The 72,089-nt window shown below is 40.7% G+C and overlaps 3 protein-coding genes and 3 long non-coding RNA genes across 7 annotated transcripts; 5 read left to right on the forward strand and 1 right to left on the reverse strand.

Moving 5' to 3' along the window:
- Positions 1-526: 526 nt before the first annotated feature.
- Positions 527-22,215, forward strand: LOC115183212 (meprin A subunit beta-like). 2 transcript variants are annotated; one of them, XM_029744551.1, is made up of 18 exons: positions 527-730; positions 1,668-1,724; positions 1,920-2,011; positions 2,170-2,197; positions 2,545-2,595; positions 2,679-2,716; positions 2,834-2,912; positions 3,033-3,150; positions 3,282-3,460; positions 3,616-3,834; positions 10,575-10,727; positions 11,120-11,164; positions 11,261-11,305; positions 11,896-12,111; positions 12,362-12,805; positions 12,946-13,131; positions 13,454-13,565; positions 20,902-22,215. In XM_029744551.1, exons 3-18 carry the CDS (start codon positions 1,955-1,957, stop codon positions 20,978-20,980), a joined length of 2,049 nt encoding a protein of 682 aa, XP_029600411.1. In that variant the 5' UTR covers positions 527-730; positions 1,668-1,724; positions 1,920-1,954; the 3' UTR covers positions 20,981-22,215. The 2 variants fall into 2 exon arrangements, with proteins under 2 accessions (XP_029600411.1, XP_029600418.1); XM_029744558.1 differs by having other exon boundaries at positions 638-730; positions 12,946-12,951.
- Positions 22,216-25,698: 3,483 nt separating this feature from the next.
- LOC115183251 (uncharacterized) lies at positions 25,699-26,503 on the forward strand. Its single transcript, XR_003874015.1, has 2 exons — positions 25,699-25,994; positions 26,340-26,503. It is a non-coding gene; the product is annotated as an uncharacterized LOC115183251 (long non-coding RNA).
- Positions 26,504-31,582: 5,079 nt separating this feature from the next.
- Positions 31,583-38,426, reverse strand: LOC115183237 (uncharacterized). Its single transcript, XR_003874006.1, has 3 exons — positions 38,046-38,426; positions 35,763-35,841; positions 31,583-31,698 (listed from the first exon to the last, which is right to left on the reverse strand). It is a non-coding gene; the product is annotated as an uncharacterized LOC115183237 (long non-coding RNA).
- Positions 38,427-38,520: 94 nt separating this feature from the next.
- LOC115183233 (uncharacterized) lies at positions 38,521-39,976 on the forward strand. Its single transcript, XR_003874005.1, has 3 exons — positions 38,521-38,628; positions 38,955-39,023; positions 39,555-39,976. It is a non-coding gene; the product is annotated as an uncharacterized LOC115183233 (long non-coding RNA).
- An 88-nt stretch (positions 39,977-40,064) lies between these two features.
- Positions 40,065-59,953, forward strand: LOC115183202 (meprin A subunit beta). The gene is made up of 16 exons (XM_029744544.1): positions 40,065-40,176; positions 40,562-40,649; positions 40,939-40,957; positions 41,139-41,177; positions 41,337-41,368; positions 41,458-41,536; positions 41,717-41,834; positions 41,929-42,107; positions 43,843-44,061; positions 44,438-44,602; positions 45,794-46,018; positions 46,634-47,077; positions 47,218-47,403; positions 50,686-50,797; positions 58,248-58,298; positions 58,448-59,953. Exons 1-16 carry the CDS (start codon positions 40,097-40,099, stop codon positions 58,524-58,526), a joined length of 2,115 nt encoding a protein of 704 aa, XP_029600404.1. The 5' UTR covers positions 40,065-40,096; the 3' UTR covers positions 58,527-59,953.
- Positions 59,954-67,841: 7,888 nt separating this feature from the next.
- Positions 67,842-69,244, forward strand: LOC115165761 (meprin A subunit beta-like). The gene is made up of 4 exons (XM_029719115.1): positions 67,842-68,126; positions 68,494-68,646; positions 69,039-69,083; positions 69,180-69,244. Exons 1-4 carry the CDS (start codon positions 67,985-67,987, stop codon positions 69,242-69,244), a joined length of 405 nt encoding a protein of 134 aa, XP_029574975.1. The 5' UTR covers positions 67,842-67,984.
- Positions 69,245-72,089: the final 2,845 nt, after the last annotated feature.

Raw genomic sequence — 72,089 nt, forward strand, 5'->3', positions numbered from 1 at the left:
GCTGCATCAAATGACCTGGTCTCCACAATCACCCGATCTCAACCCAATTGAGATGGTTTGGGATGAGTTGGACTGCAGAGTGAAGGAAAAGTAGCCAACAAGTGCTCAACATATGTGGAAACTCCTTCAAAACTGTTGGAAAAGCATTCCAGGTGAAGCTGGTTGAGAGAATGCCAAGTCTGCAAAGCTGTCAAGGCAAAGGGTGGCAACTTTGAAGAATCTCAAATATAAATTATATTTTGATTTATTTAACACTTTTTTGGTTACTACATGATTCCATATGTGTTATTTCCTAGTTTTGATGTCTTCACTATTATTCTACGATGTAGAAAACAGTAAAAATAAAGAAAGAAAAACCCCTGAATGAGTAGTTGTGTCAACTTTTGGCCTGTACTGTACATATTACCTCAATTACCTCGTACCCCTGCACATTAGCTCGGTACCGTTACGCTTTCTATATAGCCTCGTTATTGAGATTTTATTGTGTTATTATTTCCTTTTTTTCTTATTTGCACATTTTTCGTACTTTTTAACTCTGCATTGTTGGTAAAGGCTCGTAAGTAAGCCTTTCACGGTAAAGTGGCGTCTGCTGTGTCCCTTTTCCCTCCCATATTTGTGACCCTTCTCTAGATGCAGTTTCTTGTCAACGGATACATTCGTCTGTCCCATGCACTACATTAGACCCAAGCTCAGTCACAGAGGAAGTTGATCAACCCATCTACAAACGGAGGTAAATATTAATTCAGTCATTCTGTCTGTAGGGGTTTCATCTGCATGTATCATGATTGCATCTGTGTCAATATAGTCTTTAAGAATATGTAATTTGACATGTTGTCACGCCCTGACCTGAGAGAGACTTTTTTATGTCTCTATTTAGGTTGGTCAGGGTGTGATTTGGGTGGGCATTCTATGTCCTTTTTTCTATGGTTTGTATTTCTTTGTTTTGGCCTGGTATGGCTGTCAATCAGGGACAGCTGTACATCATTGTCGCTGATTGGGAGTCATACTTAGGCAGCCTGTTTTCCTTTGGGGTTTGTGGGTAGTTAATTTCTGTTTAGTGTTTTGTTATACCTGACAGAACTGTTTGGCTGTAATTTTCTTGTTTTGTTGAAAGTGTCTCGAGTAGAATTAAATATGAGCACTCAACACGCTGCGCCTTGGTCTACTTCTTCAGACAGCCGTTACACATGTCCATTTGTACCATTTATAGATGTGTCAATAAGTACACCGAGTGGGTTAATCATCATGAAAAGGTATTAGACTGGGCTGTAAATTATTATTTTTATTTTTTTCTCCCTGTCAATCTTTAGTCAGACATACAGATGTATCTTAATTTGACCTATATTGTCACAGCAAAATAATCCTGCAGCAACAGGATTTGAACGATTAGTCCATAATGTTGCTTGAACAGTGGTTAGACTATTAGCTGGCCAAAAGTTGGCAACATGGAAAGTGCAATACTCTTAATATAACCGTGTGTTAGTGTGGCTTTTCAGTGAATTTATGTAAATCACAAAGCTCATCTGCATTTCCTGCTTTGCAGGAAAATTCTCAACAACAAAAGACTGATCAAATTATGATCCTACATCTGTAATGTATTCAGGGCAGGTCTGAGGTCCACTCGATGGTATAAGTGTTACAGTATACCGTTGTTTTTGTGTTATCAGTGTTGCGGCTTTAATCTCTCCATTTCTCCTGACATCTCTTTGACATTGGCCTATCATGTAAGTGTGAATACTACCTATTTATTTTATCGCTCTAATTTCTTGATGTCCTTCTTTCTTCAAATCTTTTTTATTCACAAGGAATTGGATGTTTTCATTCAAGCACTATTCATATAATATCCATTCACATACAGTATTAGAATGACTTTGAATGGGAATTACATGTTTTTCTTTTGTCTATTTTTACTGTTCTAGTGTGAATTGTCAGTTGACAAGAACCAGCACAGAGAATGACTTTGTATGCATTTCTCCTGCTGAGTGTGGTTAGCCAGAAAACTTTGACTATGGTAAGATACATCACATCAGAGTGTATAGCTTGCCCAATAGTGTTTTCATTGAAATATCACAATTATAATGACCAAATATGATGTTGTATTTAAAATGTAACCATTGTAGTCAGATTAGAGATTAGTTCATGTGTTTCTGTTTCTGTGTGACTCCACAGCCAACTTCAACAGTAGGAGGTATAGCAGGTACTTTACCCAGAAATATAACCAACAGTCACTTGAATTATGGGTCAGGCACATAACAGGGTGCTAAACCTCAGAATATACTGTGTCGTTTAAAATGTAATCCTGGGTTAATTATCTTTAATGGTTTTGGTAATGAGGATCTAATGATTACTGATGAGAAACATTCCAACACATAACATGTCAACAATGATTTCATCATATCATCGGTGAGCAATCATGTCATTGTTGGACTAATGACTTGTTTTCAGAGCTAGATCCTGTAACACTACAATAACTGTGACCCTATTCACACAACAGTATCATCAGGGTCTATAATTATAGCAGACATTGTACCCTGACTTTAACAGGCGCTGGAGAAGAAGAGGAAAGATACCCAGACATCACAGAGATAAACAAAGGTAAAAAGCCAGACTTTACAGGTAACTGTATCTCCATCATACAGTAGATGGCCCTCTTCACGTACTCTCTGTCTCTATATTAGATCTGGATCTCCATGAGGGAGACATCATGCTGCCATCTGTAAGTACACAGTGTTGTATTAATGTGCATATATTGTGTTTGTATCTATTTTAAAATGATCACTTTCATAATTATAACAATTATTATGAAATGGATATATGGTGCCTATTTCCATAGGGAGGAGCGAGAAACACCATCCTTGGTGATCAGTATAGATGGGGTATCCCTGTCCCATATGTTCTGGATGAAAGTCTTGGTAAGACATTTGACCACAGTGAAACATGCTTGGCCATTCAGTAATTAGAAAAATATGTGTAATCATGTAAATTGACATAATATAGCCTACTGTTCAAGCCATCTGGTTAATCTATTACAGATATGAATGCCAAAGGGATCATTCTTAGGGCGATGGAGCAGATTCGCCTGAAAACCTGTGTGGACTTCAAACCTCGGGAGGCAGAGCTGAACTACCTCTTTATCATTGAGGATGAAGGGTAATATAATACCTTAATATTTGAAAAATCTAAATTCTTAATGGTAAGAAGGACCGCTAAAGTAAAATCTCTCATTTTTAATTTTCTTTCATTTGTCTTTCTGTTTTGCTTCCTTATTTCTTTCTCTTTAGATGTTATTCATACGTTGGGAATCAACGCTGGGGCAACCAAAGCCTCTCCATTGGACTTGGCTGTGGTCATATGGCCATTATAGAGCATGAGTTTTTACATGCTCTGGGCTTCTGGCATGAGCAGTCTAGATATGACAGGGATGACCATGTTACCATTGTCTGGGAAAATATTGAAGAAGGTTATTTGTTCTGCTTTGCTGACCTAAAATAATAATGAGTGCAAAGTTGCAAAAATGTAGTCAAAACTATATTAAGTGTTTGACTACAATCGACACAGCAATACAAGTACCATGTCAAGTAAAAGCATAATTCTACTTATTATTTTTGTACTCAGGAAAGGAGCACAATTTTGAAAAACGCAGCGCAAGTCAAACCAGCACCCTTGGTACCCCGTTTGATTACACCTCGGTGATGCACTACGGAAAGGAGGACTTCACCAATGGCAACGGATCCACCATCATCACTAAGCAACCAGAGTACCAGGATGTAATAGGCCAACGGCTGGACATGAGCTCCAATGACGTGTTAAAACTAAACACGCTGTATAACTGCAGTAAGTAAGCTATAGAACTTTGCTCAGTGAAAGAATGAGACAAAACCATGGACTTATGTGTTTCATTAGCAGCATGTCAATAGCTTTTATATTGTCTTCAAAAAGAAAGGAGGACCAAGGCACTCTTCATATAATTGATTAAAATGCCTTTATTAGTATGGCATGTTCAATAGAAACAATGTTTTAAAAAAACCGACGCGTTTCGGCTGCATGGCCTTCATCAGGGTGTACAAAGAAATAATACAATGTTCTCTGTTTAACAGCTTTTCCAATTAACCCTAATTAGAAGGGGGAGTGGTTAAAATTGATTGGACACACCTAGTAAGCAATAGTATACACACTTTAAAGTGAAATGCTGTAGCTATGTTATCATAAAAATGTAACTCCAAACTAGAAGTATCAGAACACTTAGAAAGGTAGTTCTAACCTTATATGTCTGGGCGAAGTGTCAAGAATAAGAAAGCAATACATTCCATAGTACACTAGAACACAGCAAAACATGAACAACAAGAGTCTAAACATAGCTGAGGGCAATTGAGCAAAGATATCCACTAGATGACAGCAAATGTACCCATCACAACCCTACAGGAAGGGTGAGAAATCCATATCTTCATTCAAACCCGGGTATTTAGTGGCCTGTAGTTTGTAAATCCAAAAACTTTCCATTTGGTTTAACTGTTTAAGGCGGTCCCCTTTTCTAATAGAGGCCGGGATATGATCAATACCCATAGCTTGTAGGGAGGCAGGGTTGCCATGGTGTAAGGACTTGTAGTGCCTTGCCATGGGGTAGTCTTCATTGCCTACCCGTATGGCGTACTTGTGTTCCGCTAGGCGATCTTGAAGGCGTCTCTTTGTCCGTCCAATATAGAACACCTTGCACTGTGGACATTCCAATCTATAGATGGCATGAGTGGTTTTGCAGTTAATGAAATGCTTGACGTAATACTCCATTTTGGAAGCTGTATCAACGAAATACTTTTTCTGTGCAATATTTCTGCAATGGTTGCACTGGTTACATTTAAAAGAGCCCTTGGGTTTGTGGCCAAGCCAAGTTTTTTGAGAGTCACCCGGAAGATAACTGTGGACTAATTTGTCCTTTAGGGTAGGACATCTCTTAAAGCTTATGACTGGTGGCTCAGGAAAGACTTGGCGTAGTAGCGTATCACTTTGGATGATTCCCCAATTATTTTTAATGATTCTTTTAATGTTCTCTGCTTCAGTGCTGTATTTTGTAACAAAATACACTCTCTCTGATGCATCACGAGGCACTCCCCTTCGCAACAAGTTCTCTCTGTCAAGTAATCCAGCCCTTATACCTGCATCTTTCAGGACCTGGACGTTGTAGCCCCGATTCAAGAAACGATTCTCCAATTCAGCAGATTTGACAACATAGTCTGTTTCCTGATCGCAAATTCTGCGGACTCTTTGGAATTGGCCATATGGAATATTCTCTTTTAGCCTTTTGGGGTGAAAGCTGTCTGCTCTCAGAATGGTATTCCCATCTGTAGGCTTCCTAAAGATTGATGTGTGCAAACAACCTTTGTCATTTTTACTGATGTCGAGGTCCAAAAAATGAATGTTATCCTTGCTATACTCCATAGTTAGTTTGATGTTAGGGTTAATGCTGTTAAGGTATTGGTGGAAGGAAATAAGTTCATCTTCTGAGCCGGACCAAAAAAGGCAAACATCATCAATATAGCGTCCCCACCATATAATCCGGTCAAAGAAATGGTTATTAGAAGGATCCAAAATGAAGTCATTTTCCCATTTACCTAAGTACAAACCAGCATAGGAAGGGCTATAGCAAGCTCCCATGGCACATCCTTTGACCTGTTTAAAAATACGGTCCTGAAAGATAAAGATGTTATGATTAAGAGTCCATTCAGTCAGTGAGACAATGAATTCTGTAGGAGGCATCTCAGTTTCAGGTCGGGTACTCAAGAAATGGTGCATAGCTGCCAAACCTTGTTCATGTTCAATGGTGGTGTAAAGAGACTCCACATCCATGGTGACTAAAAAGGAAGCTGTACCTATATTATTCAATTCCTTAATTTTGTTCAACACATCTGTGGTATCTTGAAGATAGGCTGGGAGTGACGTCAGAAAAGGCTTAATAAAGTAATCAATGTACTTAGAGATGGGTTCTGTCAGACTTTCATTACCACTAATGACTGGCCTGCCTGGGGGATTTTCAAGATTTTTGTGGACTTTTGGAAGAAGGTAAAAAGAAGCTATACGTGGACTGCCATTGAAAAGAAATTTGAACTCATTGTCTGAAATGTAGCCATTCTCCTTAGCTTCTGTGAGGATCCCTTTCAACTCAATTTTTAGGTTCTCTGTAGGGTTGAAGCTAAGAGATTGGTAGAATTCATCATTGTCTAATTGACGGTAGGCTTCTGTCACATATTTGTCTTTACTCCACACTACTGTAGCGCCACCTTTGTCTGCTTTTTTAACCACAACCCGTTCATTTTTGGACAATGATTCAACTGCATCCCTCTCTATCTTAGAAAGGTTACGTCGTGATTGGTTCAATCAATTATATGAAGAGTGCCTTGGTCCTCCTTTCTTTTTGAAGACCAACTCAACCCTTTTACCAAAGAGCACCTTCTGTCTACCAACATTTACTATTGTGTACCTTAGTAGCGCTTCCCTTCCTCCTCTTTCTACTAGTTTAGCTTAGCACTTGAGTGGTGCTTAGAGGAAGCAGCTCCACAGTAATTTTTTCTGTGTTATTGGGGACATTTTTCAACTCAAACTATGGATTTTACCCAAGAGGCTACAAGATTTTCCTATTCCCATGAAGAGGGCCAAAGGATTATTACCACTACCTCATTGCTAGATGAGATGACAGCCACAGAGAATACTGGAATGGATTTAAACAAGGCTTACAGAGACTTGCAACACCTTATGGAGAAAGAAACAAAACTTGACCTCAATTCTATTACCTTGTCTGACTATTGGAGGAAAGGCCTAATCCCCAGAGGACTCCGTATTATGAAGTTTCCAGCTACTGGAGCACAAGGTAAAATTGAATTTAGAGATAAATGGGAGGCTATTCTCAACAAGTGTCCTTTTGACCTAATGCTACTTCTAATAGAAGAATCTAAAAAGGACAGACAAGTAGTCCAAACAGAAATTGAAGAAGTTAAAAAGAAAATCAAAGAACACAGTGACAATTCCAACAAAGCACAATGTGATGAGATCTTGAAAGAGAAAGTAGACACATTCACTCTGTCATTGAAGCAAGATAAGTTAAGAAAATTTAGAAGAGATGAAGTAGACTATAGAGATGGCAAGGTCTTTGCCTGGAGAAAACCAACGCGCAAGAATTCAGAATTACATCTGCAGAGGAGGAAGCCTAGATCTGTCTCTTTCAACCTTACAAGCAGTGATGAGGATGATCACCCCAGACATTCAGAGGCCAGCTCCTCCCAAGATTTTTTAGATCAGGAAGAGGAGTCACGCAGGTACCTCAACAAGAGAGGGAGAGGACGCGGAAGAGGCCAACACGGAGGGGTAGGAAGAAATCAAGACTACCCAACCACACGGAGCAGGACCAGAACAAGGCTGTGATCAACATTTCTGGAGAACCCCTTTCTGATGATTGCCTAAGGGTATTGTCTAAAGGACTGTCCTTTGCCCCCACATACTCAACTAATGAATTTAATACAAAGATTGACCTATTTCGTTTCTACAGGAATCTACATCTGAAGGCCTGGTATAAGCAAAACATCTCTCCAACTACAGACGCCAGTATCTCAGGTCAGGCAGTTTCTGTTCCCTCAAAAACACCTTTTCAGCCCAAGTCCACCTTTTGTCCCATTGTCCAGAATGCCACACTAAATACATTTGCCAAGAAGGTGAATTTTGATGTGGAAAATCTGTTTAAGGGTAAAATTGACTCCAACCAATCACGACGTAACCTTTCTAAGATAGAGAGGGATGCAGTTGAATCATTGTCCAAAAATGAACGGGTTGTGGTTAAAAAAGCAGACAAAGGTGGCGCTACAGTAGTGTGGAGTAAAGACAAATATGTGACAGAAGCCTACCGTCAATTAGACAATGATGAATTCTACCAAATCTCTTAGCTTCAACCCTACAGAGAACCTAAAAATTGAGTTGAAAGGGATCCTCACAGAAGCTAAGGAGAATGGCTACATTTCAGACAATGAGTTCAAATTTCTTTTCAATGGCAGTCCACGTATAGCTTCTTTTTACCTTCTTCCAAAAGTCCACAAAAATCTTGAAAATCCCCCAGGCAGGCCAGTCATTAGTGGTAATGAAAGTCTGACAGAACCCATCTCTAAGTACATTGATTACTTTATTAAGCCTTTTCTGACGTCACTCCCAGCCTATCTTCAAGATACCACAGATGTGTTGAACAAAATTAAGGAATTGAATAATATAGGTACAGCTTCCTTTTTAGTCACCATGGATGTGGAGTCTCTTTACACCACCATTGAACATGAACAAGGTTTGGCAGCTATGCACCATTTCTTGAGTACCCGACCTGAAACTGAGATGCCTCCTACAGAATTCATTGTCTCACTGACTGAATGGACTCTTAATCATAACATCTTTATCTTTCAGGACCGTATTTTTAAACAGGTCAAAGGATGTGCCATGGGAGCTTGCTATAGCCCTTCCTATGCTGGTTTGTACTTAGGTAAATGGGAAAATGACTTCATTTTGGATCCTTCTAATAACCATTTCTTTGACCGGATTATATGGTGGGGACGCTATATTGATGATGTTTGCCTTTTTTGGTCCGGCTCAGAAGATGAACTTATTTCCTTCCACCAATACCTTAACAGCATTAACCCTAACATCAAACTAACTATGGAGTATAGCAAGGATAACATTCATTTTTTGGACCTCGACATCAGTAAAAATGACAAAGGTTGTTTGCACACATCAATCTTTAGGAAGCCTACAGATGGGAATACCATTCTGAGAGCAGACAGCTTTCACCCCAAAAGGCTAAAAGAGAATATTCCATATGGCCAATTCCAAAGAGTCCGCAGAATTTGCGATCAGGAAACAGACTATGTTGTCAAATCTGCTGAATTGGAGAATCGTTTCTTGAATCGGGGCTACAACGTCCAGGTCCTGAAAGATGCAGGTATAAGGGCTGGATTACTTGACAGAGAGAACTTGTTGCGAAGGGGAGTGCCTCGTGATGCATCAGAGAGAGTGTATTTTGTTACAAAATACAGCACTGAAGCAGAGAACATTAAAAGAATCATTAAAAATAATTGGGGAATCATCCAAAGTGATACGCTACTACGCCAAGTCTTTCCTGAGCCACCAGTCATAAGCTTTAAGAGATGTCCTACCCTAAAGGACAAATTAGTCCACAGTTATCTTCCGGGTGACTCTCAAAAAACTTGGCTTGGCCACAAACCCAAGGGCTCTTTTAAATGTAACCAGTGCAACCATTGCAGAAATATTGCACAGAAAAAGTATTTAGTTGATACAGCTTCCAAAATGGAGTATTACGTCAAGCATTTCATTAACTGCAAAACCACTCATGTCATCTATAGATTGGAATGTCCACAGTGCAAGGTGTTCTATATTGGACGGACAAAGAGACGCCTTCAAGATCGCCTAGCGGAACACAAGTACGCCATACGGGTAGGCAATGAAGACTACCCCATGGCAAGGCACTACAAGTCCTTACACCATGGCAACCCTGCCTCCCTACAAGCTATGGGTATTGATCATATCCCGGCCTCTATTAGAAAAGGGGACCGCCTTAAACAGTTAAACCAAATGGAACGTTTTTGGATTTACAAACTACAGGCCACTAAATACCCGGGTTTGAATGAAGATATGGATTTCTCACCCTTCCTGTAGGGTTGTGATGGGTACATTTGCTGTCATCTAGTGGATATCTTTGCTCAATTGCCCTCAGCTATGTTTAGACTCTTGTTGTTCATGTTTTGCTGTGTTCTAGTGTACTATGGAATGTATTGCTTTCTTATTCTTGACACTTCGCCCAGACATATAAGGTTAGAACTACCTTTCTAAGTGTTCTGATACTTCTAGTTTGGAGTTACATTTTTATGATAACATAGCTACAGCATTTCACTTTAAAGTGTGTATACTATTGCTTACTAGGTGTGTCCAATCAATTTTAACCACTCCCCCTTCTAATTAGGGTTAATTGGAAAAGCTGTTAAACAGAGAACATTGTATTATTTCTTTGTACACCCTGATGAAGGCCATGCAGCCGAAACGCGTCGGTTTTTTTAAAACATTGTTTCTATTGAACATGCCATACTAATAAAGGCATTTTAATCAATTATATGAAGAGTGCCTTGGTCCTCCTTTCTTTTTGAAGACCAACTCAACCCTTTTACCAAAGAGCACCTTCTGTCTACCAACATTTACTATTGTGTACCTTAGTAGCGCTTCCCTTCCTCCTCTTTCTACTAGTTTAGCTTTTATATTGTATTGGTCATTGATTGGGGCGGCAGGTAGCCTAGTGGTTAGAACGTTGGGCCATTAACCGAAAAGTTGCTAAATCGAATCCCCGAGCTGTCTTTCTGCCCCTGAACAAGGCAGTTAACCCACTGTTCCTAGGCCGTCATTGTAAATAAGAATTTGTTCTTAACTGACTTGCCTAGTTAAATAAAGGTTAAATAATAAAAATGTAATTGATGGGAATGTTGTAAAGCATCACTACTGGTCTACCATGCAAATGCTTCCCTTGTATCTATGTTTTAATTATGCAGCATCTGCGGTCACATTCCTAGAGACATGCAGCTTTGAGGACATCCAGGAGTGTGGTATGACCCTCTCTGCCAGTGGCAATGCCAGCTGGGAGAGAGTGGGCAGTGTCCAAGAGGGGCCAAACTCAGACCACACCAAGCTGGGTCCTTTATGGGGTAAGCCTCCATGTTACAATCGTTAGGGCTCATTTCAATCAAACATGAAAACGTAACATTTTAATTTGACACATTATATAAGGAGTTAAACATTGATTCATTAGGTGCTGGCAGACTGTCAGTTATGTGTTTTTATTGTTAGAAGTCTGGCCAACTCTCATCCCCGAAAACAATTATTCTCTCTCCAATGGCAAGTTCGGTACATCTTATGTTTTACAGGCTCAAAACTCACCAAACCATGTCGCTTGACTAATTCCTCATGGCCTGCTATGATCAAGTTGATGCTGCTGATCAGATTCAGAATCATATACAATAGGCCAGAACCTAATTTCCCCCTGATGTCATTGATAATTCATGGGTTCATCTCATATATAGATTTTTATTTCTGACAGATACTGATCCAGTGTCTGTGGATAACAGTACCACGTTTCAAAATGGTATGTATACTGACTGACTATATACAAATTGTCTGGTGTTTTATTTACGACATATATATTTTTGCTCAATACATGATTTATTTGTTATTTTTACAGAGACTGCCCCTTCTTCTGCTACTAACATGTCAACCACTGACAGCGGTGAGTTACTGTACTCAGTCACGGACAGATAAGCTTTAGCATTGCAGAGATTCCATAACAGAAATCAGAAGATGTACTTGGAGAAGTTTATTATCAACTTATATCACCTTTATAAACCATTTATTAAAGCGGCAATCAGCAGTTGAAACAATAAAGCGTTTTCCCCACTTCTGTTTTGGTAAAAAGCTGAGGGATGGGGCTGGAGAAAAGTGACCATTCTCAAATTCATAGACAGAGCTATGGCTGCAAGGACTGAGCCATCCATGATGTCAAAATAATAGTTTTAACCATGTTGAGGCTATTTAATATTTGCTTACATCTACTTTGTTTGCAAACATTGGAGTATAACAAGCTTATATTTTGGGTTCTGATGAGGTATGACAGTTGAACTAAGCTCATGAGGCATTTAAGTTATATTCTGCAGGAATCAATGGGTCCATATCATTCATTTATAAGTGCAAAAATGGATTTAGCAACTATGGATTGCCCCTTTAAATGATATGTATATATACATTTTCATCTAAGTATGTATGCACAGGGAGGAGGGTAGCGTAATTTTACAGTCATCCTCCATGTGTACTGTTTTACAGATGGTGGATTCTTCATGCACTACAGTACAGCTCCTGGTAAAGAGGGAGACGGGGCCAAAATGGAGAGTGTGAGGAAGACACCACGGAGGCAGTTTCAATGCCTGCAGTTATTTTACTACCACAGTGGGGGTGACCAGGACCTACTCAACATCTGGATCAGAGAGTATGATGACAACAACCCCAAAGGAACTCCCCGACTCATGGGCCAGATAACAGGTGATTATGTAATCTAGTCTCAAATCATATGATCTCATTGTAAAATCTGTTCTTTTAAATAGGGAGATGTAGTTGATATATAGCTGTGTCAAATTGTAAGGTACTGGATCAATGTTACAGAGAGGAATGCTTTTTTCTAGTGATCCTCCTAAGAAATTAGAGAATGGAAAAATATGGGCATCGATTTCATGTGTCCACGTCAATATTGGGTAAATATTCACCCTGTCTGGTGTGAAATCTATTTTCACAGGCCCACCAGCGTCTTACTGGCAGCTCCACCACGTGTCCCTGAACGCCACCAAAACCTTCCAGGTGGAGTTTGAGGTGCGTAAAGGAGCAGGACCATCTACAGGCGGGGTTTCCATCGATGACATCAACCTGTCAGAGACGGAATGCCCCCATCACACCTGGCAGATTAGAGACTTTGAGAATGTTGCAAAGAACACTGACACCTGGCTATTCAGTCCAAGACACTACTCCAGAGACGGCTACGCCTATCAGCTGATGGTTGTTCTGAGATCAAGTTATATTGGAGTCTATGCACGCCTCCTGTCTGGTAAATATGATGACCAGCTCCAGTGGCCCTGCCCATGGAGACAGATAACGTTTCTGCTGATGGACCAGAACCCAAACATCCAGCTACGTATGTCCAAGCAGAACAGCATCTCCACTGATCCTGAACAGATTGATTACAGTGAGTCAAACAGCTTTACATTATTAGAATGAAATTGTATACCCATGAGATTATTTCTGTGCATTTTCAAATCAACGTGTTATATTATCATAAGCAACCTTAAGTATTTACAGTTTACAAGTGTTTACATGATTTTACAGAAAATGGTGAGAAGTATTTATTTTGGGACAACCCTCGTAAAAATGGAACCTTTTACAAACAAGAGGGCAATGACTCAATCTACGCAACCAAAGGTTGGGGCTACGGCTATTTTATGTCCTTTAAGGACATCAAGGACAAAGGCTTCCTCAAGGGTGGCGACATCATCTTTCTCACTTCCATGCAAGGTCAGCTGTTAAAAGCAGATCATACTTCCATTTTATGTGGTGTTATTAAAAAACATTTTTTTTAAAGAAAAACATTTACATAACATTAATAATAATTGTTTTAACATAAATAATAACTTTTTCCTTCAAAGAGTGGTAATGGTGACGGGTTAAATAAACTAAATCTTCAGCAATTATTTTGGATTGATGTTTTGCACCAACTCTCAGAAAATAAATCCCAGAAACTGTGTTTCTTATGTAATTTATAATTTGTTTAATTTACAATTTAAAAATCATCAGAACAGATCAAATATACTATGATAATATGCTGCTTTGTCTCCAGATATCTCCAGTCTGCAATGTGCTGGTAACAACTTACTCCCCTGTCCTACTCCACCACCACAGGACTTCACCCCGTTGCCCAGCAAGCAGGAGGAGGGCCCATATTCAGCCAGGTACAATCTTTCTAATCACAGACTCAAATGAGCCTTGTGTATGGCGCCGGAGAAGAAGGCAGACGTTTTACATGTCCCCAACCGATTGTGATTTTTTTGTTTGTTTACTTGCGTTTTTTGTAACTTATTGTTTTTACTTATTTTGTACATAATGTTGCCGCTACCGTCTCTTATGACCAAAAATAAATTCTGGACATCAGGACTGCATTTTCTCACCACGAACTGGCAGAATCCTTTTTTTCCTTTAACGAGTCTGACGAGCCCGACGCGAACTATATACTGCTTTCTCAGGAACAGGCCCAGATCCCCGTGATTTGCGTGAAGAGGAGGCAGAGAAAAAGGGAACAGAGGGCGAGCTGCCTTCTGAGAATTTGTAGGCGTTCAAATAAACCCCCACTTCCTTTCATTCTGCTAGCAAACGTGCAATCTTTGGAGAATAAAATCTATGAGATATGAGCAAGATTAAACTACCAACGGGACATTCAAAACTGTAATATCTTATGTTTCACGGAGTCGTGGCTGAACGACGACACTATCAACATACAGCTGGCTGGTTATTCGCTGTACCGGCAGGATAGAACAGCGGCATCTGGTAAGCCAAGGGGCGGCAGATTATGTATTTTTGTAAATAACAGCTGGTGCACAATATCTAAGGAATTCTCAAGCTATTATTCGCCTGAGGTAGAGTATCTCATGATAAGTTGTAGACCACACGATCTACCTAGAGAGTTTTCATCTGTATTTTTCGTAGCTGTTTACATACCACCATAGTCAGAGGCTGGCACTAAGACAGCATTGAATGAGCTGTATTCCGTCATAAGCAAACAAGAAAACGTTCACCCAGAGGTGGCGCGCCTAGTAGCCCGGGGACTTAAATGCAGGGAAACTTAAATCCATTTCACAAAATTTCTATCAGCATTTTAAATGTGCAACTAGAGGAAAAAAAACTCTGGACGTTTACTCCACACACAGAGATGCATACAAAGCTCTCCCTCCCCCTCCATTTGGCAAATCTGACCATAATTCTATCCTCCGGATTCCTGCTTACAAGCAAAAATTAAAGCAGGAAGCACCAGTGACTAGATCAATCAAAAAGTGGTCAGATGAAGCTACAGGAATGTTTTGCTAGCTCAGACTGGAATATGTTCTGGGATTCCTCCGATGGCATTGAGGAGAACACCACATCAGTCATTGGCTTTATCAATATATCTCCCCACAGTGACCGTACGTACATACCCCAACCAGAAGCCATGGATTACAGGCAACATCTACACTGCGCTAAAGGCTAGAGCTGCCGCTTTCAAGGAGCGGGACTCTAACCCGGAAGCTTATAAGAAATCCCGCTATGCCCTCCGACGAACCATCAAACAGGCAAAGCGCCAATACAGGACTAAGATCGAATTGTACTACACCAGCTCTGATGCTCATCGGATGTGGCAGGGCTTGTAAACCATACAGACTACAAAGGGAAGCACAGCCGAGAGATGCCCAGTGACACGAGCCTACCAGACGAGCTAAACTACTTCTATGCTCGCTTCGAGGCAAATAACAATGAAACTTGCATGAGAGCACCAGCTGTTCCGGACGACTGTGTGATCATGCTCTCCGCAGCCGATGTGAATAAGACCTTTAAACAGGTCAACATTCACAAGGCCGTAGGGCCAGATGGATTACCAGGATGTGTACTGTGAGCATGCGCTGACCAACTGGCAAGTGTCTTCACTGACATTTTCAACCTCTCCCTGTATGAGTCTATAATACCAACATGTTTTTAGCAGACCACCATAGTACCTGTGCCCAAGAACACTAAGGTAACCTGCCTAAATGACTACTGACCCATAGCACTCACGTCTGTAGCCATGAAGTGCTTTGAAAGGCTGGTCATGGCTCACATCAACACCATCATCCCAGAAACCCTAGACCCACTCCAATTTGTATACCGCCCCAACAGATCCACAGATGATGCAGTCTCTATTGCACTCCACACTGCCCTTTCCTACCTGGACAAAAGGAACACACACCTATGTGAGAATGCTATTCATTGACTACAGCTCAGCATTCAACACCATAGTGCCCTCAAAGCTCATCAATAAGCTAAGGACCCTGGGACTAAACACCTCCCTCTGAAACTGGATACTGGACTTCCTGACGGTCCGCCCCCAGGTGGTAAGGGTAGGTAACAACACATCCGCCACACTGATCCTCAATACAGGGGCCCCTCAGGGGTGCGTGCTCAGTCCCCTCCTGTACTCCCTGTTCACTCATGACTGCACGGCCAGGCAGCACTCCAATACCATCATTAAGTTTTCCGATGACACAACAGTGGTAGGCCTGATCACACACAATGACGAGACAGCCTATAGGAAGGAGGTCAGAGACCTGGCCGTGTGGTGCCAGGACAACAACCTCTCCCTCAACGTGATCATGACAAAGGAGATGATTGTGGACTACAGGAAAAGGAGGACCGAGCACGCCCCCATTCTCATCGACGGGGCTGCAGTGGAGCAGGTTGAGCGATTCAAGTTCGTTGGTGTCCTCCACCAACAAACTAACATGGTCCAAGCACACCAAGACAGTTGTGAAGAGGGCACGACAAAACCTATTTCCCCTAAGGAGACTGAAAAGATTTGTCATGGGTCCTCAGATCCTCAAAAGGGTCTACACTTGCTCCATCGAGAGCATCCTGACTGGTTGCATCACCGTCTGGTATGGCAACTGCTTGACCTCCGACCGCAAGGCACTACAGAGGGTTGTGCGAACGGCCCAGTACATTACTGGGGCCAAGTTTCCTGCCATCCAGGACCTCTATACCAGGTGGTGTCAGAGGAAGGCCCTAACAATTGTAAAAGACTCCAGCCACCCTAGTCATAGACTGTTCTCTCTGCTACCGCACGGAAAGAGGTACCGGAGCGCCAAGTCTAGGTCCAAGAGGCTTCTAAACAGCTTCTACCCCCAAGCCATAAGACTCCTGTACACCTAATCAAATGGCTACCCAGACTATTTGCATTGCCCCCCCTCTTTTACACCGCTGCTACTCTCTGTTATTATCATCTATGCATAGTCACTTTAATAACTCTCCCTACATGTACATTGTAACTCAACTAACCGGTGCCCCCGCACATTGACTCTGTACCGGTACCCCCCTGTATATAGTCTCGCTATTGTTATTTTACTGCTGCTATTTAATTACTTGTCACTTTTTTATTTCTTATCTGTATTTTTTTAACTGCATTGTTGGTTAGGGGCTCGTAAGTACGCAATTCAATGTAAGGTCTACCTACACCTGTTGTATTCGACACATGTGACTAATAAAATTCGATTTGATTTGTAATAATTGCTATATTTTTAAGACAAAAGTAATATTCTGCAGATGTTGCATAAATCCGACAGTATGCCTTGAACTATTTGAGGTCTGGGTTTATCACCCCTTTACAACACAATCATATTGTGTGCTTTTTGCTTTTTCTGTGTTCTCTTTTTCATGATCATAGTAAATATTTTCTGTTCTGGTAGTTTTGAAATAGTAAATAAAACAAAGGATGAATTCCATAATAAACTAATCACAATACCGCATGCAGCCATCCACAGCAACATCTCTAGGATATCTGTTATTTAGTGCCATCTACTCTATTGATGAAATCAAATTGTATTGGTCACATACACATGGTTAGCAGATATTAATGCGAGTGTAGCGAAATGCGTGTGCTTCTAGTTTTGACAGTGCAGTAATATCTAACAAGTAGTCTAACAAATTCCCAACAACTACCTAATATACACAAATCTAAAGGGGTGAATGAGAATATGTACATATAAATATATGGAGGAGCGATGGCCGAGCGGCATAGGGAAGGTGCAATAGATGGTATAAAATACAGTATATACATATGATGTGGGTAATGTAAGTTAAGTAAACATTATTAAAGTGCCATTATTTAAAGTGGCATTGTTTAAAGTGACTAGTGATCCATTTATTAAAGTGTCCAGTGATTGGGTCTCAATGTAGGGAGCAGCCTCTCTGAGTTAGTGATTGCTGTTTAGCAGTCTGATGGCCTTGAGACAGAAGCTGTTTTCAGTCTCTCGGTCCCAGCTTTAATGCACCTGTACTGACCTCGCCTTCTGGATGGTAGCGGTGTGAACAGGCAGTGTCTCGGGTGGTTGTTGTCCTTGATGATCTTTCTGGCCTTCCTGTGACATTGGGTGTTGTAGGTGTCATGGAGGGCAGGTAGTTTGCCCCTGGTTGTCAATGGTGTGCGTACTGGGAGCGGAGTCAGGTGCAGAGAGTTGTGAACAGGCGCACACTTTATTTAGGCAGGAGAAACCAACAGACGGACGCCACTGCGTCGAAACCTCCATCCAATATGAAAAGTGCAAAAACGCGCAAACAGTCACAATAATAAAGTACAACAAATAAACATACCTCGTGAATATAAAACACGGAATAAACGCACACCTGAAATAGCGTGTCAAAAATGACACGTAACACGAAACAATCACACACAAAGACATGAGGGGGGAACAGAGGAATAAATACATGTAGTGTGATCAGGGAATGAAAACCAGGTGTGCAGGGAACAAGACAAAATGAATGGACAAATGAAAAATGGAGTGGCGATGGCTAGAAAGCCAGTGACGTCGACCGCCGAACGCCGCCCGAACAAAGAGAGGAGCCGACTTCGGCGGAAGTCGTGACACTGGTGATGCGTTGTGCAGACCGCACCACCTTCTAGAGAGCCTTGCAGTGCAGTTGCCGTACCAGGCTGTAATAAAGCCCGGAAGGATGCTCTCGATTGTGCATCTGTAAAAGTTTGTCAGGGTTTTGGGCGCTGTTGCGCTTTCTTCACCACACTGTCTGTGTGGGTGGACAATTTCAGTTTGTCTGTGATGTGTACGCCAAGGAACTTAAAACTTTCCACCTTCTCCACTGCTGTCCCTTCGATGTGGATAGGGGTGTGCTCCCTCTGCTGTTTCCACGATCATCTCCTTTGTTTTGTTGACGTTGAGTGAGAGGTTGTTTTCCTGACACCACACTCCGAGTGTCTCCGAGTGTCTCGTTGTTGTTGGTAATCAAGCCCATTACTGTTGTGTCGTCTGCGAACTTGATGATTGAGTTGGAGGCGTGCATGGCCATGCAGTTGTGGGTGAACAGGGAGTACCGGAGGGGGCTGAGAACGCACCCTTGTGGGGCCCCAGTGTTGAGGATCAGCGAAGTGGAGATGTTGTTTCCCACCTTCACCACCTAGGGGCGGCCTGTCAGGAAGTCCAGGACCCAATTGCACAGGGTGGGGTTGAGACAAGGGCCTCCAGCTTGATGATGAGCTTGGAGGGTACTATGGTGTTGAATGCTGAGCTGTAGTCATTGAACAGCATTCTTACATACGTATTCCTCTTGTCCAGATGGGATAGGGCAGTGTGCAGTGTAATGGCGAATGCATTGTCTGTGGACCTGTTGGGGCGGTATGCAAACTGAAGTGGGTCTAGGGTGGTCGGTAAGGTGGAGGTGATATGATCCTTGACTAGTCTCTCAAAGCACTTCATGATGACAGAAGTGAGTGCTACGGTGCGGTAGTGATTTATTTCAGTTATCTTTGCCTTCTTGGGTACGATGGTGGCCATCTTGAAGCATGTGGGGGACAGCAGACTGGGATAGGGTGCGATTGAATATGTCCGTAAACACACCAGCCACCTGGTCTGCGCATGCTCTGAGGATGTGGCTAGGGATGCCGTCTGGGCCAGCAGCCTTGCGAGGGTTAACACATTTAGATGTTTTACTCACGTCGGCCACGGACGTGTCCAAGGTTGTCCAAGGTACTAGACAAGGTTGTCCAACGGACTAGACAACAACAGATAGACAAAAATAATACAGAACTTATCACTCCTGGAGATATTAACCCCCAACAACTTTGGCAACTCGAACCTTCAGCTCCCTCCACAGATTTTCTATGGGATTAAGGTCTGGAGACTGACTAGGCCACTCCAGGACCTTAATGTGCTTCTTCTTGAGCCACTCCTTTTTTGCCTTGGCCATGTGTTTTGGGTCATTGTCATGCTGGAATACCCATCCACGACCCATTTTCAATGCCCTGGCTGAGGGAAGGATGTTCTCACCCAAGATTTGACGGTGCATGGCCCCGTCCATCGTCCCTTTGATGCGGTGAAGTTGTCCTGTCCCCTTAGCAGAAAAACACCCCCAAAGCATAATGTTTCCACCTCCATGTTTGACGGTGGAGAGGGTGTTCTTGGGGTCATAGGCAGCATTCCTCCTCCTCCAAACACGGCGAGTTGAGTTGATGCCAAAGAGCTCCATTTTGGTCTCATCTGACCACAACACTTTCACCAGTTGTCCTCTGAGTCATTCAGATGTTCATTGGCAAACTTCAGACGGGCCTGTATATGTATTCTTGAGCAGGGGGACCTTGCGGGCACTGCAGGATTTCAGTCCTTCACGGCATAGTGTTACCAATTGTTTTCTTGGTGACTATGGTCCCAGCTGCCTTGAGATCATTAACAAGATCCTCCCGTGTAGTTCTGGGCTGATTCCTCACCGTTCTCATGATCATTGCAACCCCACGAGGTGAGATCTTGCATGGAGCCCCAGGCCGAGGGATATTGACAGTTCTTTTGTGTTTCTTCCATTTGCGAATAATCACACCAAATGTTGTCACCTTCTCACCAAGCTGCTTGGCGATGGTCTTGTAGCCCATTCCAGCCTTGTGTAGGTCTACAATCTTGTCCCTGACATCCTTGGAGAGCTCTTTGGTCTTGGCCATGGTGGAGAGTTTGGAATCTGATTGATTGATTGCTTCTGTGGACAGGTGTCTTTTTTATAGGTAACAAGCTGCGATTAGGAGCACTCCCTTTAAGAGTGTGCTCCTAATCTCAGCTCGTTACCTGTATAAAAGACACCTGGGAGCCAGAAATCTTTCTGATTGAGAGGGGGTCATATACTTATTTCCCTCATTAAAATGCAAATCAATTTATAAGATTTTTGACATGTGTTTTTCTGGATATTTTTGGGGTTATTCTGTCTCTCACTGTTCAAATAAACCTACCATTAAAATTATAGACTGATCCTTTCTTTATCAGTGGGCAAACGTACAAAATCAGCAGGGGATCAAATACTTTTCCCCCCCACTGTATGGTCAGTCCTTGCATCCATAGCTCTATCTATGAATTTGAGAGTGGCTACCTTTCTCCAGCCCCATCCCTGAGCATTTTACCAAAACCAGTGTCGGGTATCTGCTTTGTTATTGTTTGAAATGCAGATTGCCCATTTAAAAGCATCTATATGACTCATTCATTTAGTGAAAGGTTGATATTTCTGTCCTTTTTCTTCCAGCCTCTTTGACTTCTCCTCTGGACTGGTGTCTACCCCAGCGATCATCGTCATGGCTCTTATGTTGTGGTTGATTCACTGAACGACATTAGAACCTAAACATATAGCTAACAACAGTCTATAAAGCCCGATGACCTACGATGATTTACCAGAGAGATTATATTAATGTATGGTAAATGTTTGTGCCTTGTATATTACCAACCCTAATGTCATCCTGATGGAAATTACAATAGTTTAGCTAAAGAAATGTACTTATGAGATAATCCAATTGTAGATTTACTTTAAAACGGTATGGTTATTTTGATGGTAAGCATTATAGTCAGGACCAAACTTTGTCATACTGATTTATTAAACAAATGATGTAATGGAATTATAACTGTAACGGCTGTCGTATAGAGGGGACCAAAACGCAGCGTGTTGAGTGCTCATTATGATATTTATTAACTCAAAAACACTAAAGACAAAATAACAAAAGGCAAACGATCAGAATACAGTTCTGGCAGGTACAGAGACTAAACTGAAAATACCTGCCCACATACACAGGTGGGAAAAAACCCTACTTAAATATGATCTCCAATTAGAGACAACGAGGACCAGCTGCCTCTAATTGGAGATCATCCCCCAAAAAAACGAAATAGAAACCTAGAACTTAAACATAGAAAAACACAAAACACCCCCTGTCACGCCCTGACCTACTCTACCATAGAAAACAATATCTTACTATGGTCAGGATGTGACAATAACTAATAATCAACAAGTGACAATCAATGATTCCAATATAGTAAGTAGCTAAAATAGTAAGTCTGTACTTAAAATTATTACAAATAATTAACACATGATAACTAATGATTCCAATATAGTAAGTAAGAAATACAGCTAGTAAGTCTGTACTTCCTATGGGATTGCAAAACCTAGGAATTGGTTGATTTGTATATTTTGCATGTGACATAAAATACTGAACATACAATACAATATATAAAATGCTTTAACTTGTGTATATTACAATATTTAATTAACTAAAGTGTACTTTTTGCATCAAACAAATGGGGTCATATTTGGATTGTCCTTGACAAGTTATAGGGCATTTACTCCACTGAGTTTTACCCTGCATCTTTTCCATGTCACAATGGTAAAGGATATTTACTCTGTTGCTATGCAATTCTGCCTCTTTCACTCAAGCAGACAGTTGGTGTATGCACATTTGTCTATGTCTCAGCAATGTTTCAAAAGTGAGTATTCTCTGTCACATTTACACTATATTCTTTAAGGCTTCAGTCATATTTTATTATCAAATAAAGATTTTAAAACACATGTAAATACTTTTACTACATTATTTGTTGTATTTTCTTGATGTTGAAACAATTAGCAGTAAAAAATGTAGCTTAAATTAGGGAATTTCTTTCAGTTTAGTTGTTTAGAGTAAGGTAAGAGTTCATAAGGGTGGGAAGGGGAAGTTATTTGGTTTGACTTCCTGCCCTGCTCTGATTTCACTGTAGTTCACATGCGGCTATCAGAAAAGTGTTTTCTCATCATGATGAGTGATCTCCTGTCTCCTACTGTGATAGGGTTGCTTTTCGGTAAATGAGTGTGGGTTTCCATGACGATTTCTGATTAAGATGATTGTAGTATCCAAACTTGTTTTATCATCTCAATGAGGAAGTAGATATTATAACAGGTTTATTATAGGCCTATCATGAAATGGTTATAAATCACTGTACCTTTATGATTGAATTAGAAGGTGTATTCTCACAGTCAGGGACTTCGGGAAATCTATGCCTTTTAGTTTTGATATAAGCACTTCTCATTAGCTGGTATTCAGGTGCATAATGAGCTCTGTAGGTGTGGCTCCCTTCCATTTTCTTCAGACCCCAGAAACATAACCACTGGGTGGCCAACCAATTTGATCAAGGAGTTTCATTTACATGTGTTTTTCTGTTCATTTATTTAAAGCAATCCCTTTAAGTACTCTGCTTTTTCGATTATCACATTAATAATAATAATTTTATTAATTTTATTTCTTCAGATAAAAATAAATGTGTAATATTTATATACATATATACAGTTGAAGTCGGAAGTTTACATACACCTTAGACAAATACATTTCAACTCACATTTTCACAATTCCTGACATATAATCCTAGTAAAAATACCCTTTCTTAAGTCAGTTAGGATCACCACTTTATTTTAAGAATTTGAAGTGTCAGAATAATAGTAGAGAGAATGATTTATTTAAGCTTTTATTTCTTTCATCACATTACCAGTTGGTCAGAAGTTTACATACACTCAATTAGTACTTGGTAGCATTGCCTTTAAATTGTTTAACTTGGGTAAACATTTCAGTTAGCCTTCGCACAAGCTTCCCATAATAAGTTGGATAAATGTTGGCCCATTCCTCCTGACAGAGCTGGTGTAACTGAGTCAGGTTCGTAGGCCTCCTTACTCTCACACCCTTTTTCAGTTCTGCCCCTCAAATTTTCTATGGGATTGAGGTCAGGGCTTTGTGATGGCCACTCCAATACCTTGACTATGTTGTCCTTAAGCCATTTTGCCACAACTTTGGCAGTATGCTTGGAGTCATTGTCCATTTGGAAGACCCATGTGCGACCAAGCTTTAAATTCCTGACTGATGTCTTGAGATGTTCCTTCAATATATCCACATCATTTTCCTCTTTCATGAAGCCATCTATTTTGTGAAGTGCAGCAGTCCCTCCTGCAGCAATGCACCCCCACAACATGATGCTGCTACCCCCATGCTTCACGGTTGGGATGGTGTTCTTCGGCTTGCAAGAGTCCCCCTTTTTCCTCCAAACATAACAATGGTCATTATGGCCAAACAGTTCTATTTTTGTTTCATCAGACCAGAGGACATTTCTCCAAAAAGTACGAACATTGTCCCCATGTGCAGTTGCAAACCGTAGTTTGCATTTTTATGGAGGTTTTGGAGCAATGGCTTCTTCCTTGCTAAGGGACTTTACAGGTTATATCGATATAGGACTCATTTTACAGTGGATATGGATACTTTTGTACCTGTTTCCTCCAGCATCTTCACAAGGTCCTTTGCTGTTGTTCTGGGATTGATTTGCATTTTTCACACTAAAGTACGTTCATCTCCAGGAGACAGAACGCGTCTTCTTCCTGAGTGGTATGACGGCTGGTGGTCCCATGGTGTTTATACTTGCATACTATTGTTTGTACAGATGAACGTGGTACCTTCAGGCATTTAGAAATTGCTCCCAAGGATGAACCAGAGGTCTACAATTTTTTTTCTGAGGTCTTGGCTGATTTCTTTTGATTTTCCCATGATGTCAAGCAAAGAAACACTGAGTTTGAAGGTAGACCTTGAAAAACATCCACAGGTTCACCTCCAATTGACTCAAATGATGTCAATTAGCCTATCAGAAGCTTCTAAAGCCATGACATCATTTTCTGGAATTTTCCAAGCTGTTTAAAGGCACAGTCAACTTAGTGTATGTAAACTTCTGACCGACTGGAATTGTGATACAATGAATTATAAGTGAAATAATCTGTCTGTCAACAACTGTTGGAAAAATGACTTGTGTCATGCACAAAGTAGATGTCCTAACCGACTTGCCAAAAGTATAGTTTGTTAACAAGAAATTTGTGGAGTGGTTGAAAAAGGAGTTTTAATGACTCCAACCTAAGTGCATGTAAACTTACGACTTCAACTGTATATATATATATATTTATATATTTATATATATATATGTCCTCTTTCTCTAATCACTATCAAAATCACAATTAGGTTGATATCATTAGTGCATAGTATATTTTCCTTTCTGTAAAATAATTTCTTATACGAACTGAAGGCAACAATGCACACAACCTGTGGCGACCCGTTATTCAGGGCCCCAAATTTTTGCTAAAATAAATAAATAAACAAATATATACACTACCGTTCAAAAGTTTGGGGTCACTTAGAAATGTCCTTGTTTTTGAAAGAAAAGCACATTTTTTGTCCATTAAAATAACATGAAATTGATCAGGAATACAGTGTAGACGTTGTTAATGTTGTAAATGACTATTTTAGCTGGAAACTGCAGCTTTTTTATGGAATATCTACATAGGCGTACAGAGGCCCATTATCAGCAACCATCACTTCTGCGTTCCAGTGGCACGTTGTGTTAACTAATCCAAGTTCATGATTTTAAAAGGCTAATTGATTGTTAGAAAACCCTTTTGCAATTATGTTAGCACAGCTGAAAACTGTTGTTCTGATTAAAGAAGGAATAAAACTGGCCTTCTTTGGACTAGTTGAGTATCTGGAGCATCAGCATTTGTGGGTTCGATTACAGGCTCAAAATGACCAGATACAAAGAACTTCCTTCTGAAACTCGTCAGTCTAATCTTGTTCAGAGAAATGAAGGCTATTCCATGCTAGAAATTGCCAAGAAACTGAAGATCTCGAATAACGCTGTGTACTACTCCCTTCACAGAACAGGGCAAACTGGCTCTAACCAGAACAGAAAGAAGAGTGGGAGGCACAACTGAGCAAGAGGACAAGTACATTAAAGTGTCTAGTTTGAGAAACAGATGCCTCACAAGTCCTCAACTGGCAGCTTCATTAAATAGTACCCGCAAAACACCAGTCTCAACGTCAACAGTGAAGAGGCTACTCCAGGATGCTGGCCTTCTAGGCAGAGTTCCTCTGTCCAGTGTCTGTGCTCTTAATCTTTCATTTTTATTGGCCAGTCTGAGATATGGCTTTTTCTTTGAAATTCTGCCTAGAAGGCCAGTATCCCGGAGCTGACTCTTCACTGTTGACGTTGAGACTGGTGTTTTGCGGGTACTATTTAATGAAGCTGCTAGTTGAGGACTTGTGAGGCGTTTGTCATTCTGTCATTCTTCCAACCAGTGGGACCAGTCTTGTTTTGGCACAAGTCTTATTAAATGTTAACATTGCTGTTTGTTTTGGATGACAGATATTTCCAGCCTGCGTCTAAACCTCTCTGACCTTTCCACGCCTCGCCTGAGGACCAACTTCTCTGGCTTCACAGTGAGAGACACAGGGGATGTCTTTCACAGTCTGTTCTTCATGGTGTTTGGAAGATTTAGTTAAATCATCACATATTGCTGAAGTGAGTGTGTTGGGGGCATTCTGGTCGATCCATATTAATCAACAACTTTATAATGTCAGAGTTTTTTGTAAACCAACAGGTAAGTTGGATCGTAACAAGGTCATGCCTCTTAAACAGAGTGTACATGATTCAGACAACCATAGGCTGTGTAAAAAAGCACCTTGGACATAAATTTAAAGATGTTCTAGTTAATGGATTACCTAAAATGTTTTTTGACCGTGCAGTTAGACTGATTTTCACCAGCTATGATCATCATTCTTCCAACCAGTAGAACCAGTCTTGTTTTGGTACACAAGTCTTATTAAATGTTAACATCGCTGTTTGTTTTGGATGACATATTTCCAGCCTGCGTCTAAACCGCTCTGACCTTCCACGCCTCTTCTGAGGACCAACTTCTCTGGCTTCACACTGAGAGACACAGGGGATGATGGGACATGCTTAACCCTTGTGTGGTGTTGGTGTCTGTGGGACCCATTTTCAATGTTTACATAAAAGAAAAATGATACAATGAATAATTTTTTCAACCTGAGACTCATTGGCCTTGGCTCATTTTCTGTGAAGAACATATAAGAGAACACATTTTCATTGAGCGCACACTGCACCCCCTACACATTTATATTACATAGCACCAAGAACCTGTCTGTCTCCCTGCCTGCCTGCCTGCCTGCCTGTCTCCCACTTTTCTCACACTCTTTACCCTTTGTAGTGTGTGAAAATGTCACGTTCACTGTCCTCAAACTCCCTGTCATAGATCAGCCAAGACGCAGCGTGCCGGTAATTCCACATACTTTATTAGTGAAACCAAACAAAACAAGAAACAGGTAAAACAGAAACGAACGTGATGCAACTGAGGCGCACACAAAACCCTCACAGAAAGAATAATTACCCACAACTACAGGTGGGGAAAAGGCTGCCTAAGTATGATTCCCAATCAGAGACAACGATAGACAGCTGCCTCTGATTAGGAACCATACTCGGCCAAACACGAAGAAATACATGACATAGAATGCCCACCCCACATCACACCCTGACCTAACCAAAATAGAGGAAATAAAACGTCTCTCTCAGGTCAGGGCGTGACAGAAACTACACAATGTCTTGTACAATGTTATTATAATACATTATTTTGACACAGAGCTTTTGACAATGTATTTTCCTACACACAACCCCAGCCAGGTACAAATTGGGGGAGGGACACAACAAATAAATAGCTTTGCATGTGTGGCTCCTTACCACAATCAATCAGTATGGCAAGGCTTTGGTGATGAAAAGTGCACAATGTATTTAGTTAATCTTCCTATCAGGCTGTAGTGCAGAGCTGTCCACAAAGTTACTCTTATTAACTGTATGCAAGGTTTGCTTCATGTTGTCTTATAAATGCCTCATTATCTTGCCAACCCCCATTGTCACACCTCTGAAAAGCAGTTCTGTTGTGATTACATCATGTAGGTCGGCTATCTGATTGGAAGTTAACTTTACAGTAATACTATTGGTCAACAACTCCAATTTTGAATCCAAACAGCTCAGATTCTTAAAAAATGGTCTTCGCTTCATTGTTCTTTCTCTTATGTTCCTGACTTGCTGCAGAGAGATACCTAAACACTTTCTTTCTCTCTCCCTCTCCCATGAGCTATGGGCCATCTCTCTCTCTCTCTCTCTCTCTCTCCCTCTCTCTCTCTCTCTTTGACTATGTTTGGAATAATGCCTTCTAATAGGAGGTCGACCAATTGCGATTTGTCAACGCCGATACCTGTACTGATTATTGGAGGACCAAAAAAGCAGATACCGATTAATCGGAACATTTTTATATATATATTTGTAATAATGACAATTACAACAATACTGAATGAACAATGAACGCTTTTATTTTAACTTAATATAATACATAAATAAAATCTATTTAGTCTCAAATAAATAATGAAACATGTTCAATTTGGTTTAAATAATGCAAAAACACAGTGTTGGAGAAGAAAGTAAAAGTGCAATATGTGCCATGTAAAAAAAGCTAACGTTTAAGTTACTTGCTCAGAACATAAGAACATATGAAAGCTGGTCGTTCAATATTCCCAGTTCTTCAATATTCCCAGTTAAGAAGTTTTAGGTTGTAGTTATTATCGGAATTATGACGCGTCGACTATTTCTCTCCATACCATTTGTATTTCATATACCTTTGACTATTGGATGTTCTTATAGGCACTTTAGTATTGCCAGCCTAATCTCGGGAGTTGATAGGCTTGAAGTCATAAACAGCGGCTGAGCATTGCCAAGAGCTGCTGGCAAATGCAGCAAAGTTTGAATGAATGCTTACAAGGCTGCTGCTGCCTACCACCGCTCAGTCAGACTGCTCTGTCAAATATCAAATCTTAGACTTAATTATAATATAATCAACACAGAAATACGAGCCTTTGGTCATTAATTTGGTCAAATCCGGAAATTATCATTTTGAAAACAAAACGTTTATTCTTTCAGTGAAATACGGAACCGTTCCATATTTTATTGAACGGGTGGCAACCCTAAGTCTAAATATTGCTGTTACATTGTACAACCTTCAATGTTATGCCATAATTATGTAAAATTCTGGCAAATTAGTTCACAGTTTGCAATGAGCCAGGCGGCCCAAACTGTTGCATATACCCTGACTCTGCTTGCACTGAACGCAAGAGAAGTGACACAATTTCCCTAGTTAATATTGCCTGCTAACATGAATTTCTTTTAACTAAATATGAAGGTTTAAAACAATATACTTATGTGTATTGATTTTAAGAAAGGCATTGATATTTATGGTTAGGTACATTTGTGCAAAGATTGTGCTTTTTTCGCGAATGAGCTTTTGTTAAATCATCACCTGTTTGGCGAAATTGAAGTAGCCTGTGATTCGATGATAAATTAACAGGCACCGCATTGATTATATGCAATGGAGGACAAGCTAGTTAACCTAGTAATATCATCAACCATGTGTAGTTAACTAGTGATTATGTGAAGATTGATTGTTTTTTTATAAGAGAAGTTTAATGCTAGCTAGCAACTTATCGTGGCTCCTTGCAGCCACAAGGTCCTTTTGATGCTGCACTCGCGTAACAGGTGGTCAGCCTGCCACGCAGTTTCCTCGTGGATTGCAATGTAATCGGCCATAATCGGCATCCAAAAAGGCCGATTACCGATTGTTATGAACACTTGAAATCGGCCCTAATTAATCGGCCATGCCATAGGTCAACCTCTACTTGTAACGCTTGTTAATGCTTTGTAACTTAAGCTTTATGCCTTGTATGTGAATCCATTCATTTTACAAAGTAATTATATACACTTGTATTTGGAATTCCATTCTCAGATATTTCTTCATTGCTTATTACGGTTACTCAACCATGATGTTCTTGCATATTGCTCTTTATCTTATGGAGTCAGATAATCATTTTAATAGGCTAGTTGCATTAAGAGGTGTATATGAGGTGTATATATAATAAAATACATGTCAAATATTACTCCACTATAAGGCCACTGCATGCTGTGACAAGGGCCTGGATGGTTACACATCTGCTTCAAGCTGCCTGACGGAACACTGGGGCCTTCAGTGGTACCTTCCCTTTGATTACAGAAAGAATCTCCTTATCTCTGTCTTGTAGCCATTTAAAACCTCTTGAAGTTCGCCTAGGATAGGGGGCGCTACAGCGATTTTTGAAAAAAATACGTGCCCATTTTAAACGGCCTCCTACTCAAACTCAGAAGCTAGGATATGCATATAATTAATAGATGTGGATAGAAAACACCCTAAAGTTTCTAAAACTGTTTGAATGGTGTCTGTGAGTATAACAGAACTCATATGGCAGTCAAAACCCCGAGACAGTTTCTAACAGGATGTGGAAATTGATTTGCGGACTCAACTTCAGCACTTTGCCTATAAATCACACCGTGAGCTATGGTTCATTGAGCACTTCCTATGGCTTCCACTGGATGTCCCCAGTCTTTACAAAGTGGTTTGAGTCTTCTACTGTGAAAACTGACTGAAAGAGAGGCTGTTGATCTTGGTCACATGGGGAGGGCCATCACCATTATGACGCGGGCGCCCCTGGCTACCCTCCCCTTTCGAAACGTTTTGAAAGACAATGCAACCGTCCCCATGGAATATTATTGAAGCTCTGGTTGAAAAAGGCCCTAAAGATTTATGTTATACAACGTTTGACATGTTTGAACGAACTTAAATATTTTTGGGGGGGCTTTCGTTAGGAGAAGTCCCGTGCACGACGTAACATTTTGAGGTGCCTTCGGAACGCACTAACAAGAAGAAGCTATTGGGACATAAATTATGAACTTTTTTGAACAGAATTACATTTGTTGGGGACCTGGGATTCCTGGAAGTGCCTTCTGATGAAGATAATCAAAGGTAAGGGATTATTTACAATAATATACAAGAGTAGATTTGATATTCGATTGTTCCAAGATGGCGCAGCCCTGTATTGCTAGCCTATTTTTCTGAGCATACCACGTCGTTTATTGCAAAGTGGGATTTCCCAGTAAAGTTATTTTTAAATCTGGCAAAGCAGGTGCTTTCACGAGATGTTCATCTATAATTTTTTGAATGACAATATTACATTTTAAAAATGTTTTCGAATAGTAATTTAGTAAATTGTAGCGCTGATTCACCGGATGCATTTGAATGAAAATAGTTTCTCAACGTCACGCGCCGATGTAAAATGCTGTTTTTATATATAAATATGAACTTTATCGAACAAAAGAATGCATGTATTGTGTAACATGATGTCCTAGGAGTGTCATCTGATGAAGATTGTCAAAGGTTAGTGCTGCATTTAGCTGTTTTTTGGTAATTTGTGATGCATGTGGTTGGTCGGAAAAAATGGCTATGTGAATATTTTGACGATGTACTCCTCTAACATTATCTAATGTTTTGCTTTTGCTGTAAAGCCTTTTTGAAATCGGACAACGTGGTTCGATTCAGGAGAGGTGTATCTATAAAACGATATAAAATAGTCCTATATTTGAAAAAAAATAAAAATTACATTTTTCTATTGTTCAGTTATGAATATGGCGAAATGATTTTACGCTGGATGTTGATCCCGCATACGGGACGGAGAACATCAAGATTAACATGTACTGTGTGTAACCACTCAGATTCATACAAACTTCTCCAAACACAAGAACTGACTTATATTCACTTGTCTCTCTTGTCTCTGCGTTTAGACAGGCAGCCGTTTCGGGTATTTTTTTCCAGTAATTGGTCTTTTGACCAGTCACATCAATCTTTTCACATCCAATCTTTTTCAGTGCTGATCTGATTGGCCAAAAGACCAATTAGTGAAAACAAGATCAGACTGTCAAAACGCAGCCTATTTGTCATATTTTTCAGTCTTGTCTGGGATATATATTTTAATTGGCACACCTGTTTGATGTCCTATATACATGAATAAACATGTATTTACCCTGGATATTAGACTTGCATTGATTTTCAACCTTTTTGAATCATAAGCTCTAAGTGTTGTCAGATGTGGAAGGTATCATAATAGTTAGTACAATGAGAAGAAAAACAGGCTAAGAAAAATGTATTGTTTTGTAACCTATTAAAAAATGAACATGAGTAGTTTATACAAAACTTTATTGCATTTGGTGTCATCCCCCACATTTGACAGTTTAAAGCATCCTTCCTCAGGGAACTGTCTGCTGATAGCTGAGTTCCATGACCCAGCAGACACACCTGGGAATAAGGGGATTGTCACGGTTGTCGTCGGTGAAAGAGGACCAAAATGCAGCAGGTACGTGTATGCTCATTTTGACTTTTATTTAACTATCAAAAGAGCACTCCAAAACAACAAAACACGAAAACGAACGAACAACAAAACAGTCTGGCAAAGCCTAGGGCTGAACACAGAACAATCACCCACGGATAACAAACACACCCTAATATATGGGACTCTCAATCAAAGGCAGATAGACAACACCTGCCTTCAACTGAGAGTCCCAACCCCAATCAGCACAACATAGAAACACACTCACCAGACTACACATAGAAATACATAAACATAGAACATCAACCCAAAACCCCGGAAATACTAAATCAAACCCCCCTTTTAACAAACACACCACCCTGAACCACATAAAACAAATACCCTCTGTCACGCCCTGACCAAACTACAAAACAATTAACCTTATATACTGGCCAGGACGTGACAGGGATAGACACATTAGTTTCTTAAAATAAAAGTCTAAGACTTTTAGAGGGTGGAGTGCACATGAGTTTTGGAGTGAGTACAGTAAATTCAATCCAACCAGTGGTGCTGGATAATATGCTACACTACATGACCTCAAGTATGTGGACCTGCTCATCGAACATCTAATTCCAAATTCATGGGCATTAGTGTGGAGTTGGTCCCCCCTTTGCTGCAATAACAGCCCCCACTCTTCTGGGAAGGCTTTCCACTAGATGTTGGAAAATTGATGCTCACAGTCAGCGTTCCAATTCATCCCAAAGGTGTTCGATGGGGTTGAGGTCAGGGCTCTGTGCAGGCCAGTCAAGTTCTTCAACACCGATCTCAACAAACTATTTATGTATGGACCTTGCTTTGTGCACAGGGGCATTGTCATGCTGAAACAGGAAAGGGCCTTCCCCAAACTGTTGCCACAAAGTTGGAAGCACAGAATTGTCTTGAATGTCATTGTATGCTGTAGCGTTAAGATTTCCCATCACTGGAAATAAGGGGCCTAGCCCGAACCATGAAAAGCACCCCAGACCATTTTTCCTCCTCCACCAAACTTTACAGTTGGGACTATGCATTAGGGCAGGTAACGTTCTCCTGGCATCCTCCAAACCCAGATTCGTCAGTCGGACCGTCAGATGGTGAAGCGTGATTCATCATTCCAGACGCATTTCCACTGCTCCAGAGTCCAATGGCGGTGTAACGGCTGTCGAAGAGATAAGACCAAGGCGCAGCGGGTACCTGAATACTCATACTTTAATATTATGATTTAAAGTGAGTAACGGGAAAAAACAAGAAACAAAACGACAGCTAACAGATTTGCAGGCTAAACAAACAGCAGTGCAAATACAACTACCCACAAAAACCCAAACCAAACACACACCTATATATAGGACTCTCAATCAGAGGCAACTAGAAACACCTGCCTCCAATTGAGAGTCCAACACCCAAACCTAAACATAGAAAAACTAAACTAGACAGAACGTAGAAATACATACAAAACACAAACCCTCTGCCACGTCCTGACCAAAACTAATACAATTACTCCCTCTGCTGGTCAGGACGTGACAGGCGGCAAGCTTTACACCACTCCAACCAACGCTTGGCATTGCGCATGCTGATCTTAGACTTGTGTGCAGCTGCTCGGCCATGAAACATCATATGGCGTACTGCATTAGCATCGAACAGCCCCTGCGATATGCAACTTTTCAGGGAAGTTAGGAACCAATATACACAAGCAGCTAGGAAAGCAAAGGCTAGCTTTTTCAAACAGAAATTTTCATCCTGTAGCACAAACTCCAAAAAGTTCAGGGACACTGTAAAGTCCATGGAGAATGAGAGCACCTCCACCCAGCTGCCCACTGCACTGAGGCTAGGAAACACTGTCACCACCGATAAATCTATGATAATCGAGAATTTCAATAAGCATTTTTCTACGGCTGGCAATGCTTTCCACCTGGCTACCCCTACCCCGGTCAACAGCTCTGCAACCCCGACAGCAACTTGCCCAAGCCTCCCCCATTTTTCCTTCACCCAAATCCAGATAGCTGATGTTCTGAAGAAGCTGCAAAATCTGGACCCCTACAAAGCAGCTGGGCTAGACAATCTAGACCCTCTTTTTCTAAAATTATCTGCCGCAATTGTTGCAACCCCTATTACTAGCCTATTCAACCTCTCATTTGTATCGTCTGAGATCCCTAAAGATTGGAAAGCTGCCGCAGTCATCCCCCTCTTCAAAGGGGGAGACACTCTAGACCCAAACTGTTACAGACCTATATCTATCCTACCCTGCCTTTCTAAAGTCTTCGAAAGCCAAGTTAACAAACAGATCACGACCATTTCGAATCCCACCGTACCTTCTCCGCTATGCAATCTGGCTTGTTGTCCGGATCTCCGGCAGTCTCTATGGGGTGCCACAGGGTTCAATTCTCGGTCCGACTCTTTTCTCTGTATACATCAGTGATGTCACTCTTGCTGCTGGTGATTCTCTGATCCACCTCCATGGAGACGACACCATTCTGTATACTTCTGGCTCTTCTTTGGACACTGTGTTAACAAACCTCCAGACAAGCTTCAATGCCATCCAACACTCCTTCCGTGGCATCCAACTGCTCTTAAATGCAAGTAAAACTAAATGCATGCTCTTCAACCGATCGCTGCACCCTCCCGCTCGACTAGCATCACTAATCTGGACGGATCTGACTTAGAATATGTGGACAACTACAAATACCTAGGTGTCTTGTTAGACTGTAACTCTCCGTCCAGACTCACATTAAGCATCTCCAATCAAATATTAAATATAGAATCGGCTTCCTATTTCACAACAAAGCATCCTTCACTCATGTTGCCAAACATACCTTCGTAAAACTGACTATCCTACCAAACCCTGTACTTCGGCGATGTCATTTACAAAATAGCCTCCAACACTCTACTCAGCAAATTGGATGTAGTCTATCACAGTGCCATCTGTTTTGTTACCAAAGTCCCATACACTACCCCCCACTGCGACCTGTATGCTCTCGTTGGCTGGCCCTCGCTTCATATTCGTCGCCAAACACACTGGTTCCAGGTAATCTATAAGTCTTTGCTAGGCAAAGCCCCGCCTTATCTCAGCTCACTGGTCACCATAGCAGCACTCACCCGTAGCACACGCTCCAGCAGGTATATTTCACTGGTCATCCCCAAAGCCAACTCCTTTCCTTCTAGTTCTCTGCTGTCCACGAATTAGCTGGAACGAATTGCAAAAATCACTGAAGCTGGAATCTTATATCTCCCTCACTAAGTTTAAGCATCAGCTGTCAGAGCAGCTTACCGATCATTGCACCTGTACACAGCCCATCTGTAAATAGCCCACCCAACTACCTCATCCCCATATTGTTATCATTTTTTTGCTCCTTTGAACCCCAGTATCTCTACGTGCACATTCCTCTCCTGCACATCTATCACTCCAGTTTTTAATTGCTAAATTGTAATCATTTCCCCATTATGGCCTATTAATTGCCTTACCTCCCTAATCTTACTACATTTGCACACACTGTATATAGATTTTCTATTGTGTAATTGACTATGTTTGTTTATCCCATGTGTTGTTTGTGTTGCACTGCTTTGCTTTATCTTGGCCAGGTCGCAGTTGTAAATGAGAACTTGTCAACTGGCCTACCAGGTTAAATAAAGGTGAAATAAAATGTAAAAATAAATGGAAACCCATTTCATGAAGCTCCTGACGAACAGTTATTGTACTGACTTTGCTTCCAGAGGCATTTTGGAACTCGGTAGTGAGTATTGTAACCGACGATAGACGATTTTTACGCGCTACGTGCTTCAGCAATCGGCGGTCCCGTTCTGTGAGCTTGTGTGACCTACCACGTTGCGGCTGAGCCGTTGTTGCTCCTAGACGTTTCCACTTCACAATAGGTGTGGCGGAAATATCCAAATCCACTAATTTCAAAGCGTGTCCACATACTTTGTATATATAGTGTATACAGTATGTCATCACATAAACAGACAGCCATAGTGAAGGAGGTTTACATAGTGCATAAAGTATATTAGCACCAGCGGCGCTTACTTCTCTGTGTTCTGGAAAGATCCCAGGTAGTTTGTCTGAAGGCTCTGGAGGTCCTTGGAATATTCTGTCTCTGTAGCACCTGTAGAGAGATGGATAGAGGTACTGAATGCTCTTGAAAGAGAGAGAGCAAGAGAGTTAATATTTACAATGTTGATTATTGAACTATTAGGGTCCCTTCCAATCAGACAAATGGATGCGTAAAAGATGCAGCAAGTCAGTGGTTTTCAATGGGAGTAGTGTGTCAGAAAAATTGCAAAGACTATCCATCAACCAATAAAAAATGTAAAACAGCGTTTCTCCCCACCAAACAGCTGTGTTGGACATGCATTTCATGCATTTTGGTTTGAAGGTAGCCTTACTCCGTGGTTCAAGATGTATCTTCATGTCTGTAACTTCGCTCTTAGTCCCTCTGACCCCTAAGCCTTCACCCCTGACATCCCATTGGCTCAAGGACTCTGGCCTATCCAGTATACAGTGTCTGTGGGGTCATATTGCACTTTCTAAGGCTTCCACTAGATGTCAACAGTCTTTAGAACCTTGTTTCAGGCTTCTACTGTGAATGGGAAGAGAATAAGAGCTGATTCAGTCATGTGTCTGGAAAATTGGCATGAGCTCAAACATGCGCACAGCCGTGAGAGCGAGCTGCCTTTCCTTTCAATTCTAAAGACAATGGAATTGTCCGGTTGGAATATTATTGCAGATTTATGATAAAAACATCCTAAAGATTGATTCTAGACATTGTTTGACATGTTTCTACGAACTGTAATGGAACTATTTAGACTTTTCGTCTGGACTAAATTTGCGCGCTTAGTGATTTTGGAGTGCTGGACTAAACGCGCAAACAAAATGCAGGTATTTGGACATAAAGAGGAACTTTATCGAACAAAACAAACATTTATTGTGGAACTGGGATTCCTGGGAGTGCATTCTGATGAAGATCATCAAAGGTAAGTGAATATTTATAATGTTATTTCTGACTTCTGTTGACTCCAAAATGGCGGGTATCTGTATGGCTTGTTTTGATGTCTGAGTGCTGTACTCAGATTTTGCAAAGTTTGCTTTCGCCGTAAAGCTTTTTTGAAATCTGACACAGCGGTTGCATTAAGGAGAAGTTTATCTATAATTCTGTGCATAACACTTGTATTTTTTATCAACGTTTATGATGAGTATTTCTGTAAATTGATGTGCTCATTCACCGGACGTTTTGGAGGCAAAACATTTCTGAACATTACACGCCAATGTAAAATGGGGTTTTTGGATATAAATATGAACTTTATCGAGCAAAACATACATGTATTGTGTAACATGAAGTCCGATGAGTGCCATCTGATGAAGATCATCAAAGGTTAGTGATTCATTTTAGCTGTATTCCTGGTTATTGTGACGCCTCTCCTTGCTTGGAAAATGGCTGTGTGGTTTTTCTTGTCTAGGTGCTGTCCTAACATAATCTAATGCTATGCTTTCGCCGTAAAGCCTTTTTGAAATTGGACAATGTGATTGGATTAATGAGAAGATTATCTTTAAAATGGTGTATAATACTTGTATGTATGAGACATTTGAATTATGAGATTTTTGTTGTTTTGAATTTGGCGCTCTGCTATTTCACTGGCTGTTGGCCAGTGTGGGACGCTACCGTCCACATGTCCTAGAGAGGCTAGCTAACGCAATAGCGGCTTTCAATGCAATGGCTGGTCTGAAGGTCGTCTGAAATGTATCATTATAGTTCACATGATAAGCAAACTACTGTCATGCCTTTTCAACCAAAAATCGATTTACCTCACTCGTGTGGGTAGCTATTTCCTGAGATTTGATTGATGGAACAATCCAGCCAATGTTTAGGTGGCTGTGGTTTTGGCAGGAGGAACTGATTGGTCAGGAGTAAAAGGTCCTGCCCCCAGAGCTGCTCAAATCGAGATTTTACTTGCGAATCTCTCTACAAACGGAAAAAAAATTGGAAAGTTTACGAATGTCTTGGTAACGTGACAACAGTGACAGAACTCAAAGTCTGATTCAAGTCTGCAAGTGTATTTTTGATTCACAGCAGGATATTCATATTCGTAAATGTCGTTTTGAAAATAAATTATGCTTGCAAATCTTACTGAATGTATTCAAATGTCAAGTTACAAGTTTGCAACCGTTGTTAAATCTTTCACACATCATGATACAAGCTTGCGAAATTAAATTACACATTTAGCAACCATACTTGCAACCACAAATCTCAATGTGTGACCACGAAATTCAAAATATAAACTCATGTAGTTCTGTCGTGATCCCCATACTCACAAGCTACACAAGAGTCATGCTTCGACTTGATAAGCTCTTGTGTTTGTCTTGTGGAGCGAATGAAGTGAGCCAATTAGCTATCCGAGTTGGAACCAGGCCCAACATACCTGACTAGCATTGATTGGACTAACGACCTGCTATTTGGCAGCGCTCAGTCACTGGTCATGGTCCTCTGCTCTGAAGGTGGTTTGCATCAACTAATGTCCGAATTCCTGATGGTTCATGCTGGGTTCATAGCCATTTAAAATGTCCCAGCTGTCCCAAAAAATTACACTGCCCACAGACGTGGAGTGACCGTCTGTGTCAGCTAAATGGCCACAAATTGCGTAGAGTTGTAGTAGCTTTCCTAAACCTGGGTCACCCAGCAACGCTTATGCAAATCCTAAAATATGTTATGAGAACAATGTGAGCCTAGCTGCATACTTGTATAATGATTCATCAAACCAGTTTTGAGAGGATTTGGTGGATGAGGAAGAAGATTCTGGATTGAGGAAATGTCAGTATGAATGAATGGTTCGAACAAGTTCACTTTGTTAAGGGGCAGTTTTTGGAGATTTCAACTGGTATTTAAGACTGCAAACAGGTATTACAATGTTCATGTGTGAATGACTTTAACATTTTATTTTTCCTATAGTATTTAAAGATGATTTTCACCATGTAAAGTGTAATTTTCTGTTAATGATTTGGGAAATTAAGTCTTTACTATTATGCAGCCTTACCAATGCACAAGTTCATTAAATAGGAAATCATGTTGAGCATGTATATGGCCATTTTACTGTGTACAACCTGCCAATCAAGCATCAGTCTCATTTGCTCAGGCTCTTACTCACGTAGAGGTGATGTGAATTGAAACACATAATGGGTTCTTGTTTGCTGTTTTACAATTATGATCCAATTTGTTACTGCTAGTGACCTTGACCCTGGAAAGAATATCCAGAGAGAATGTATATCCATGCCTGTGTTGTTGTTTTGGCTGGGGTAAGTAAAGGATACGTTCAAAATATTTTATGAGTAGGTATCAGTAATCAAGGTAAGACCCAAGTGCAGACTGAAGTAACAATGTTTATTGTAACCACAGGGGCAGGCAAACAGGTCAAGGCAGACAAGGGTCGATAATCTAGAGGCCAAGGTACAGGATGGCAGGCAGGCTCAGAGACAGGCAGTGGTTGGCCGGGTACAGAGACAGGCAGTGGTCGGCCGGGTACAGAGACAGGCAGCGGTTGGCCGGGTACAGAGACAGGCAGTGGTCGGCCGGGTACAGAGACAGGCAGGTATAAATACACAGGGGATAATGGGGAAGATGGGCAACACCTGGAGGGGGGTGGAGACAAGGACAGGTGAAACAGATCAGGGCGTGACAGTAGGCCTACACTCATGGATCACTGTAGGACAATATGTTAAAATAACTATTTTTAATTTGATACAATGTGATTTCTTGTATTGTGAGAAAATAATAATCAGTTATGTAAAACACTTATCTTAATACATTTTATCTATCATTCTCCTCAGGCTGTTCCCAAGGTCACAGGTAGGTCTGGATATTCTAAATGAAATAAAATGTACTGGCTACAGTCTATGGACCTGAGTTTAATACATTTTTGGGGGGGGGGAACAAACGATGGCAGTCTCCAGTACCATATGTTTTATACTCAAGTCTTGGTGAGTAACGACATGGAATCCTGATTTTCATCTTGTATGAAATATCAAACCACTGTAGTATTTATGCTATAAGTAGAGCGTCACTTGTTCAATTCCAGTTCCCAGCTGTATTATGTTTATTTTGTATCACATTGCTGATCCTTCTAATGTGGTCACTGTATTTTCTATTCACACAGATATGAACACTAAAGGAATCATTCTGCGAGCCTTTGAGCAGTTCAGGCTGAAAACATGCATGGACTTCCAGCCCAGTAAATATAAAAATATGTTGATGGTAGCAACAACGTGAGCTGCATTCTTGTAGAATGATGCTTCAAACCAGTTAAGAGATATGGCCAATGAGGAAGAAGGATATGTTGGAGTATTTTCAAGATGTTTCAGTTCTTATAAATATGAATGGCTGGTTTGAGCGAGCTCACTTTCTTAGGGGCTGTGGTTGGAGATTTTGTCTGGTAGTTAAGTATTCGGAGAGGTATTATTACAATTTTCATGTGTGAATTATTTTTGAAATGTTACTTGTGAGTTAAAAGATCATATTTACACCATGTTAAATGTATGTTATACAGAATTTGAATATTTTTTTATTTGGGAAATTATTTGAAATCTATTTAATATTATGTTGAAAATGCATAATTCAATAAGAGGAAATTATTGAGCATGTATAGGGACATTTCACAGTGTACAGCCTGTCAGTCAAGCATCAGTCTCATTTGCTCAGTATCTTACTCAAGTAGAAGTGATGTTTGAAAAAGAAAAGTTGAAAACAAAGTCGATTTAATTATTTTATCAAAACACATGTAAGGGATTATTGTTTGATGTTGTTTTCAAATAATGTTCTGATTTGTGGTTACTGCTAGTAATCTAGACCCTGGCAAGGATATCCAGAGAATGTATATCCATGCCTGTCTTGTTGTGAGCTTAGCTGTCTCACAAGCTTTAGCAGAGGTAAGAAAAAAATATTACAAATACATACTTTTATAAGTTTAAAATATATATATTAATCTGTGTAGCACAAAATGTTGAAGGCAATATGTTTATTTGGATACAATATACTTTCTTATAGGAGAAAACAATTATATAAATAATACAAAACATACTGTTCACCTTAACTCAAAAGGTATTATGAGACATTTACTTTAAGTTTAAGAGTGGAGTTTTCTATCATTTCTTATCTTCAATAAGAATGTCAATGTTTACAAATTTACAAAAATGTATTATTTTTCATTCTCCTCAGACTTCTCCAAAAGTCAAAGGTAGGCCAGGGTATCCTAAATGAAAATAATATGAACTGGCTACAGTATATGGACCTGCTAAGTAAAAAAAAAGAGAGAGAAGATGCTTACATCCTGTAATAATTGCAGGAGTAATGTTTTACCAATTGATTATGATTGCTTGTACTTAATATTGGTGACTTGATTATTTTTCCTTTTCAAGACATCGAGGATGAGTTGGACATTGACAAAATAAATAAGGGTAAAGACAGACTCTGTAAAGTAATAATACACATTGCATAATACATAAATAACATTTGTTAGTAGTTTTGTAAAAAAAGTACACCTTCATAAAAAGTTATTTTAACTATTTTTATTTTAATAACTAATTACTTATTAACACATTGTCTGTTCTTTTCAGACTTACATTTACGTGAAGGGGACATAGTGGAGGTGGTTACAGCAATGGTTAAAATTATTTCTATGTTTTAATGTCACACTCTAACTGAGGAATGTGGGTTAACCAAATCATCTTGTTCCAGACCTTTCAGAGGAATGGCGTTCTGGGGGATAACAAACGCTGGCAGTCTCCAGTTCCCTATGTTTTAGACTCAAGTCTTGGTGAGTAAAGACATGGGATTCTAATTTTGACTATCTTGTATCAAATATCATACAACTGTAGCATCTATGCTGTAAGCAGAAAAGTCACTACTTCAATTCCAGTTGACTGATGTATAATATTTATTTTGTATCACATTACTGATCTTTCTAATGTGGTCACTGTATTTTCTATTTGCACAGATATGAACACTAAAGGAATCATTCTGCGAGCCTTTGACCAGTTCAGGCTGAAAACATGCATGGACTTCCAGCCCAGAGACTCTGAGATGTACTACCTGACAATTGAGAAACGTACAGGGTAAGACGTACTGGTGGAACATTTGGTAGATATTTGCTAATCAACAATTAATTACATGGTATGTGTTTTGTGTTAACATGTCTATCCCTGGTAGGTGCTATTCCTATGTAGGGAGAACGTTTCCAAATGGACAGGTTGTTTCCATTGGACAGAACTGTGGTATTATCGCCATCGTGGAACATGAGCTTCTACATGCTCTGGGCTTCTGGCATGAGCAGTCCAGATATGACAGGGATGAATATGTAACCATTGTCAATGAAAACATCCTAGAAGGTTTGACGCAATGTTTTTCCCAACTAAACAACGGTTATTTATTATTTGTCTAGTTTTTAGATTCTAGCTTTAATGTGGGATTGTTCAGGCATCTACTGCTTCAGATGAACATTAATGATGTGTAGTGTATGAATACTGTACAGTTCTAAGTCCTCATATTAGAGAAAATGGGGAAATGTATAATATACAGTTTGAATTAATCCTCTACCACCACCTCTGAATTCAATGTTTCACTACAAATAAAACCATGCTAGCATTTAATAATCTCAGGGATGCTCAAACTATTCTCTACCAGCTGTCCTACCCTTCCTTCTCAAATCAAATCAAACTTTATTAGTCACATGCGCCGAATACAACAGGTGTAGACCTTACAGTGAAATGCTTACTTACGAGCCCCTAACCAACAGTGCAGTTTCAAAAAATACAGATAAGAATAAAAAAAAGTAACAAGCAATTAAAGAGCAGTGTAAAAAAATAACAATATATACAGGGGGGTGCCGGTACAGAGTCAATGTGTGGGGGCACCGGTTAGTTGAGGTAGTATGTACATGTAGGTATAGTTCATTAAAGTGACTATGCATAGATGACAACAGAGAGTGGCAGTGGTGAGGGGAGGGGGCAATGCAAATAGTCTGGGTAGCCATTTGACTAGATTTTAAGGAGTCTTATGGCTTGGGGGTAGAAGCTGTTTAGAAGCCTCTTGGACCTAGACTTGGCGCTCCGGTACCATTTGCCATGAGGTAGCAGAGAGAACAGTCTATGACTAGGGTGGCTGGAGTCTTTTCCAATTTTTAGGGCCTTCCTCTGACACAGCCTGGTATAGAGGTCCTGGAAGGCAGGAAGCTTGGCCCCAGTGATGTACTGGGCCGTTCACACTGTTGTCCTGGCACCACACTGCCAGGTCTCTGACCTCCCCTATAGGCTGTCTCGTTGTTCTCAGTGATCAGGCCTACCACTGTTGTGTCATTAGCAAATGTAATGATGGTGTTGGAGTTGTGCCTGGCCATGCAGTCATGAGTGAACAGGGAGTGCAGGAGGGGGCTGAGCACGCACCCCTGAGGGGTCCCTGTGTTGAGGATCAGCGTGGATGTGTTGTTACCTACCCTTACCACCTGGGGGCGGCCCGTTAGGAAGTCCAGGAACCAGTTGCAGAGGGAGGTGTTTAGTCCCAGGGTCCTTAGCTTAGTGATTAGCTTTGCATCATCTGTGGATCTGTTGGGGCGGTATGCAAATTGGAGTGGGTCTAAGGTTTCTGGGATGAGGGTGTTGATGTGAGCCATGACCAGCCTTTCAAAGCACTTCATGGCTACAGACGGGAGTGCTACGGGTCAGTAGTCATTTAGACAGGTTACCTTAGTGTTCTTGGGCACAGGCACTATGGTGGTCTGCTTAAAACATGTTGGTGTTACAGACTCAGACAGGGAGAGGTTGAAAATGTCAGTGAAGACACTTGCTAGTTGGTCAGCGCATGCTCGCAGTACACATCCTGGTAATCTCTCCTCCTTCTAGACTCTGATCTGTGTTTTAACAATATGGTTATATGTTTTATTATTAATTTCAACATTAACCTAACATTTGTTTGTTAAATTATCATTTGTATTATTATTTCATGCACTTTGTGGGCTACAAATTAATGTCACTTTACAATAAAAAAATGTAATAAATGATGGTGATTATTATTATGTACTATTATCATCATTATTAGTTACGTCATATAATATTTTTTTGCTTTCAGGATACCAAAACGACTTTAATAAGTACAGTGAGAATGACACCACCACCCTGGGTACTCCGTATGACTACTACTCAGTGATGCACTACAGCAAAGATGCCTTCACCAATGGCAATGGATCAACTATCATCACTAAGCAACCAGAGTTCCAGGAAGTGATTGGCCAAAGACTGGAAATGAGCTCCAATGATGTCTTGAAGCTGAATCGAATGTACAGTTGTAGTAAGTGTTGGATAGCTCTGTCAGAATGTCTGTTGATAACACTAACGCTTTACAATAAGAGTATGGTACTGTACGGATCTAGATATGGTATTTAGAGGTATACTACCTCGAACCTTAACCTGAATTCAAACCTTACAAACATAACCATAACAACTGTTGAAGTGTATAGTTTATTGTGCATGTAAGTGCAAAGGATATATACTGTATCTTATGGCATTCCAAAACGCAGATCTTTACCTAACTGAGTATGAAAGTCTCTTCTCCAACCATTTGTCAAAGTCATTTCTGTAAGGTCATAATTCTGCATGTGAACACCCGATTCAGGGCTTAAATCGACATTGAGAACAGACGGTAATATTTTTGTTTCACGTTGTAGATGCATCTGTTGCATTTAAGGAAAGTTGCAGCTTTTCCAATAGCGGCTTGTGTGGGATGAGTCGCTGCTCTCGGAGTGCGGAGAAAGGCAGTGAAAATGGCTGGGAGAGAGTGACACAGGCTGCAGGGGGTCCCTACACCGACCACAGCAACCTGGGCACTAATGGTAAGATTTTGTGACAAGTTATTAGTGAGACCATTTCATTTGTATTTTTATTTATTATGGATGCCCATTAGCTGCTGCCAAGGCTTGCATGAGTTACTTAATGTGGTATAGAGTTCCATGTAGTCATGACTCTATGTAGTACTGTATGCCTCCCATAATCTGTTCTGGACTTGGGGACTGTGAAAAGACATCTTGTGGTATGTCTTGTGGGGTATGTATGGGTGTCCAAGCTGTGTGTCAGTAGCTCAAACAGACAGCTTGGTGCATTCAACATGTCAAAACCTCTCACAAATACAAGTAGTGATGAAGTCAATCTCTCCTCTACTTTGAGCCAGGAGAGATCGACATGCATATTATTAATGTTAGCTCTCTGTGTACATCCAAGTGCCAGCCGTGCTGCCCTATTCTGAGCCAATAGCAATTTTCTAAAGACCCTCTTTGCGGCACCTGACCACACGACTGAACGGTAGTCCTGGTGCAACAAAACTAGGGCTTGTTGGACCTGGCTTGTTGATAGTGCTGTTAAGAAGGTAGAGCAGCACTTTATTATGGACTGACTTCTCCCCATCTTAGCTGTTGTATCAATATATTTTGACCATGACAGTTTACAATCCAGGGTTACTCCAAGCAGTTTAGTCGCCTCAACGTCCACATTATTCATTACAAGATTTAGTTGAGAGGTTTAAGGTTTAGTGAATGATTTGTCCCAAATACAATGCTTTTAGTTTTTAAATATTTAGGACTAACTGATTCCTTGCCACCCATTCTGAAACTAACTGCAGCTCTTTGTTAAGTGTTGCAGTGATTTCAGTCACTGCAGTAGCTGATGTGTATAGTGTTGAGTCATCCGCATACATAGACACACTGGCTTTACTCAAAGCTAGTGACATGTCGTTAAAGATTGAAAAACGTAAGGGGCCTATCCACAATACGTTTTCTGAGATGGATATATACATCCTTCTATGGGTATGTACAATTTATTTGCTACAAAATGCAACAGAATAAACAAATAATTTCAGTCCATTAAAGTAATTAACACAATATGTATATCTCGCTTTATAATATGGAAGCCCACACCTTCGCTACGGTAACTGGTCTATATTGAACCTATACAATAATGCATACTGTACATCGACATGTTACATAAAATGTTGACTGAATCCCACTTAAAGGAATTCATATTTTCCCAAGGTACTGGTTTCTTCATGCATGCCAGCACAGCGTCAGGCCAGGAGGGGGACACAGCCTGGCTGGAGAGCAGGGAGATGACTCCCAGCAGGAAGTGCAATGTCCAGTGTCTGCAGTTCTCCTACTACCACAGTGGTAACGAGTCAGACCAGCTCAACATCTGGATCAGAGAGTATCGTGATGAGAGAGACCCTAACGGAACTCTACGCCTCATGGGCCAGATCACAGGTAATCTACTCTCTGAGTAAGGCATGTAAGTCATGACTATATTGAAAAAAAGACATCACTACAAGAAATAAAATGTGGTCACAGTTGGGGCAGAGTTTCCTTCAAGGGCTTGGGCAAAGGTCGGATCCAATGTGTTTAATAACGATGGCTACCTATCTAAAATAATCTCTCTTACACTGAACATGCAAGAGCTATGGTCACTCAGACATGGGATGCCAGAATATGATGGATCACAGTTTGGAAAGCCTGAGTTGTATGTGTCCAACAGCTGTTATATCACTGATAAGGTATTGGCCTTTAAACATTTTTTTATTTTATTTAACCATTATTTAACTTGGCAAGTCAGTTAATAACAAATTCTTATTTACAATGACGGCCTAGGAACAGTGGGTTAACTGCCTTGTTCAGGGGCAGAATGACAGATTTTTGACCTTGTCAGCTCGGGGATTCAATCTAGCAACCTTTCGGTTACTGGTCCAACGCTCTAACCACTAGGCTACCTGCCGCCCCAATAAGTTAGCCCAAGTTCACAATTTCCTCCTCCAGAATATGACAGCTGTTAAATCACTGATAAGGTATTGGACTTTAACAGAAACTCCCAATTTCATCCTCCAGGTTCCCCAGCATCTTACTGGCAGCTCCTCCACGTGTCCCTGAACGCCACCAAAACCTTCCAGGTGGAGTTTGAGGTGCGTAAAGGAGCAGGACCATCTACAGGCGGGGTTTCCATCGATGACATCAACCTGTCAGAGACGGAATGCCCCCATCACACCTGGCAGATTAGAGACTTTGAGAATGTTGCAAAGATCACTGACACCTGGCTATTCAGTCCAAGACACTACTCCAGAGACGGCTACGCCTATCAGCTGATGGTTGTTCTGAGATCAACTTATATTGGAGTCTATGCACGCCTCCTGTCTGGTAAATATGATGACCAGCTCCAGTGGCCCTGCCCATGGAGACAGATAACGTTTCTGCTGATGGACCAGAACCCAAACATCCAGCTACGTATGTCCAAGCAGAACAGCATCTCCACTGATCCTGAACAGATTGATTACAGTGAGTCAAACAGATTTACATTATTAGAATGAAATTGTATACCCATGAGATTATTTCTGTGCATTTTCAAATCAACGTGTTATATTATCATAAGCAACCTTAAGTATTTACATTTTACATGTGTTTACATGATTTTACAGAAAATGGTGAGAAGTATTTATTTTGGGACAACCCTCGTAAAAATGGAACCTTTTACAAACAAGAGGGCAATGACTCAATCTACGCAACCAAAGGTTGGGGCTACGGCTATTTTATGTCCTTTAAGGACATCAAGGACAATGGCTTCCTCAAGGGTGGAGACATCATCTTTCTCACTTCCATGCAAGGTTAGCTATTCAAATCTGATAACATACTTACAGTTCATGGGGGGTTAAACATAAAATGTTGTGTTAAATTAAAACCAGCTAAAAAGTTAAACACTTACATAACATGAATAATTATTGTTTTAAACCCCCAAAAGTCGATTGATGCTCCACAGCATTAAACGGTGGCATAATTTTGAATCTTGAATAGCTCCCTGTGTGTTTATGCTCGAGATTTACCATAATATCTTGTAGCGGTTTAACTTGAAATCGGTTGTTAAACCCGAACCGTGTGAGCTAAAAACAAATATGTCACCAATATCGAAAGGGGAGACTCTCATGAACTGGACAGTGTCGGTTGTTTGGTTCTAATAATTAGTTCACATCACGCCTTACGGTAGCGATATGAACCCAAGGCTTTCTGAAGGCTTCGGAACTTTCACCAAATTGTACCGAAAAACAGCTAATTACTTATAACTTCATTATCCGTTCACAATGCACATTAGTGACATAAATAGCAGCATATGCTTATCAGATACATGTAAATCGTTGGCTTTTTGTAGCCTATAATCAGTTGGAATACCAAGTTCACATCTTACATCATGCTTCCCTTTTTTTGCTTAAGTTGACCATTTTTCTAAAATGGAATCTATGGCATCATTTAGGGTGCTTAAGATAGACGCTTATACTATACTAGGGGTGGCAGGTAGCCTAGTGGTTAGAGCGTTGGGCCAGTAACCGAAAGGTTGCTAGATCGAATCCCCGAGCTAACAATGTACAAATCTGAGTTTACTCTATCTACCAGTGAGGTGAAATTATATGAAGAAAAAAAAAATATCAGTTCCGAACAGAACTGACTACATTTTTTAGACTTTAACCTTTGTCAAAGTAGATTTTTTTTGTTTAGAACGAGTGCAAAGACAAATTGAGTTATTGCACATGCTCACTTCAGAGTAGGGGTTCCCTGATGGGAATATGCAAATACATGCTAGAATGCGCCAATAGGATCTTGCTAGCTCGTGCTTGGCTCTGCCCACCTCCTTGCTTGTTCTGCCCACTGTGACTAATTTGTTCACATTTCAAACGACGGGCTGTGGTCTATCTTGGTTTAGTTATAAAAATCTTTGGGCATACTGCTTCAAAGTTAGCTGCTTAGCAATTTCGACACATGCCTCGGTACTCCGGTATCAAACGTAACATCACTACTTTACGGCAGTCATCTGAACTCTTTTGCAGACTTCCTGATTTCGAAGAGGTCTTGTCACAAAACTGACTGTCCAGACCGAACCGTTAGAGCTACAAATAAATATGTCACCAATATCAACAGGTGTCGGTTGGTGTCGGTTGATCTGCTCTATGACACACAAGCTTCAGGGGAGTCATCTGAATTTAACCCAGGACCGGGCTGTACAAATTGCTAAAAATGCATCGGGGTAAAATTTGCCCAAAATAACATGCCCAAACATGGGTCAAAAAGAAAATCTCGAATATCTCTCAGATATACGACAGACACTTCAAAAACTTGTTCCTTATGATTTACTTGTTGACTGTCTGTTTTACCATTTATGAATGTGTTATTCAATGTGTTTCTATGGGCTATAGCAGTGTTGTGATGTCACTATCATTAATATGATGACTTTATTTATCAAATAATTAACTACTATGCTTAATTGGTACTCAATTAAATGAATCATGTAACAATTAACTCATTAGGAATGTGGAGCACCACCGGAAAAGTTGTTTACCGAGTTACTATCTCCTGACTTAAAATATTTATATATCTCTTACATTAATAACAGTCGATTATTAATTATTACCTCATCGGTCTCATTCTGAACGTCACAGACTTCGTAAATCTGCACAAACCCAGGTCTCACTGATCATTCTGTACCACACAAATGGATTTATTTGTTTACTAACAAGCTAAATGATAACATAAGATACACACATGGTATTGGTTATTGATTAGAAACTTAATACGTGGACAACAGGTCCCTAGCGGACTAACACAATATGGCACTTGTTACACAAGATGGAGAGTTAAAGAGAGAGGGAGAGAAAGAGAAGAAACACTTGGATACATTTGGAAACTATGCTTACAGTAGCCCTAATACCTTGCCCGATCTGCCGCTCTTTTGGCTAAGACTTAATGTATGTATTAATGTGTTGAAGGTCTTCGTTGGGTATCTCTGTTGGGCCCAGGCCTTCATGGGCAGGGTTCCACTTGGTGAGAAGGGGGGGGCTGTTCTTCAGATGGCCTTCTCCTTCGTTCTCGGGTGTAAATCTCTGATTGTCCACAAGACTTCACAATGTCCTTCTTAGTTGTCTGTTTACTTGCACTCGTTCTGGAAGAGTGGTCTTCTGAAGACGGGCTAATCAGCCGTGTCGATGATCCCAGAGTGGTGATGAAAGCAGTGTAGGAAACGATGATTTGAAGAGAATAACCGGATGGTCCTACTTAAATTCACCTTCTTAGATACAGTACTATCTAAGAACATCTACTCAATCGTAGCTTCTTTATCCTCGTGTTGCAGTTTTCGGGGTCGTGACTAATGTGGACCAAGCTGCAGCTTATGGTCCGTCTAGTCCCCTATGTTAATTCTTAACTCAATACTTTTATACCCACGGGTAGAAAGGGGCATTTACGTCATGTTGACACTCTCTCAGGGCTCCCTGGGACGTGGCTAGTTACGAGGCAAGGTATCAATTTACTATGATCTCGTTAGAGACTAAAATCAATCTTATCATCACAAAAACATTCTCTCATCCTTGATATTTTCTACACAACGTAAAGGGTGTAAACCTGATATACACCGTGTAAAAGCTCTTCAAGTTACAACGTTATAATGTCTTTATAATAATTTTAATGACATCACATAATACACACACATTTTCCATATTCCATCTCTCATCCTTCCCAACATTCGGATGTTGAAATATACTGTCCCAGTGTTCATTGTTTGATGTTGAAGTTTTGGGTGGCCACTCTTCTGGAACACAAAGACATTCCAAACTAGAGACCAAAAGGAATCGTCTACTGCCTACAATTTACGATCGACGTCAGGTGTCATAAAACCCCCACATCCATCCCTCCCCCCTCTGCGGGTGAGAGGGCTTTATTGAAATCTGATCCACTGTAACCTGATCCTTGGATCCTCACAGGAGAGTCATGACAGCAGTAAATATCAAATTCAATGTTCCAGAATCTTTCCAGTTTCTTATGTAATTTATAATTTGTTTAATTTACCATTTCAAAATTACCAGAACAGAACAAATACACTATGCAAATTTTGGTTTTGTCTCCAGATATCTCCAGTCTGCAGTATGCCGGTAACAACTCACTTCCCTGTCCCACTCCACCACCACAGGACTTCACCCTGTTGCATAGCAAGCGGGAGGAGGGCCCATGTTCAGCCAGGTACAATCTTTCTGGTCACAGACTTAAATGAGCCTTATAAGTGTAATAATTGTTGTATTTTTAACACAAAAGTAATATCTTGGTGACTACATGAATTGCAGACTATATCCAACATTATAAACTGGGTGGTTCAAGCCCTGAATGCTGATTGGCTGAAAGCCGTGGTATGAGACCGTATACCACGGTTATGACAAAACATGTATTTTTACTGTTCTAATTACGTTTCTAACCAGTTTATAATAGCAAGTTTCTAATGTCTAAGAACAGCCCTTAGCCATGGTATATTGGCTACATGCCAAATCACCTAGGGCCTTATTGCTTAAGTATGCCTTGAACTATGGGTTGAGGTCTGGGTTTATCACCCCTTCAAAACATAATAATATTGTGTGCTTTTTGCTTCTTCTGTGTTCTCTTATTTTTAATGATCATAGTGTATTTGTTCTGTTCTGGTAGTTTATAAATTGTAAATAAAATAAATTAGAAATTCTATAAGAAACAAGTCACAATACCCCATGCTGCCATGCACAGCAAGCACTCTATGATATCTCTTCTTTAGTGCCATCTACTGTATTGATGACAAATTGCCTCTTTGCAATAGTCTGCAAACACATTCTATTCTCTTTTCAAAAGGTATCCCCAACAACAACAGTCACACCTACAACAGAAGAAGAAAATGGGAATTTAAACCATTACTAAACCATTACCAGAAAGCGACATCCTATACATTAAGCAGTGGTGTACATACATAAATAGGGATTCCAGTATGTACAAACTTTGAAAAGCATAATCATTTAAAGGGTACATTTTCAGTTGCTACATCCATATTTGGACTTAATGATATACAGTGCATTCAGAAAGAATTAAGACTCCTTCCCTTTTTCCACATGTTGTTACATTTTTTTTTTAAATGAATCATCAATCTACACACAATACCCCATAATGACAAAGCAAAAACAGGTTTGTAGACATTTGTAGACAAAATAAATGGAAATATTACATTTACATAAGTATTCAGACCCTTAACTTAGACTTTGTTGAAGCACCTTTGGCAGTGATTACAGCCTTGAGTCATCTTGGGTATGACACTACAAGCCTGGCACACCTGTATTTGGGGAGTTTCTCCCATTCTTCTATGCAGATCCTATCAGGCTCTGTCAGGTTGGATGGGGAGCATCGCTGCACAGCAATTTTCAAGTTTCTCCAGAGATGTTCGATCGGGCTCTGGCTGGGCCACTCAAGGACATTCAGAGACTAGTCCTGAAGCCACTCCTGCGTTGTCTTGGCTGTGTGCTTAGGGTTGTTATCCCGTTGGAAAGTGAACATTCACCCCAGCCTGAGGTCCTGAGCGCTCTGGAGCAGGTTTTCATCAAGGATCTCTCTGTACTTTGCTCCGTTCATCTTTCCCTCGATCCTGACTAGTCTCCCAGTCCCTGCCACGGAAAAACTTTCAATCAAGATGTAGAAACATCTCAAGGGTCATCAATGGAAACAGGATGCAAATTTACCCAAAAATCTAAAAACCTTTTTTTTAATGAATTGGAGAATAAGGCTGTAACGTAACAAAATGTGGAAAAAGTCCAGTAATCAACACGTTTATCTTTAAGATAGTGTTTTTGCAAATCAAACATTTCAGCAGAGACTAGAGCTGTTTTCGAGGCCCCCTAAAGCGAGACCGATTCAAGCCAAAGACCGGAGCAAATTGAGTCCGATTCACGAACAAGACCGGAGGGAGGGGGGGCAAGACCGAGTGAAGACCGCGACCGGGAGGGGTCCAAGACGAGAAATGCGAGATCAATTCAAGACAATGATTGTGATTTTGTCAAATCGCCACCAAAACAGTTAAAAATGTCCAGCATTTCTGTGTTCATATCAGAAGAACATATGGATTCTTTAGACATTCAGAATGGGGGGAAAAAATGCATGCTAAGGGCAAATGGAGGCACTCTACAAATGATAACTAACCCAAAACACAGTGGGAAACAATGGGCGTTCTACGCCTTCAGAAAAGCGCTAAGGATTTATAAAATAATACTTCTAAATAGTTATATATTATTTTCAATGATGTTCTGATTTAATCTCTTCCATTTTTGTTGCGAAGGGTTAACGAAGATAAAAAAAGATCCAATCAGGATTTTTCTATGCTGTTGGGACATAAATCTTGCTTGGCTAGTCAGCCATTGGCTAAAATAAGTGAAAAGAAATCATTTAATTTGGACCTAATCTATGGATTTCACAACTGAGATTACAGATATGCATCTTTTGGTCACAGATACCTTAGAAAAAAGGTTGGTGCGTGGATCAGAAAACCAATCAGTATCTAGTGTGACCATCATTCGGCTCATGCAGCACGACACATCTTCTCACAGAGTTGATCAGGCTGTTGATTGTGGCCTGTGGAATGTTGTCCCACTCCTCTTTCTTGGCTGTGCAAAGTTGCTGGATATTGGCGGGATCTGAAAAACGCTGTCGATCCAGAGCATCCCAAACATGGTCAATGGGTGACATGTCTGAGTATGCAGGTCATGGAAGAACTGGGACATTTTCAGCTTCCAGGAATTGTGTACAGATCCTTGTGGCATGGGGCCATGCATTATCATGCTGAAACATGTGATCGCGGCAGATGAATGGCACGACAATGGGCCTCAGGATCTTAAATAAAATCAAATGTTATTTGTCACTTGCGCCGAATACAACAGGTGTAGACCTTACATTGAAATGCTGACTTACAATCCCTTAACACTTTTTTTAAAACTGCATTGTTGGTTAAGAAAGTATTTACTAAAATAAACTTAAGTGTAAATATACAGTTGAAGTTGGAAGTTTACATGCACCTTAGCCAAATACATTTAAACTCAGTTTTTCACAATTCCTGACATTTAATCTGAGTAAACATTCCCTGTCTTAGGTCAGTTAGGATCACCACTTTATTTTAAGAATGTGAAATGAGAGAATGATTTATTTCAGCTTTTATTTCTTTCATCACATTCCCAGTGGGTCAGAAGTTTACATACACTCAATTAGCATTGCCTTGAAATCTTTTAACTTGGGTCAAACATTTCAGGTAGCCTTCCACAAGCTTCCCACAATAAGTTGGGTGAATTTTGGCCCATTCCTCCTGACAGAGCTGGTGTAACTGATTCAGGTTGGTAGGCCTCCTTGCACACACATACACTTTTTTAGTTCTGCCCACAAATGTTCTATGGGTTTGAGGTCATGGCTTTGTGATGGCCACTCCAATACCTTGACTTTGTTGTCTTTAAGCCATTTTGCCAAAACTTTGGAAGTATGCTTGGGATCATTGTCCATTTGGAAGACCCATTTGCGACCAAGCCTTAACTTCCTGACTGATGTCTTGAGATGTTGCTTCAATATATCCACATAATTGTCCTTCCTCATGATGCCATTTATTTTGTGAAGTGCACCAGTCCCTCCTGCAGCAAAGTACCCCCAAATGATGCTACCACCCCTGTGCTTCACAGTTGGGATGGTGTTCTTCGGCTTGCAAGCCTCCCCCTTTTTCCTCCAAACATAACAATGGTCATTATGGCCAAACAGTTCTATTTTTGTTTCATCAGACCAGAGGACATTTCTTCAAAAAGTACGAACTTTGTCCCCATGTGCAGTTGCAAACCGTAGTCTGGCTTTTTTATGGTGATTTTGGAGCAGTGGCTTCTTCCTTGCTGAGCGGCCTTTCAGGTTATGTCGATATAGGACTCGTTTTACTGTGGATATAGATACTTTTGTACCTGTTTCCTCCAGCATCTTCACAAGGTTCTTTGCTGTTGTTCTGGGATTGATTTGTAGTTTTCACACCAAAGTACGTTCATCTCTAGGAGACAGAACGCGCCTCATTCCTGAGCTGTATGATGGCTGCGTGGTCCCATGGTGTTTATACTTGCATACTATTGTTTGTACACCTTCAGGCATTTGGAAATTGCTCCCAAGGATAAACCAGACTTGGTCTTGGCTGATTTCTTTTGATTTTCCCATGATGTCAAGCAAAGAGGCACTGAGTTTGAAGGTAGGCCTTGAAATACATCCACAGGTACACCTCCAATTGACTCAAATGATGTCAGTTAGCATATCAGTAGCTTCTAAAGCAATGACATAATTTTCTGGAGTTTTCCAAGCTGTTTCAAGGCACAGTTAACTTAGTGTATGTAAACTTCTGACCCACTGGAATTGTGATACAGTGAATTATAAGTGAAGTAATCTGTCTGTAAACAATTGTTGGAAAAATGACTTGTGTCATGCACAAAGTAGATGTCCTAACCGACTTGCCAAAACTATAGTTTGTTAACAAGAAATTTGTGGAGTGGTTGAAAAACAAGTTTTAATGACTCCAACCTAATTGTATGTAAACTTCCGACTTCAACTGTGTGTGTGTGTGTGTGTGTGTGTGTGTGTGTGTATATATATATATATATAATATATATATATATATCTATAAAAAACAGAAAATAACTAGCAACCATAAAATAACAGTAGCGAGACTATATACAGGGGTCCTGGGACAGAGTCAATGTGCGGCGGCACCGGTTAGTCGAGGTAATTGAGGTAATATGTACATGTAGGTAAAGTGACTATGCATGGCTAATAAACAAAGAGTAGCAGCAATGTAAAAATGGGGGGTGGGGTGGGGACAATGCAAAATAGTCCTGGTAGCCATTTGATTTGCTGTTCAGTAGTTTTATGGCTTGGGGGTAGAATCTGTTAAGAAGGCTTTTGGACCTACACTTGGCAATCCGGTGTCACTTGCCATGTAGTAGCAGAGAGAACAGTCTATGACTAGGGTGGCTGGAGTCCATTGCAATTTTTTGGGCCTTCCTCTGACACCGCCTGGTATAGAGGTCCTGGATGGCAGGAAGCTTGGCCCTAGTCATGTACTGGGCAGTTCGCAGTACCCTCTATTGTGCCTTGCGGTTCGAGGCCGAGCAGTTGACATAACAGGCGGTGATGCAACCAGTCAGGATGCTCTCGATGGTGCAGCTGTAGAAGTTTTTGAGGATCTGGGGACCCATGCCAAATCTTTTCAGCCTCCTGAGGGGGAATAGGCGTTATCGTGCCCTCTTCACGACTGTCTTGGTGTGTCTTTGGACCATGATAGTTTGTTGGTGGACACCAATGAACTTGAAACTCTCAACCTGCTCCACTACAGCCCCGTCGATGACAATGGGGGAGTGCATGGTCCTCCTTTTTCTGCAGTCCACAATCATCTCCTTTGTCTTGATCATGTTGAGGGAGAGGTTGTTATCCTGGCACCACACTGCCAGGACTCTGACCTCCTCCCTATAGGTTGTCTCATCGTTATCAGTGATCAGGCCTACCACTGTGTCGTTGGCAAACTTAATGATGGTGTTCGAGTCGTGCTTGGCCATGCAGTCATGGGTGAACAGGGAGTAGAAGAGGGGACTGAGCATGCACCCCTGAGGGACCCCTGTGTTGAGGATCAGCGTGGGCTATGTGTTGTTACCTACCCTTACCACCTGGGGGTCCAGGATCCAGTTGTAGAGGGAGGTGTTTAGTCCCAGGGTCCTTAGCTTAGTGATGAGCTTTGAGGGCACTATGGTGTTGTAAAGCTGAGCTGTAGTCAATGAATTGCATTCTCACTTAGGTGTTCCTTTTGTCCAGGTGGGAAAGGGCAGTGTGGAGTGCAATAGAGATTGTATCTGTTGGGGCGGTATGTACATTGGAGTGGGTCTAAGGTTTCTGGGATAATGGTGTTGATGTGAGCCATGACCACCCTTTCAAAGCACTTCATGGCTACAGACGTGAGTGCTACGGGTCGGTAGTCATTTAGGCAGGTTACCTTGGTGATCGTGGGTACAGGGACTATGGTGGTCTGCTTGAAATATGTTGGTATTACAGAAAATGTCAGGGAAGATACTTGCCAGTTGGTCAGAGCATGCTTGGATTACACGTCCTGGTAATCCGTCTGGCCCTGCGGCCTTGGGAATTTTGACCTGTTTAAAGGTCTTACTCACATAGGCTACGGAGAGCATGATCACACAGTCGTCCGGAACAGCTGATGCTCTCATGCACGGTATCTCTGTGCATTCAAATTGGGGTGGCAAGTAGCCTAGTGGTTAGAGTGTTGGGCCGGTAACCGAAAGGTTGCTAGATCAAATCCCCTAGCTGACAAGGTAAAAATCTGCCATTCTGCCCCTGATCAAGGCAGTTAACCCACTATTCCTAGCCCGTCCATTGTAAATAAGAATTTGTTCTTAACTGACTTGCCTAGTTAAATAAAGGTTAAATAAAAATTGCCATCAATAAAATGCAATTGTGTTGGTTGTCTGTAGCTTATGCCTGCCCATACCATAACTCCATTGCCACCATCTGTCAGCAAACAGAGTGCCACTCATCAGCAAACCGCTCACCCACACGGACATACACGCTGTCTGCCATCTGCCCGGCACAGTTAAAACCGGGATTCATCCGTGAAGAGCGCACTTCTCCAGCATGCCAGTGGTGAGCATTTTCCCACTGAAGTCGTTTACGAAGCCGAATTGCAGTCAGGTCAAAACCCTGGTGAGGACAACTATTTTGAAAATCTTCGCTTTTACAAACCCACAGTTTCATCAGCCGTCTGGGTGGCTGGTTTCAGACGATTCCAAAGGTGAAGTAGCCTGATGTACAGGTTCTGAGCTGGTGTTGTTACACGTGTTCTGCAGTTGTGAGGCTAGTTGGACGTACTGACAAATTCTCTAAAACAATGTTGGAGGCAGCTTATAGTAGAGGAATGAACATTAAATTCTCTGGCAACAGCTCTGGTTGACATTCCTGCAGTCAACATTCCAATTGCACGCTCATCTGTGGCATTGTGTTGTGACAAAACTTCACATTTTAGAGTGACCTTTTATTGTCCCCAGCACAAGGTGCACCTGTGTAATTATCATGTTGTTTAATCAGCTTCTTGATATACCACACCAGTCAGGTGGCGGGATTATCTTGGCAATGGAGAAATGCTCACTAACAGGGATGTAACATTGGGAAATGCTTAGCCTAATGATTGTGTTTTCATATTCTAATGATTGGGACGTAGTGGCTTATTATGTCTAAGTGAATGGACTGCTTATCCTTTAACATTATGCTGTTTGTGACTGCTGTCTTTCCATTGGCCCTATGCAGTGGTGTAGCAGAGCCTGGTTAAGTGGGTATACTCAAACTGGCCTGCCCAGCAAAGAAAAGGCACCCTGTGTCAAAAATCATCTGAGTCTTAAAAATATATTTTTCTGATTTTTCACTCTCAAAAATAACAATTTTGTTTCATGGAAAAACAAATGTGTTGTGATTATAGAATATAACATTTTTTTTTATGACAAACAAAGATATGCATGTAAGACTACAGTTTCAGTGGTTTGTTCCAAACATCAGAAACCAAAGACTGTCCAACTACTCATTATTATGTCAACTTTTATTTGAAATGTTTCTGTATCCTTTGCTGTAGGCTCATTACCACCACTCTCCCTCCTCCAACAACAACTGAGGAAGACAACAGGTACTCAAACCCATCCCCCTTTACATATTACTCTAACGTTACCTCGTGTCACAATTGTGGCCATAACGGTAGGTAATACATACATCATTAAAGTGAATTGTAGCCAAAGAAAACTAACAACACTATTATCTTTATTATCTCACCTCTAGCATCTTTGGCTTCTCTCCTGGTTTTGCCTCCTCCCCTGTGGTCATCCTTCTGACTCTTCTGCTGCTGTTGACTCACTGATGTGACAGCTCCCATCCTCACCTGGCCTTTGAATATAGGGAGCAGGAGTGAAAGTCTGGCCCTGGTTGTAGGAAGTCGAGCTAGCCTATTCTAAAACCCATAGACGTTTTTTGCATTTACCAATGTAAGGAATCTGTTGAAATGAATCTTGATTTTTGTCCACAACTGACAATAGGATGACTCATCTCATTTAACAGATAATTGTGAATGCAATGACAAAATGGCAAATTGATTATTAATGGTGGTGGACCTACATAATGGCACTTTTTTAAATAATGCTTTTATTACATTTTATATTTTTCTTTCAAGGAGCAGTCAATATATTAATTCACTCCACTTCTTCTAGTTAAGTTTGTCTGTTATGATTGAAAATAATATATACCTATTAACTAGTTATGATCATACCTATTTGTCAATGAAAATAGAAAAAATTATAAAGTAAATGTATCTTCTCAATGAATGCGATTTAATATCTTAATCATTTGAATGTGTTTCTAATAAACACTATCTTCTAACATGCCCCTTTCAGTCCCCCAATATACTTACACATTCTTTATTTTTAAATGAGTCTTACCTTTGTTTGTCTAAAACTTTACCTAGTAAATGAATATAACCTTCGTGTCACAGTGCCATGTTTACCTTCAACGTGCAAATAACAATCTGAAATGGATGTTGTGACTTTGAAAGAATGTATACAAGTCAATCAATCAATACAAAGCACTCATCCCTCATACCAGCACAAATCTGTGTAACAACAGGGACAAATAGCAACAACCCTTGCATCACCATAGACAACAACTGACAGTAACTCTGTTTGATGCTCTTGCAGCTGACTGAAATATGTACAGTTGTCTCTGCATGAGTGATTACACTGTTTCTTGCTTCATGATGTGTATCATAAAAGGACAGACTAACCTGATGCGTCTTTGTCTTTTCAGACATTTCACATCTCTAATGTCTTCCATAACAGTGAGCACTGAGACTTGACGAACTGTCCCCACGCTTTCCTGAACACATCTATTTACGGTCTTATACTGTATGAAGAAAACACTAATCAGGTCATACCATATACTGCATGTCTTAGCTGGAAGTTAAAATATGACAAATTATCGGCCTACATAGACTACTGTATATGGTGGTTGGTGGTCCACAAGTACTCCTTTCCTCAAGAAGGCTGAACTGGTGTCTTTCATTTTGCTCTTTTGCTTTTTAATGATTTGGAGGTCAGATATAAAGATCTAATATTAATTACCTCATCTGATTTCCACAGTTTAGTGAAACAGTAAGAAACAAAGATTTTAATGAGAAATAAAAATAATCACTAGGGATATTTAGATGAATGAGGTGATCTTTCTAGTTGTGTTGGAGTGCAATTATTACACTGTCTTTTGTTTTGACGAAAATAAAATATGTAAGGGTGAGGGCAATAATGTGAGCCTGCAGCATCTTTACAATGTAGCTTGAGGTCTGGGAACACCTTTAGAATAAGGGAATCCATTTATAGGCTCAACCTTTTCCTCCTTATAAGTATGACTGTGAAGACAGTTTGGGGGAATTCAGAGCTGCTGAAGTTCAGTTGAGGAATAGTCGTCCCCATCCAGGTTTTCAGATAAGGTTCCACTGATTAAGTTTGGACCAAACCATTAGGGCGGCAGGTAGCCTAGCAGTTAGAGCAATGGGCCAGTAACTGAAAGGATGTTAGTTCGAAACCCTGAGCTGACAAGGTGAAAAACTATTTCGATGTGCCCTTGAGCAAGGTACTTAACCCTAATTTGTCCAAGGTCGCTGTTGATAATGGCGAACCCTGGCTGTAATCCCACTCTCCCAAGGGTCTCAGGGAGAGTTGGGATATGCAAAAAAAAAACATTTCCAATAAAGACTTGTATGTGATAAATATAAATGATAATTTGTTTAACTGTATGATACAGTGATTGCATGACTAAGCAGTCAAGAAAACACTATTGTTCAGTCAAATTCCTTTGATGGAAAAAAAATTACAGATTGTACAGAACTGATGGAAGAAATGACAGATTCTACAGAACTATTACTAAATGTTTCTGTTGCAACTTTGTCTACTCAGGCAGCTTGACTGTTACAAGGACAAGGGATGATGTATATTTCTTGTGGTGAGCTTGGCTGTCTCACAAGGTTTGTTTCTGGTGCGAATATGATTCATTACTACCTACAATTTAAATATCCAATGAGGTAAAAACAATTGCTGCATTAATTTAAACGGGGACATTAGGCCTACATTTTCATTATGTTGCGCTACTGTTGTGTTTCTTTGTTTGACCATATCTCGTGTTTCAAAACTGTAGCTTAATTCAACCAACAAATCCTAAATTACCGATGATATAAGAACAGATTTGTCAATGTTTTTAAACCCAGACATTAATAAACTGTAATATTTCTGTTCAAACTGAACTACAAACCTGTTTATATACATTTTATTTGGTTAGTATTTGGTAGTATTTTTCAAGATAGCAAATTTACTTATTACATTCTGCTCCCCCTATGGACCCCCCCACCCCCCCCAACTGACTTTTACTCTGCCCCCACCACAACAACATTCATCACAGTTGCAGTTGTTAATATGTAGATTATCTATTTGTTTCTTATAATTTGGTTTTTATTTCACTTGGTCCTCACACACCCTAATGGTCATGCTCCTCTCCCCATGGTCATTCCCCCACACCCCCTAAACAGTCTTTTGTTCTTCCTCCAACCCAATAGACATGTATTTATTCATCACTGCTACAGTTATATTTATAGTGCTGTTTCTATTGTTGTTTTTTTATGACCATTTTCATTATTTTATTTAACTTAGTCCTCCTCGGAGCCTAAAATTTTCACTGTACCCTGCAATTACTCCTGCAACCCTGAATATGACTCATTACTACCTACAATTTAAATATCCAATAAGTTAAAAACAATTCCTGCGTTCATTTAAACTGGGACATTAAGCCTACATTTTCATTATGTTGCGCTACTGTTGTGTTTCTACTTACTATTAAACACTCTGAATCTGAATCTCTATTAATGTACCATTGTTGTTATAGAGCTGAACATACTTGAAGGTGATATATTATACTGAACAAGTGTTGGTCCCATTTTTCATGAGCTGAAAAAGGCCACAGGAATTTCCATATGCACAAAAAGCTTATCCCTGTTAGTGAGCACTTCTCCTTTGCCAAGATAATCCATCCACCTGACAGGTGTGGCATATCAAGAAGCTGATTAAACTGCATGATCATTACACAGGTGCACATTGTGCTGGGGACAATAAAAGGCCACTATAAAAAAGGGCAGTTTTGTTACACAACAAAATTCCACAGATGTATTTTTTGGGAGGGAGCGTGCATTTGGCATGCTAACTGCAGAAATGCCCACCAGAGCTGTTACCATGGAACTGATTGTTCTTCTCTACCATAAGCCACCTCCAACAACCTTTTAGAGAACCGCAGACCACGTGTTACCATGCAAGCCCAGGACCTCCACATCCGGCTTCTTCACCTGCGGGATTGTCTGAGACCAGCCACCTGGACAGCTGATGAAACTGAGGAGTATTTCTGTCTCTAATAAAGCCCTTTTGTGGGGAAAAACTCATTCTGATTGGCTGGGCCTCGCTCCTCAGTGGGTGGTCCTATGCCCTCCCAGGCCCACCCAAGGCTGCGTCCCTGACCAGTAATGTGAAATCCATAGATTAGTGCTTAATGATGGAGCCGAAGGAGATGGCTGCCATTTTACGATCCCGTAACCAATTGCGCATGTATTTTTCACGTTATTTGTAACTTATTTTGTACATAATGTTTCTGCCACCGTGTCTTATGACCGTAAAGAGCTTCTAGATATCAAGACAGCGATTACTCACCCCGTAATGGAGGAATACTTTTTCTTCAACGAGACAGACGGGAAGGATTTACTTCAGATGCCCAACAAGGCCCTCATCCCCGTCATTCGCAGGAGAAAGAGACGGATGTCCGGATGCCTTGTAAGGATCCGTCACCGAGACGGATCCTTACATCTACCTTTACCATCGGTCCTATTAGCCAACGCACAATCAATCGATAATAAAATAGATGAACTACGATCACTACGATATCCTACCAATGGGACATCAAAAACTGTAATATCTTATGTTTCACCGAGTTGTGGCTGAACGATGACATGAATAACATACAGCTGGCGGGTTTTAAGCTTTTTCGGCAGGATAGAACAGCGGCCTCTTGTAAGACAAAGGGTGGCAGTCTATGTATATTTGTAAACAACAGCTGGTGCACGAAATCTAAGGAAGTCTCAAGGTTTTGCTCACCTGAGGTAGAGTATCTCATCATAAGCTGTAGACCACACTATTTCCCAAGAGAGATTTTATCTGTATTTTTCGTAGCTGTCTATATACCACCACAAACCGATGCTGGCACTAAGACCGCACTCAATGAGCTGTATACCGCTATAAGCAAACAGGAAAACGCTCATCCAGAGGCGGCACTCCTAGTGGCCCGGGGACTTTAATGCAGGGAAACTCCAATCCGTTTTACCAGCATGTTAAATGTGCAACCAGAAGGGGGAAAAAAACTGTAGACCACCTTTACTCCACACACAGAGATGCATACAACGCTCTCCCTCACCCTCCATTTGGCAAGGGAGAATAATTATATCCTCCTGATTCCTGCTTACAAGCAAAAACTAAAGCAGGAAGAATCAGTGACTTGGTCAATAAGAAAGTGGTCAGAAGAAGCAGATGCTAAGCTACAGGACTGTTTTGCTAGCACAGACTGGAATATGTTCTGGGATTCTTCCGATGGCATTGAGGAGTACACCACATCAGTCACTGGCTTCATCAATAAGTGCATCGATGACGTCGTCCCCACAGTGACCGTACGACATACCCCAAACAGAAGCCATGGACTACAGGTAACATCCGCACTGAGCTAAAGGGTAGAGCTGCCGCTTTCAAGAAGTGGGACTCTAACCTGGGAGAAGCGGGACTCTAACCCGGGAGAAGCGGGACTCTACCCCTCCTACGAACCTTCAAACAGGCAAAGTGTCAATACAGAACTAAGATTGAGTTGTACTACACCAGCTTTGACGCTCATCAAATGTGGCAGGGCTTGCAAACTATTCCAGACTACAAAGGGAGGCACAGCCACGAGCTGCCCAGTGACACGAGCCTACCAGACGAGCTACATTTTTCCTATATGCGCGCTTCGAGGCAAGTAACACTGAAGCATGCATGAGAGCATCAGCTGTTCCGGACGACTGTGTGATCACGCTCTCCGTAGCCGATGTGAGTAAGACCTTTAAACAGGTCAACATTCACAAAGACGCAGGTCTGTAGCCATGAAGTGCTTTGAAAGGCTGGTCATGGCTCACATCAACACCATTATCCCAGAAACCCTAGACCACCTCCAATTTGTATACCACCCCAACAGATCAACAATCTCAATTGCACTCCACATTGCCCTTTCCCACTTGGACAAAAGGAACACCTATGTGAGAGTGCTATTCATTGACTACAGCTCAGCGTTCAACAACATAGTGCCCGCAAAGCTCATCACTAAGCTAAGGACCCTGGGATTATACAGCTTCCTCTGCAACTGGATCCTGGGCTTCCTGACAGGTCACCCCAGGAGGCGAGGGCAGGCAACAACACATCCGCCACGCTGATCCTCAACACAGTGGCTCCACAGGGGTGTGTGCTTAGTCCCCCCTATACTCCCTGTTCACCCATGACTGTGTCCACATCACTAAGGAGCTATCATGGTCCAAGCACACCAACACAGTCGTGAAGAGGGCACGACAACGCCCCTTTCCCCTCAGGAGGCTGAAAATATTTACCATGGGCCAAAAGATCCTCAAAAAGTTATACAGCTGTACTATTGAGAGCATCTTGACTGGCTGCATCACCGCTTGGTACGGCAACAGCTTGGCATCTGACCGCAAGGAGCTACAGAGGGTAAGGCAAGCCTGAATAAGTTCAGGAGTAAAAATTTGCTTAACATGTCATAGCTTGCCTGGACTCTGTGCAGTAATAGTGTTTAACATGATTTTTTAATGACTACCTCATCTTTGTACCTCACACACAATTATCTGTAAGGTACATCATTCGGGCAGTGAATTTCAAACAGATTCAACCACAAAGGTTTACAATGCCTCGCATAGAAGGACACCTAATGGTAGATGGGTAAAAATAAAAAAGCAGACTTTGAATATCCCTTTGAGCATGATGAAGTTATTAATTACACTTTGGATGGTGTATCAATACACCTAGTCACTACAAACATTCAGGCGTCCTCCCTAACTCAGTTGCCGGAGAGGAGGGAAACAGCTCAGGGATTTCACCATGAAGCCAATGGTGACTTTAAAACAGTTGCAGAGTTTAATGGCTGTGATAGGAGAAAACTGAGGATGGATCAACAACATTATAGTTACTCCACACTACTAACCTAATTGACAGAGTGAAAAGAAGAAAGACTGTACAGAATAAACATATTCCAAAACATGCATACTGTTTGCAACAAGGCACTAAAGTAATACTGCAAATAATGTGGCAAAGCAATTAACCTTTTGTCCTGAAAACTACGTTATGTTTGGGGCAAAAACAATACCACACATTACTGAGTACCACTCTCCATATTTTCATGCAAAGTAGTGGCTGCCTCATGTTATGGATATGCTTGTAATCGTTAAGGACTGGGGAGTTCTTCATGATGAACAAAAAAAAGTATTGGAGCTAAGCACAGGCAAAAGCCTAGAGGAAAATCTGGTTGTCTGCTTTCCACCAGACACTGGGAGATGAATTCACCTTTCAGCAGGACATTAACCTAAAACACAAGGCCATATCTACACTGGAGATGATTTTCCCATGATGTCATGCAAAGAGGCACTGAGTTTGAAGGTAGGCCTTGAAATACATCCACAGGTACACCTCCAATTGACTCAAATTATGTCAATTAGCCTATCAGAAGCTTCTAAAGCCATGACATAATTTTCTGGAGTTTTCCAAGCTGTTTCAAGGCACAGTTAACTTAGTGTATGTAAACTTCTGACCCACTGGAATTGTGATGCAATGAATTATAAGTGAAGTAATCTGTCTGTAAACAATTGTTGGAAAAATGACTTGTGTCATGCACAAAGTAGATGTCCTAACCGACTTCCCAAAACTATAGTTTGTTAACAAGAAATTTGTGGAGTGGTTGAAAAACAAGTTTTAATGACTCCAACCTAAGTGTATGTAAACTTACGACTTCAACTGTATATTGTCACAGCTAAATAATCGTGCAGCAACAGGATTTGAACGATTTGCCCATAATGTTGGGCTCCCGAGTGGCGCAGTGGTCTAAGGCACTGCATCTCAGTGCTTGAGACGTCACTACAGACACCCTGGTTTGAATCCAGGCTGTAACACAACCGGCTGTAATTTGGAGTCCCATAGGGTGGCGCACAATTGGACCAGCGTCGTCCGGGTTTGGCATGTTGTAGGCTGTCATTGTAAATAAGAATTTGTTCTTACTGACTTGCCTATTTAAATAAAAAATAAAAAATGTTTTAAATGTTGCTTGATTTGACAGGCGCTGGTGGTTAGAATATTATCTGGCCAATTGTTTACAGACAGATTATTTCACTTATAATTCACTGTACCACAATTCCAGTGGGTCAGAAGTTTACATACACTAAGTTGACTGTGCCTTTAAATAGCTTGGAAAATTCCATAAAATGATGTCATGGCTTTAGAAGCTTCTGATAGGCTAATTGACATAATTTGAGTCAATTGGAGTTGTACCTGTGGATGTATTTCAAGGCCTACCTTCAAACTCAGTAACTTTTTGCTTGACATTATGGGAAAATCAAAAGAAATCAGCCCAGAAAAAAAGAAAGAATTGTAGACCTCCACAAGTCTGGTTCATCCTTGGGAGCAATTTCCAAACGCCTGAAGGTACCACGTTCATCTACAGACACGCAGCCGTCATACTGCTCAGGAAGGAGATGCATTCTGTATCCTAGAGATGAACGTATTTTGGTGCGGAAAGTGCAAATCAACCCCAGAACAACAGCAAAAGGCCTTGTGAAGATGCTGGAGGAAACAGGTACAAAAGTATCTATATCCACAGTAAAACGAGTCCCATATCGACATAACCTGAAAGGCCGCTCAGCAAGGAAGAAGCCACTGCTCCAAAACCGCCATAAAAAAGCCAGACTACGGTTTGCAACTGCACATGGGGACAAAGATGGTACTTTTTGGAGAAATGTCCTCTGGTCTGATGAAACAAAAATTGAACTGTTTGGCCATAATGACCATCGTTATGTTTGGAGGAAAAAGGGGGAGGCTGCAAGCCGAAGATCACATCCAAACAGTGGATGGCAGCATCATGTTGTGGGGGTGCTTTGCTGCAGGAGGGACTGGTGCACTTCACAAAATAAATGCTATCATGAGGAAGGAAAATTATGTGGATATATTGAAGCAACATCTCAAGACATCAGTCAGGAAGTTAAAGCTTGGTCGCAAACGGGTCTTCCAAATGGACAACAACCCCAAGCATACTTCCGAAGTTGTTGCAAAATGGCTTAAGGACAACAAAGTGAAGGTATTGGAGTGGCCATCACAAAGCCCTGACCTCAATCCTATAGAAAATGTGTGGGCAGAACTGAAAAAGTGTGTGCGAGCAAGGAGGCCTACAAACCTGACTCAGTTACACCAGCTCTGTCAGGAGTAATGGTTCAAACTTCACCCAACTTATTGTGGGAAGCTTGTGGAAGGCTACCCGAAACGTTTGACCCAAGTTAAACAAGTTAAAATTTAAAGGCAGTGCTAACAAATACTAATTGAGTGTATGTAAACTTCTGACCCACTGGGACTGTGATGAAAGAAATAAAAGCCGAAATAAATCATTCTCTCTACTATTATTCTGACATTTCACATTCTTAAAATAAAGTGGTGATCCTAACTGACCTAAGACAGGGAATTTTTACTAGGATTAAATGTCAGGAATTGTGATTAAACTGAGTTTAAATGTATTTGGCTAAGGTGTATGTAAACTTCCGACTTCAACTGTATTTTATACTTTCTATTGCATCTTGCCTATGCCATTTTGTCATTGCTCATCCAAATATTTATATGTAAATATTTTTATTCCATTCCTTCACTTAGATTTGTGTGTATTAGGTAGTTTTTGTGGAATTGTTAGATTACATGTTAGATATTGCTGCACTGTCGGAACTAGAAGCACAAGCATTTCGCTACACTCACAATAACATCTGCTAACCAAGTGTATGCGACCAATACAATTTCATTTGATTGGAAGTGTTGAAATACAATCGACACAGCAATACAAGTACCATGTCAAATAAAGGAATAATTCTACTTATTATTTTTGTATTCAGGAAAGGAGCACAATTTTTAAAAATGCAGCGTAAGTCAAACCAGCACCCTAGGTATCCCGTTTGACTAGACCTCGGCGATGCACTACGGAAACGAAGACTTCACCAATGGCAACGGATCCACCATCATCACTAAGCAACCAGAGTACCAGGATGTAATAGGCCAACGGCTGGACATGAGCTCCAATGACGTGTTAAAACTAAACACGCTGCATAACTGCAGTAAGTAAGCTATAGAACTTTGCTCAGTGAAAGAATGAGACAAAACCATGGACTTATGTGTTTCATTAGCAGCATGTCAATAGCTTTTGTATTGTATTGGTCATTGATGGGAATGTCATAAAGCAGTTTACAAGGTGTTACGTCATAGGTCAGTGTTTCATTCAAAGTAAATGTATTTGAAGCTAATGGGTTTTCAGAACAGTGCATAGTGTGCATAGTCCAATGATATTCGGAGGTTAAACAACAGTGCAGGATGTGCCTTTAGCTAGCGCCTTAAGCACTATGAGTAATCCATGTGTTTGCCCAGCATCACTACTTCTCTACCATGCAAATACTTCCCTTGTATCTTTATGTTCCAATTATGCAGCATCTGCGGTCACATTCCTAGAGACATGCAGCTTTGAGGACATCCAGGAGTGTGGTATGACCCTCTCTGCCAGTGGCAATGCCAGCTGGGAGAGAGTGGGCAGTGTCCAAGAGGGGCCAAACTCAGACCACACCAAGCTGGGTCCTTTATGGGGTAAGCCTCCATGTTACAATCGTTAGGGCTCATTTCAATCAAACATGAAAACGTAACATTTTAATTTGACACATTATATAAGGAGTTAAACATTGATTCATTAGGTGCTGGCAGACTGTCAGTTATGTGTTTTTATTGTTAGAAGTCTGGCCAACTCTCATCCCTGAAAACAATTATTCTCTCTCCAATGGCAAGTTCGGTACATCTTATGTTTTACAGGCTCAAAACTCACCAAACCATGTCGCTTGACTAATTCCTCATGGCCTGCTATGATCAAGTTGATGCTGCTGATCAGATTCAGAATCATATACAATAGGCCAGAACCTAATTTCCCCCTGATGTCATTGATAATTCATGGGTTCATCTCATATATAGATTTTTATTTCTGACAGATACTGATCCAGTGTCTGTGGATAACAGTACCACGTTTCAAAATGGTATGTATACTGACTGACTATATACAAATTGTCTGGTGTTTTATTTACGACATATATATTTTTGCTTAATATATTATTTATTTGTTATTTTTACAGAGACTGCCCCTACTTCTGCTACTAACATGTCAACCACAGAGGGAAATCAGAACATGTACTTGTAGAATTTTATCAACTTATATCACCTTTATAAACCATTTATTAAAGCGGCAATCAGCAGTTGAAACAATAAAGCGTTTTCCCCACTTCTGTTTTGGTAAAAAGCTGAGGGATGGGGCTGGAGAAAAGTGACCATTCTCAAATTCATAGACAGAGCTATGACTGCAAGGACTGACCATCCATGATGTCAAAATAATAGTTTTAACCATGTTGAGGCTATTTAATATTTGCTTTATTTGCAAACATTGGAGTATATATTTTGGGTTCTGATGAGGTACGACAGTTGAACTAAGCTCGTGAGGAATTTAAGTTATATTCTTCAGGAATCAATGGGTCCATATCATTAATTTATAAGTGCAAAAATGTATGTAGCAAGTGCTGATTGCCCCTTAATAGGTGGTCCAGGTAAATCGCCTTTCCTCTTTTGTTCTCTATTACTCTTCCATTGTCCCTCAAGCAAGGAGGCTGATGACATCACGGATTCCCATCAGACCAACTCCTTGAATGCCCTACCCCTTGAAGTTTGCAATTGCTAAAAAAAAATGTTTTACCCTTAAGTGTGTGTACTTTACTGTATTTATACATGGGATATCACTTTAACAGTAAATGTTCAGAAATGGCTGGAGGACGTCTTTAACAATATAACATAAATGCCTCATGAGCTTTGTTCAACTGTCGTATCCCACCAGAAACCAGAATATAAGTTTGCTTTAATACAATGTAATTGTAATCAAACACCGTATAGCTTCAAAGCATGGTTAAACTATAATTTTGATATCATGTATGGTCAGTCTTTGCATCCATAGCTCTGCCTATGAATTTGAGAGTGGCTACATTTCTCCAGCCTCATCCCTGAGCATTTTACCAAAACCAGTGTCGGGTATCTGCTTTGTTATTGTTTGAAATGCAGATTTCTCCTTTAAAAGCATCTATAATGACTCATTAATTTAGTGGAAGGTTGATATTTCTGTCCTTTTTCTTCCAGCCTCTTTGACTTCTCCTCTGGACTGGTGTCTACCCCAGCGATCATCGTCATGGCTCTTATGTTGTGGTTGATTCACTGAACGACATTAGAACCTAAACATATAGCTAACAACAGTCTATAAAGCCCGATGACCTACAATGATTTACCAGAGAGATTATATTAATGTATGGTAAATGTTTGTGCCTTGTATATTACCAACCCTAATGTCATCCTGATGGAAATTACAATAGTTTAGCTAAAGAAATGTACTTATGAGATAATCCAATTGTAGATTTACTTTAAAACGGTATGGTTATTTTGATGGTAAGCATTATAGTCAGGACCAAACTTTGTCATACTGATTTATTAAACAAATGATGTAATGGAATTATAAAAAATATTCAATACGTTTTAACCAATGATTACAATATAGTAAGTAAAATAATAAGTCTGCCTATGGGATTGCAAAAACTAGGAATCGGGTGATTTGTATGTTTTACATGTGACAAATGTAGTAACTATTTACAATTTACAACAAAATGTTAACTTTTGTATATTACATGTAAATACTTAACTAACGTGTACTTTTTGCATCATACAAATGGTGTCATAATACGTATTTGGATTGTCCTTGACAATCCAAATGTACAATCCAAATGTACTCTTATCCAGAGCTCTTATCCAGAGCGACTTACAGTTAGTGCATTCATATCACAGCTATAGTAAGTACATTTTCCCTCAATAAAGTAGCCATCAGCAAAGCACAGCTAGTAAGGGGGAACAAGTGAAGTGAGTGTTAGTTCACGAAAAGTCAAAACAATTATACAGTGCCTTTGGACAATATTCAGACCCCTTGATTTTTTCCCACATTTTGTTATGTTACAGCCTTATCCTAAAATTGATTGAATTGTTTTTTCCACCTCAATCTATCCACAATACCCCATAATGACAATATAAAAACATGTTTTTACACATTTTAGCATATTCTTTTGTTGTTGAAAAAAATGGAAATATCATATTCACATTAGTATTCAGACCCTTTACTCAGTACTTTGTTGAAGCACCTTTGGCAGCGATTACAGCCTCAAGTCTTCTTGGGTATGACGCGACAAGCTTGGCCACCTGTATTTGGAGAGTTTCTCCCATTCTTCTCTGCAGATCCTCTCAAGCTCTGTCTCTCCAGGTTCTGGCTGGCCCACCCAAGGACATTCAGAGACTTAACGCAGAACTGGCTTCGGGGCTTCTTGGCTGTGTGCTTAGGGTCGTTGTCCTGTTTGAAAGTGAACGTTCACCCCAATTTGAAGTCCTGAGTGCCCTGGAGCAGATCATCATCAAGGATCTCTCGCCGTTCATCTCTCGCAGTTCATGGTTAGGGACTGGTCTCCCAGTCCCTGCCGCTGAAAAACATGCCCACAGCATGATGCTGCACCACCATGCTTCACCGTAGGGATGATGCCAGGTTTCTTCCAGGCATCACACTTGGCATTCAGGCCAAAGAGTTCAATCTTGGTTTCATCAGACCAGAGAATCTTGTTTCTCATGGTCTTGATAGTCTTTAGGTGCCTTTTGGCAAACTCCAAGCGGGCTGTCATGTGTCTTTTACTGAGGAGTGGCTTCCATCTGGCCGCTCTACCATAAAAGCCTGATTGGTGAAGTGCAGCAGAGATTGTTGTCCTTCTGGACGGTTCTCCCATCTCCACAGAGTAATTCTGGAGCTCTGTCAAAGTGACCATTGGGTTCTTGGTCACCTCCCTGACCTAGGCCCTTCTCCCCCGATTGCTCAGTTTGGCCCAGTGGCCAGCTCTAGGAAGGGTCTCGGGGGTTCCAAGCTTCATTTAAGAACGGGCTCCCGAGTGGTGCAGCGGTCTAAGCCACTGCATCTCAGT

Source organism: Salmo trutta, chromosome 3 (assembly GCF_901001165.1).
Source record: "Salmo trutta chromosome 3, fSalTru1.1, whole genome shotgun sequence".
NCBI classification, from domain to species: domain Eukaryota; kingdom Metazoa; phylum Chordata; class Actinopteri; order Salmoniformes; family Salmonidae; genus Salmo; species Salmo trutta.

Bases quoted from the DNA above. Each gene is read 5' to 3' on its own strand.
- LOC115183212 (XM_029744551.1), top strand. From the start codon at position 1,955: ATGACTTTGTATGCATTTCTCCTGCTGAGTGTGGTTAGCCAGAAAACT. The intron at 2,913-3,032 runs GTAAGACATTTG...AATCTATTACAG, and splicing joins TGTTCTGGATGAAAGTCTTG to ATATGAATGCCAAAGGGATC. The intron at 12,806-12,945 runs GTGAGTCAAACA...ATGATTTTACAG, and splicing joins TCCTGAACAGATTGATTACA to AAAATGGTGAGAAGTATTTA.
- LOC115183202 (XM_029744544.1), top strand. From the start codon at position 40,097: ATGAATGGCTGGTTTGAGCGAGCTCACTTTCTTAGGGGCTGTGGTTGG. The intron at 42,108-43,842 runs GTTTGACGCAAT...TTTTGCTTTCAG, and splicing joins CAATGAAAACATCCTAGAAG to GATACCAAAACGACTTTAAT. The intron at 47,404-50,685 runs GTTAGCTATTCA...TTTTGTCTCCAG, and splicing joins CTTTCTCACTTCCATGCAAG to ATATCTCCAGTCTGCAGTAT.
- LOC115165761 (XM_029719115.1), top strand. From the start codon at position 67,985: ATGCACTACGGAAACGAAGACTTCACCAATGGCAACGGATCCACCATC. The intron at 68,127-68,493 runs GTAAGTAAGCTA...CCAATTATGCAG, and splicing joins AAACACGCTGCATAACTGCA to CATCTGCGGTCACATTCCTA. The intron at 68,647-69,038 runs GTAAGCCTCCAT...TATTTCTGACAG, and splicing joins CAAGCTGGGTCCTTTATGGG to ATACTGATCCAGTGTCTGTG.